This window comes from Chelonoidis abingdonii, chromosome 2, assembly GCF_003597395.2.
Source record: "Chelonoidis abingdonii isolate Lonesome George chromosome 2, CheloAbing_2.0, whole genome shotgun sequence".
NCBI lineage: Eukaryota > Metazoa > Chordata > Testudines > Testudinidae > Chelonoidis > Chelonoidis abingdonii.
Window position 1 is genome coordinate 215,259,632 of NC_133770.1, and position 72,089 is coordinate 215,331,720.

General features: G+C 41.7%; 1 protein-coding gene across 3 annotated transcripts; it reads right to left on the reverse strand.

The window, feature by feature from the left end:
• Positions 1 to 28,312: 28,312 nt before the first annotated feature.
• Positions 28,313 to 36,208, reverse strand: ADCYAP1 (adenylate cyclase activating polypeptide 1). 3 transcript variants are annotated; one of them, XM_032791779.2, is made up of 5 exons: positions 36,007 to 36,208; positions 34,986 to 35,093; positions 32,320 to 32,514; positions 31,754 to 31,849; positions 28,313 to 30,886 (listed from the first exon to the last, which is right to left on the reverse strand). In XM_032791779.2, exons 2-5 carry the CDS (start codon positions 35,084 to 35,086, stop codon positions 30,703 to 30,705), a joined length of 576 nt encoding a protein of 191 aa, XP_032647670.1. In that variant the 5' UTR covers positions 35,087 to 35,093; positions 36,007 to 36,208; the 3' UTR covers positions 28,313 to 30,702. The 3 variants fall into 3 exon arrangements, with proteins under 3 accessions (XP_032647670.1, XP_032647669.1, XP_032647671.1); XM_032791778.2 differs by having other exon boundaries at positions 35,410 to 36,199; XM_032791780.2 differs by having other exon boundaries at positions 32,320 to 32,454; positions 35,410 to 36,146.
• Between the last annotated feature and the right edge of the window lie 35,881 nt (positions 36,209 to 72,089).

The window sequence follows — 72,089 nt, forward strand, 5'->3', positions numbered from 1 at the left end:
GCTCGTCTTTCCCGGGCCCGGGAGCAGAGAATCACTAACTGTCTCTTCCCTGAGCAGCTACATGTTGCCTCCGAGCAACTGCTGCCGCAGGGTTCTAGTGCTCCCCATCTCCACAGCCAGGAATGACTGACTCTGAGCCTGCCCTTCCTCCTCAAACCCTTCCCTTTTCCGGCAGGATCCTCAAGCAGCACAGGGGGGCCCCCTTCTGCCCGCAGTCACCACTCCTGCCCCATGCAAGGAGGCAGCCCCATCCCTCTCTCCCAGTGAGGCTACAGTGACAGTGTGCTGCTGGGGGGGCAGGAAAGGGGGAATCCTCCCACAGAGCTTGCTGCTGCAGGCAGGGAAAGAGCTGGGGGGGTTCTCTCTGGCCTCTGTCCCAGAGCAGCCTGCTTGCACCCCAAACTCATCCCTAGCTCTGTCCCACCCCAGAGCCCCCCCTGCACCCTGAACCCTCTACCCTAATCCTGAGCCCCTCCAGCCCCCCAAACACCTTATCCTCAGTCCCAGCCAGAGCCCTCATCCCCCCTCACCCTAACCCTCTGCCTGAGTTCCAAGCCCCTCCAGCACCACAAACACTTTATCCCCAGTCCCAGCCAAAGCCCTCACCCCCTACACCTCAACTCTTGCCCTGAGCCCCTCCCACACTCCAAACCCCTCATCTGCAGCCACACCTCACAGCCTTCACCCCTGCACCCCATCCCCTGCCCCAGCCTAGGGTCTGCAGCCCAGACCTACTCCCTCACCCAAACTCTCACCCAGAGCCTTGGGCAGGTGGGGGACAGAGTTTGGGGACAGGGGTGGGTTCTGGGCACCACCAAAATTTCTACAAACATGCCACCCATGAGTGCGGGGAGGGGTCAGCTGAATGGAGGAGCCCAAGCTGCTGCTGTAGCGACCCAAGCAAGGGGGCTGCAGACCCTCTGGCACTGAGTGCTGCTGCCGCCCATGATGTGGCTGCTCTGGTGCCTCCCTGTGCTGCTGTGTCCACCATCCTGCTGGGGGGTGTCATAAATAGATAGCTAAGGGTTAATGTTTCTTTTACCTGTAAAGGGTTAACAAAGGGAACCAAACACCTGACCAGAGGACCAATCAGGAAACTGGATTTTTCAAAGTCAGGGAGGGAATTTTTGGACTCTGAGTCTTTTGTTTGTCTCTCAGCTATGAGAAGCTTCTTTCTTCTTCTAATCTTCTGTGTCCAACTTGTAAGTACAGGTAGAAAAACAATATAGGCTTTTATGTTGTTTTGGGTGTATTTACATGTGTGGGACTTGCTGGAATGTTTCAAATTGGATATCTTTTTGAATCAGACTGTTTATTCATATTTTCTTATAAGCAATAGCCCTGTATTGTCATCTTGATACAGAGTTTATATTCTTATGTCTTTTTCTTTTTTTTTTTTTATATAAAGCTTTCTTTTTAAGACTTGTTTGAGTTTTTCTCTCAGGATAAGCTCGGCAGCACCAGGGAATTGGTGGGAGGGGGAAAGAGAGATAAAATCATCTCTGTTTCCTTGTGTTTGAGGTTTGTCTCTTTGTGGAAGAGAGGGGACAGGCTTCTTGGTATTGTGATGTAAAGAGATTGCATCAATACTCTCAAGTTAGCCCAGAGAGGAAAGTCTGGGTGGGAGAGGGAGGGGGAAGGGAAGTGGAGTATTTCCCTTGCCGGTAAGACTCAGAGCTTCTGGGTCTTGGGGGGCTCTCCAGGGAAGGTTTGGGGAGACCAGAGGGGGCCCAATCCCTGGAAATTTTAGATGGTGGCATCGAGCTAAGATCCAAGCTGGTAATTAAGCTTGGAGGTTCATGCTAAGCACCCAGATTTTGGACGCTAAGGTCCAGATTTGGGACAGAGGCTTATTACAGGGGGGCTGCTGCTGCCAATGGGACACCACACTTGCCGGGCACACACACACACCCATTTCCATATCCCCTTTCTTCTCCCTGCCCTATTCCCCCACTCCCTTGTCCTACCCGGCTGCCCCCCGTGGACACTCACCATTGTCCAAAAAAGAGATGGGCACTAGGATCCAGGAGATGGCGTCCAGCTGCCGAGGTAGCAGCCCTGAGCTCCTGCCCTGGCCCAGCTGCAGGGCTTGCTCTGGCCTGCTGCTGGGGAGGCAACGTGTGGGAAGGACAGAGTCCTTCCCCGCCACAGATGGAGCAGAGTAAGCCCTTCAGGGCAGTTTGGCACTCGCAGAAATCTGGGAAGGGGGGAATAGCACGTGATCCCATGTGCCCCCACCCCTGCCTCACCTTTGTTTGAGGGAGCAAGGCGTGAGTTAGATTAGAATGGTGTAAAACCTGCGTGAGTTTAAACTCAGGCCCACTGTATTTGTGTGGCCCATTCTTTGCCAATCACCGTGAAAAACGCCATGCAACTGCAGCTAAAATCTAAGTGACACAAGACTGGAAATCTGGCTGGAAAGCTTGCAAAAATCAGGAGCTAAGATGTGATTTTGTGTGATTAGATCTTTGAGGGCCCATATTGACACACCTTTAAGGGACCAGATTTTCAAAAAAATAAAATAAAAGTGCTGAACACTTATACTCTGAATATCAGTCCCTTTTAAAAAATCTTCTGTTGGGAATCCAAGAACTGAGGCTCCTAAAATCACTTGGCCAGGATTTCTCATGATATAACTGTTTCTGCTCTGAAACCCTTGGACTGTGTGTATTGTGAACAGTGCCTAACATTGTAGGCTACTAAAGGACAACTAAAAAGTAACAAGAGAAATAATTGTGTGAATGCTGCTAAGGCAGCCCTTCTCCTGATCTTTCAGGAAGTCCTTCTTGCTGAATGCCGGAAGTGAAAAAATGAAACATAAGTTGAACTTTTTTCAAATCTAATAAAAGGTTTAGATAAGATTTTGGAGGAAAATTCTGGTCAGTTCACCCATTCCTTAACATCACCAGGAGGTTTGTTCAAAAAGGTAGAATGAGCTTCAGAATATCATATGGAAAGGGTGAAAGAAACTTTCACTCGTTAGAAACTACTGTAGTAAATCTCTAAAATACTCCCTAAGGAATATACCTCTACTATACCTCATGGTTTCGCTCCTAGAAATTGCATCCTGTAGAAAGTAAATGGAAAATGTCAGTAATCTATCACTATATATTGCAAAGAACTCTTTTTTCTTAATATTTTTATTACAGAATTGCATATATAAAAAGAACTATATGGTTTACATGGTTTAGCTGTAAAATCTAAATAAGGATGATGATTCATCTCCAGACCAAATGCTTGGCTCTAAAAACACACCTTTGCATAAGTTGCATTATCGCCTCCACTGCCACTGAAAAACTGATCAGCTATGCTAGCCAGTGCATGGGTTAGTGAGTCATGGCTCTGCCACCCCTTCTCTGCCCTTCCTTCCCCCTTTGGGGCATAGCACAACCCAGGGGAATAGGAACAGAGCAGCTCCTGTGCTCATCTGAAAGCAAGTGCTACAGTTTTGCCTGGCCTTTTTGCAGGCCTCACAAAAGGGCAGAGGTTCATTATATTCCTTCCTCCCTGAGTAAGGGTCAGGTAGACTCCAGCCTACAGTAAGAGATTGCTCCTGAGCCAAAGAGCTTAGAATGAATGAGTCTGTTCATCATGATAACCAATGCAACCTTGAACCCAATGCAAGTGCTCGCCTACTAATAAAGTAATCAAGCACGAAGGTGACAGAATCTGTCTGTGTGTGGCAGACATGCAACCAACAATGCTTAGAAGTTGTCTAAATAATGTGTACTGCAGCAGCACTTGGAAAAATCTAATCAAAGACCAAGGCACTAGATACACATATAATGAAAAGTTGGAAATGTGACGAAAACCAACAAGTGGATCCAACAAATTGACAGGGGGAGCACAAAGTGACAGTGAAACAATTATGATGAGTGTAATAAGCAGCCACTACAAATGCTACAAATAAAAATATATTTACTCAGTATGTTTCAGAGAAAAACAAGATGCACTCATCCCATATTCCATTCACAGCACAAAATCTTGAGTGGGTAAATCAGGCTATTGTATCCAGATATGGGTAACTGCCCTATTGTCTTGGCCCCTGAGCAGTACATAATAGCTATTGGTTGTTTTATTTATTTATTGTATTTATTTAGCTATTGATTATATTAACAGTTGAAAATATTTTAAAATAAGACAATTTTAGTATACTAAATGGAACCCCTCACCAATCCTAAATTTACAATTTCATCCTGCTATTGAACAGGATTTTTTTTACTCTCGAAATTTTTTGTAAGACTGAAAAACTTTTTTCCACTTGTACTGGAGAGTTAAGCCCAACATAACAGAGACCATAGGGAGCACAGATATTAAAGAGGAAATATAGCATAAGAAGCTAGTTAGCGCTTTGTGAAATAGCAGTGTAGGCATTTGGGCTTGGGGGGTGGGGAGCCTTGGCTCTGAAACCTGGTGAGCGGGAGGGTCTCAGCCCAGGCTTCAGCCCTAGATATAAAATCTACACTGCTATTTCTAGCCCCGAATTACAAGCTCCATAAACCCAAGTCCGTTGACCAGGGCTACGAGACTTGCTGCCATAGGTGGGGTGGGGGGGAGTTTCAGTGTAGATATACAGGCCACTTTACACAACACTGGCAGTGTAAAGGGGCCTTGACATGAGTGTAAATGTAATTTGTGTCCCCTTTCTAAACATATCCACCCTGTATTAACTTTATAGAGTGTTTTGGACTCCTTTGCATTTGCTTTACTAGTAAAAATAAAAACCAGTTCAGAAACAAATGAAGGCAGCAGAAAAAATCTATTTGTTTTTTAACATTATCCTTGTTATAATAGCATTTGTAAGAATCATATTAAGGGTTTCTGATAGGAGACATACATATTAATACATGGTATCTACTGATTCAAACTCTTGCTTTTGATTTCTTAGTCACACACTAACAACTTAAGTTGGTACATCATTCAGTGGCCTCATTATTTTCAAGTGTAAGGTGCTTATAGATATAAACAAGTATATTGTAGCCATTGCATTAAGAAGATTGCATTCTGAGAAGGATATTAATGTGAGCCCATAGAAAAACATCGTAATATATTATGTATGACCATTTTGAATTTTGGAAGAAAATCTATGATACTAATGGATAACATTAATCTAACATTATAATGTGACTCACTGATACTAAACATTCTAAAAGCCACCTCATTATCAGCAGATGTATCACAAGTTACAGTCTTACTAAGAAAACATTCCAGCCAATTTACAAGCATTGCACTTGCATTGTATCTACCAGTTATGGACAACTTTTCTCTCAGATTTAGATTCCTGGCTTTCTCTTCTTCTCCTTGCAACCCCCATCACTCATCCTCTGTGACTTCAGCTTCCACGCTGATGACCCATCCAACACCTTAACGCTATGTCTGTTCATCTTCAGCTCCTCATTCAACCTGCAGCCTAGTTCAACTTTCCCTCTAATCAAAAGGGTCATTCATTTGACTTGGTCTTTACCAAACACTGCTCTCACTCTGAAATCTGTTGCTGAGTCCCATATCTTACCCTTCTCCTCAACCTCTTATTTTCCTCTGGTTCTTTCCCCCTTCCAATACAAACAAGCTTCAGTGTCTCATTAAAAAAGCCACTCTTGATCCCATTTGCCTCTCCAAATTTCACCCCATCTCCCTTATCCTGTTTATCTCTAAGCTTACTGAATTTGCTATCTAAACACTGTCTTGTGTTCCCCTACTTTAGTTCCATCCTTGACCTTCTTCAATCTGGCTTCCACCCCTTGCACGCCACTGAAACCACTCTCATCAATGTCTCTAATGACTTCTCGGCTGAAGCCCAGAACCAATACTGCATTCTCATCCTGCTCAACCTGACAGCCACCTTCAATACTCTTGATCACACTCTCCGTCTTGAAATCTTGTCCTCCATTGGCTTCTGGGACTCAATCATTTCCTAGTTCTCCTCCGACCCCTCCTTCAGTGTGTTCTGCAGTGTACCTTCCTCATCCCCTCTTCAACTTTCTGTGGGAGCTCCAAACAGTTCTCTGTCCTTGGTCCCCTTCTCTTCTATCTCTAGCCCTTATTTCTGGGTAATCTTCTTCCCAAAACATACATTCAACTATCATCTCTATACTGATGACTCACTAAGCTACCTTTCTATTCTGGACCTGTTTCCTTCTGTCCAAACTAATATCTTAACCTGTCTATCTAATATTTCCTCATGAATGTACAGCCATCACTTTAAGATCGGCATGACCAAAAGAGAGCCCTTAATCTTTCCCCCCAAAGATCATCCACCTTTTTCAACCACTGTCAACAACATCTGCATCTACTCTGACAGAATCTGGCCATCATCTTCAACACAACCCTCCTTCTAGAGCCTAACATCCCGGCTGTGTCTAAGTCTTCCTGCCTAACATCTGTAAGATATGACCTTTCCTATACAGCCACACAACTAAACGTCTTGTCTAGGATCTCATCATCTTACATCTCAATTTCTGCAACATCCTCTTTGATCTTGCAAAATGCAGTCTTGCTCACTCATACCCATTCAAAACATTGCTGCAGGGATCATTTTCCTAGCTCATCACTTAGACCATATCATCTCTCTCTTTGCATCCTTCCCATTTGCCACCACAGCAGCCGTTAAGCTACTTGTCTTTACTTTTAAGGCCCTTCGTGTCCTAGCCCCACTCTACCTATGTAACAGAATACACACCTGTATTCACATCACTACACACTGTTGTAATCACTTTTGTACAAGGTATGCCTTCTAAGGTATCATTTGAAAACTCATCATTTGCTGCTCACAATGGCCCTGATAAAACATGTGTGGCAACACTGTATGTGAAATTATAAGATTCCTCTGTATGATCTTATTAATGCATGTTCCAAACCCCACTGCCTTGCCCAGACAGAAGTTGCTAAACAAGTCTGTCCTTAATAAAGGAATGTACTTGCCTTAATTTGCATTTAAGCAGTAAACAGAGTTATCATGCAGGAAGGGAAAACAAAGGAAGTTCAATCAGGTGAAAAAAAACAGCAGGGGACATTCTTTCACATAGACTGTCTCCTGGGTCTTAGCTGGAAATGTTTTTCAAGAGGGGGATTGAAACTATAAAAAGAAGGACTAACACCCTAAGGCACCTCTCTCTCTCATATTCTCTGCACCTCATAAGGCAAAGGAAACAGCTGTTGGATTCTGGGCGCGGCATCTTCACCCAGTTTGGTCAGTAATGTTGCTGGTGAGAAACACGTGGTGAGAAATGTCAGTCAATAGTTTGTTAAGTTAGGCATTAGAAAGTGTTTCATCTTTATTTTTCCTGTACTATTTTGGACTCTTATGCCTCATTATTTGTACTCACTTAAAACCTATCTCTTTGTAGTTAATGAGATTGTTTTATCTAATCCAGTGTGTTCAAATTAAGTGTCTGGGTAACTTCATTTAAGGTAATAAGCTGTAGAAAGCTGGGCAGCACAAAGCACATATTTTTGGGGGAAAGTCTGGAACTGGGAGTGTGTTGGTGTCACCATGGGTGGCAGGTATCATAGGTTGGGGGAGGCTGAGTGTCCCCAAACAGCCAAGTGTGGCCCGACCCACATTCTGCCCCCAGTCCTCCTCCTGCTTCCCACTCTGTGGGTGGCTCTTCCCCTGTACCATCATGGCCCCAGTTGGGGCTGGCGCTGGGGCCACGCTGCCTGCCCTCCTAGCACTTGGGGTTAGGAGGCTGGGGCCACCCTGCCTGAGGACTGAGGCCGCACTGCCTGGCCTCCCAGTGTTTTGGGGCTGGGGTGGAGGCTTGTGACTGAGCTGCCCAGCATCCTGGCACTCAGGGCCAGGAGGCCATCCTGGGCCAGGAGCCAGCAGCCACAGTGGCGGGCGCTGGGGGTGCTAGCCTAGGGCAGGGGCCAGCAGCCACAGTCGGGAGGGGGACTGGGCTTCAGAAGGTGTGGAAGGGATGAGGGGCTAGTCTCCCCAAGCCAGCGATTCACCCACCACCGATGGAGGTCACCCTGCAGTATAACCAAGGCTGGTGAGAGCCAGGGTGTGATTGGCAGGCTGCAGTTAAACAAACACATCTTGAAGTGACCCGCAAGCTGGTGGCTGTTTGTGAGCACTCCAGGTTGGAAGCTATCGCAACAAGCCATTGCAAGGCACACCTGGTAGCAGGGCAGGGGTGACAGCCCTGCACTGGTCTGGATTGTACCCCATCTCTCATTCAATATCAAAATGTCTGCTCCTGCCTCCCCTCTGCTAACGATGGCAGCCTTCATCACCCACCAGTTACATTTGCAAACCAGCACTCTGTGCGTTCTCCCAGGCTGCTTCTTATACATGGGAGAAGCTCCTCATAAACACCCACAAAAGCCCTGATTGTCCTCCTTCAAATCCTTCCTTAAAACTCTCCTTTGCTGGGATACCTACAATGATTAGGCAGCTGGTGTAAGACCACTGCCCATCATGCTGATAAATATTGTCTCAGTGTTTCTTTTGCTCCCCCATCTGTCCTCTAGATTCACCTGTTTTCTGTTACTCAGACTGTGAACTCTTTGGGACCATCTTTTTGTTCTGTGTTTGTACAGTGCCTAGCACATGGGGTCCTGGTCCATGACAGGGATTCCTAAGCTCTCCTGAAATACAAAGAGTAATAACAATAATAATGAACAAGGGATATTTAGGTTTAGGGAGTATTGATGCATGTGGCTAAATACATTTTGCTGCATTTTTAAAATGCTCTGTTGGGAATATGTCATAAACTGCTTGAGGGAGCTTATTTACTCTTTCTCTAAATCTCAGGAGAATGCCCATGTCATGCTGGTTATGAACAAACACTATTTTCACAATTTTTATGTTGTTCGTCTCATTTGTTGCACTAGCCCTGGCTTCCCTGTCTACGGATCCGTGACATTATAAGATGCAAAACAGTTTCTTCACTCTGCCCCTGTTTCACTAAGGATTATAAATGGCCAGCCCACGTAGAGGATAGCACATATTGCCGTGCCCAGGAGTCACCGTTCGGTCCTTGCTTTCGCTCTACTCCATGGGGGCAGCAAGCTTTGCCAGCCCTTTTCCTGGTGCCGCTTACTTCCTCCTCTGCACCAGCTCAGCTCCGATGGCTGCCTCTTTGAGGGAGACGGAGCCAAGACGCCACCCCCCCTCCCCACCCACCTGCGCAGGAGAGGGAGTAGCGACTTAGACTGCAGCTGCTCTCCCCCCACAGAGAGTCTAGTGATGCACACAAGGGAGTAATGGCAGACGCAGCTGGGCTCAAGACCAAGACCTTAATAAGCAAAAGTGCTCAGAACAAGGGCTTGATCTACTGCTCTTTTGCTGAAACAAGCTTATACAATACACACTGTCTCACTGAAAGCATGTAATGTTTCCCAAATCACTCAGATTGCTCCTCAAAGTCCAGTGTCCAAAGTTTTAACAATACAGTAATCACTCCACAAAGAGGCTTCTATGGCATGATTGCCCTGTACCCAAATCCTCAGCTGGGTTTTCCAGCAGTTCTCTCAGGGAATGCAAGTTTCAGGCTTTGTCAATACCCCTTCACTGGTGGAGAGCAAGTGCTGCAGCAATCTGGGGTTTGCTATGTGCCCAGTACCTTCCACCAGTATCTGAAAAAAAAATTTCAAGATATGTGACAATAATATGTGACAGTGACAACAAATTCCACTGGCTAGTTAGCGGAAGCAAGCGCTCAGGGCCAAATTCAGAGGTGGAGTTAGATTCTTGACACTAATGAGACTGTCTTACATCTAAACTTCCTTAGCTGCACTTATACTAACTCTGCTGACATGGAAAGGGATTTATATTGCTGGAGAGCCAAAAGAAAGCTTAAGTCAGGCAAGGTAAAGTAGGCTGATAACACCTCTGAAATTGGCCTTCAGCAAAAGGTAGAACATTATTAAGACTGACTCTACTGGTTGGAGTTAATGAACAGTTGGACTAATGTGGCTTGAAGGTATCAGCCTTTGCTCAGTTATGAAACTTTAGCCTTTAGGTATCAGCACTATTCCTAAAAGGCAAAAAATGAGAATGGATGAAACTAGAAAGTCTTTGTGAAGTACACTTTTATTAACATGGCCTAGGGTTAAGTGTGGTATGAAACAGGTTTCTACAATGTTTCAAAGGATTTCCTACCTCACACTAACAAAAATCTAATAGATCAACAAAGTCAGCAGAAAAATTAGTAGGATTTGAGTGAATGTGATTATTGAAGAGTTAGTCACTCACCAAAAGCCTTTTTCCATAGCAAGTTAAAAGTTCAGCCTTGTCACTTCTTCATATACACAGTCTTGGGGAAAGTCTTCCTTTTACACAATCTTTCTATAAATCCACAGAGGATGACAGTCAAGCAGCACCCAAGAAGCAACAGAAAGCTTGGCCCATGGAATTAGGCAAAACAGTTCATGATCCAAGCGAACTGGATATTTGGGGGCAGTGTTTTATACCAATAGATTCTATCTACTTGGGGAATGCAGGGGTGAGAGCTTTGTGGAACGTGACATGTGTTTGGTGTCCTTAGACTTGAGTACTATTGAAACTGGGCAGTTAAGCTGCCAAGTCTGCGAGTTAATAGAAAGCCTCTCTGTTATGTAATGAAAGAAGTTGTTTCTGCACTTTACACTGATACAATTCCATCAAGTGCAATAGGGTTCCTTCCGATTTACACCATGGTGAGCAGAGAACAAGGCTCTATATCTTTATCTTCATGGACACTGTGTGCAAGATTCTTGTTCACATTTCAAAGGGCTTGTTGTATTATAAACATTATTATAAAGAGTAGCAATTGTTGCACCACTCATATAAGGATGGTTGCATGAGCAGTTACACACACGGCATTGTTGCCAAGTCCACTAGTCAGATCTTGCTTCTGCTAAGTCTTGTTGCAGATTCCATCACTCTGTACAGCAAGATAAATTACATTTGGAGCAGTAGGATGTCATTCTTCTCACATACAGAAGTGATAAATGAGGACTTCCGTTGTGTTCCTTCGACCTGGGAAGCAGACACCTGTTTGCATGGGGTTTAGCTGGAAAGAAAAGTAAAGAAAATAATTTGTCTACCAAACCATCAGCTTGTGACTACAACCATCATGACCCAGGAGACATATTGGTAAGTGTATAATGGCATAGTGTTGGCAGCCAGAAGCAAGGTCCATGTATATTTACTGTTTGGGGGTAGGTTTCTTTCTGGTTTTGCATGAAATTTTGTGAAAGGTTTCCTGTTGCGGAACAAAACCAAATATCAAACCCTAGAAATGTTTTATGAAATTGAATTCTTGTGCCCGGGAGTAATGTCCACTCACTCTTGCACTGGAATTCAACAACTTTATGTATCACCACATCCTGCTGAGACTCATTGCCACATTATGGCCTTGATCCTGCCAGTCTTTGTGCTGTGCGCCTTGCCTCATTCAAGCAGCCATGACAGTTGCAATCCACTGAGCCTCAAGGTAAAATGCTAGGAGGCTGGTCTCTGGGTTTTGCAATAGGGTCCTTGATTCTGGCATTTAATTCTCTTGGCAGTGTGCCATAGCCTAATTATGTTCCTTTTAAGAGCATGGTTCAAAGTCCATCTCTTTCCTCAGGCTTTTTCTAGAGGAGACTGGAAGGAGTTGGGTGGATGAATCTCAAAGTATAACTGAGGGCCTGTATTTTTAATTTTTTTACATTGTAATTTATTTTACTTTTGATTTAAGAAACATATTTTATACTTTTGTTTTAAGAAGTCACAATTTGTTATAGTGGTATATTAAATTGTATCCATGCTCCTGGAGACATTTTGTAATAAAGTGCATTTTATAAATAAGATTTGAAGGTCCTTGTGTCAGAGACCGTGTCATGGGGTCCATTCACCATGGTGGCACCTCCTGCTGGCTGTCATAGGGATTAGCTCTGCCAGTTGGTTCATCCTCTTCAGGTGGTGCCTCTCCTGTCATCCTCGTACCCTGCAGACCTGCCTCACTCCAGGAACTGCAGCGTCTGCTTCATCCCTCAGCCCAGGTCAACATCTGAGTTTCCCCCTTCTGGGGCTATCCAAAGTATTTCTGTGCCAACAGTCCCAGAGTGTCTTCTCCTGTGCTGACCTGGTAATGCCACTTCCCCAGTGGCCAGCCTGGGCCCACCCTCTGTTCCCAGTTCCAGTCCAGGGACCCTCAGCTCAGCAATTCTGGGCTTTACCCTCTCATCCCTCACTGCTCCTTCCCTGAACTGCTTCCCACTCCCCCACCCCACCCCTTTTCTGGGAGTACCAGTTCCAAACCAGCTCCTTCCTCCCAGGAAGTGACTGCTCTTTTCCCCAGCAGCCCTGTCTGTTCTCAGCTCCTGGGCTTTATAGGCCTATTCCTGCCCAGGTGAGCCTCCTTTAATCAGCTCCCTGCTCCCTGGCTACTCCTTCCAGTGTAGCCTGGGCAATTAATCAGCCTACCTGGCCACCTTAACCCCTTCTAATCCTGTGTGGGGTGAACACCTCATCACAAACCATCTTTTTGTTCTGTGTTCACACAGCACCTAGTAAATGAGAGCCCAGTCCATGACTGGGGCTCCTATGTGCTACCACAACACAAGTAATAAATGGATATAAAGTAGTATGATTTCTCTAAGTGTAGTCTCTATGATAGTGCTCATAATACTTTCTGTGGAGTGGTGATACTATGCAACATTCCACATTAGTGAATTGAATATACTTGTCCATTTGTGTTGTGCTTATTCACCCTGTGGGGTGGTTATACTACAGTCTGACCACATCCACTGCTGACTTGGTTGCAGCACAGCACTATAGCTTTCATTCTGCATGTTCTTGGGCTGTGCACAGAAGCATTTATTTGGGGGCGGGGAGGCGTGCATTGAATTCAATAGGATTGTGATTTGTTGCACGTCTGAAGGGAGATTAATTCAGGACTGCCCGTCTAGACCTATATTGTAAACACATTATGCTTGATTCTCATTTACATTAAGGCCCCTTCACACTTCTCTGGCTGGGTAAGAAGGCCTTCAGCTAGGTATAAATTACATTTACATTCAGTTTAAGGCCCATCTATTTTGCAGACTAGTATAGAGGGTCCTTAATGAAAATGAGAAAATCAGTTCCAATGGGCATAGATTTTGTTTTGCCATCTTGTAACAGCGGACATCAAGAGTTGTACCTAGAAGTCACCATTACAATTTTTCACACATTTTCTTTGTGTTTATATATGTATATCTTCTCTGTTGTAGCACACTCCCTCCTCCAAACATCTCCCATAGGCCTATAACCTGCAATAACACAGTTTAACAATATATCAAACACTGTCTAAATGGAAACGTTACAAAAGAAGAAGTTCAATTAATAAGTTAATTGGCAATTTGGCACAGTGAAAACTGGAGCAGTAGGTTCTGCAGGACCTGTGAGAGCAGTAGGAAAACTGGGTTCTGCTCTCACAGGTCCTGCAGGTTATTTAAGTTTTTCTTTTTTTTTAATAAGAAAAACTTAATTAGATGAACACTCTCCAACCTTTGCTGTAACTGTTGCTCTTCCACCACCTTGCTCCTCACCTCAACCTCATGTCAATTTGTTTTCAATAACATTGTGGAGTACAGATCTCACAAGAGATTGTGCCTGTATTTTTATTAGCTGTATTAGTGTTCATTTTGAACTCAGCAGCAGGCGACCACATAACATGAAGCATTTTTGCCATCTCTTTTCTTTCTGCATCTTTCTCATAAGCAGAAATGAGACACTGAAAAACTCAGGCCACCATCTTCTGAAGAACACCCCAATGTGAATTGTAACTGTTGAGTGGAGAGATACAGTCCCATAAGGAGGCACCAACAGCTGAGGCTCTGGATGCCTATTTCCTTCTTCTCCACTTCCACTGAGACAACTGTTGTGAAAAAACAGAAGAGCTGCTGTGGAGAAGGCAAGAACTGGAAACACACATCTGATGCCAGCTGTAATTGCCCACTGAGAATTCTTACACTGTGTGCCAAAGCCAAAATCTGGGGGGGAAGGAAGAGAACAGGACTTCTGAAAGAGGAATCTGCTCTCTCCTTCCATGTCCTCCTCATCCTGAATGACCAGAGAGATCAGGGAGATCCCTGGTCACTCAATAACAGACCTGAAAGTGGCAATTCTTCAACAAAAAAACTTCAAAAACAGACTCCAATATGAAACTGCAAAACTGGAATTAATTTGCAAACTGGACACCAGGGGTAGCTCCAGGCACCAGCGCTCCAAGCATGTGCCTGGGGTGGCAAGCCGCAGGGGGCGGCCTGTCAGTTGCTATTAGGGTGGCCGTCAGGCTGCCTTTGGCAGCATGCCTGCAGGAGATCCGCCAGTCCAGCAGTTTCGGTGGCAATTCGGCAGCGGGTACACCGAAGGCATGGGACCGGCGGACCTTCTGCAGGCATGCTGCCGAATCTGTGCTTCCAGAGGACTTCCCGCAAGCGCACCGCCGAAAGCCGCCTGACTGCCATGATTGGGGCGGCAAAATATGTAGAGCCGCCCCTGCTGGGCACCATCAGATTGGCCTGAATAAAGACAGGGAGTGGTTGGGTCATTACAAAACCTAAACCTAATTTCCCCAATACTAATTTCCCCTTACTGTTATTCACACCTTCTTGTCAACTGTATGAAATGGGCCACTCTCATTACCACTACAAAAGTTATTTTTCCTCCCTTGGTATCCTGCTGTCAATTGAATTGTCTCGTTAGACTGACCTCACGCTTGGTAAGGCAAATCACATCTTTTCCTGTATTTATACCTGCTCCTGTATTTTCCACTCCATGCATCTGATGAAGTGGGGTTTAGCCCACGAAAGCTTATGCCCAAATAAATGTGTTAATCTCTAACGTGCCACAGGGACTTCTCATTGTTTTTGCTGATACAGACTAACATGGCTACCACTCTGAAACCTCTAAACAAAGAAAGGCGGTTATTTTAGCTTATTTCAGTGACTTCCATATTGCTATATATATGAGGGCAACCCAGTTGTTATGAAGGCAACCCAATTGTTCGACGTGCCACCCTCCTTTTGACATCAATGGGAATTTTGCATTTGACGAGACTTCAGTACTGAATTTGATTGGCCTCATTTTCAAAAGTGCAGAGTACTCACAGTTCCCTTTGACTTCAGTGGAAGTTACAGGTGCTCAATGCTTCTGAAAAACAGGCCATACATATCCTGAATACTCTGAATCTTTGCTAGTATTTTGATGGTGCCTTCAAATAGTTGAATATCTATGGTATTTTAATACCCATTCATCTCTATTTATATATACCAAGCTGTGTATGTATGTGTGTAATTACATACATACATGGATATATTTGCTGCTGACTATATATATAGGTCCCTTTGTTTTCAGTTTTTATTTTTTTAAATTTTTCCCAGGAATTTATTAGTGTTTATTACTACAACAAAAGCAGCTGAAAAAACTATTATTAATTTTTCTGCATAAATATTGGGATTTATTTTGGTGGATGTGGAGAAATGGGTATGTGATGGGCATGAGATTCATTAGTATGTTCAGATGCACAGACACTTCAGAGTTCTCATGCGTGCCTGTTTGTTTATTGTGTGTATCTTCTAGACCAATACATAGCCTTACTTCAACAGGCAGCTTTGCATATACACACAGACTAATGTATTATTAAGATACATATATCTCATGTATTTTCCTAATAAAACAATTTATTTTTATATATTTGAATGATGCAAAAGTAGGGTGAAAATCAGAAAAAAACAAATAATACTTTTTGTAAAAACCAGGGATTTTTTTTATAAAAATCAGTTTAAACTGAAAACGAAGGAGTATATATGTATACAATTTCATGATCAAGAGATTGTAGCAGAAACAGACATATCAATGTGTTTCTATAAATTTTTGGCAAAAATTCCACAAGGCTGTACTTTTCTTACTATTTTAGTGAAACTGTTCACAAGGTCTTTATTAAAGTTACAGATCTATTCAGGCTGGAATTCAAATGTTTGCCTTCAGTTTATAGAAAGAGAATCTTGAAACACTGGATGACTTCATCATGTCTTAGCTGCAGACGTTCAGTGCTAACCTTCAAAATGAGACCACTGAATTAGCGTATAATGTTTTCGACTGACATTTGTGTCAGGGTGCATTGTTTATGGAAACAAAAGTCAGTGTTCCAGATACATCAAAATATCTGCCTGGGTTATGTATACCCTTTGTAAGTCATAGTGAAAAATCTAAATTAGCTCTAAAAAGTAAACGATCATGTCTGAATCAAAAGTGAATGGCTAAAATAAGACCTTTCTTTTTTTATTAATGTTATTATTAGAGCATATTGTTTCCACTGTTTTCCCTGCACTCCACCAATTTTTAATATATGGTCATGAAAAGCTCAGTTGTTGCTTTCCTATAGACCTCAAGAAATGGGTAGTACATGGTTGCTCAAACACTGGAACAGACCAGAGATTAGACCAGGGGTAGGCAACCTATGGCACGTGTGCCGAAGGCAGCACATGAGCTGATTTTCAGTGGCGCTCACACTGCCCTGGTCCTGGTCACCAGTCTGGGGCCTCTGCATTTTAATTTAATTTTAAATGAAGCTTCTTAAACATTCTTAAAAACCTTATTTACTTTACATACAAGAATAGTTTAGTTATATATTATAGACTTATAGAAAGAGACCTTCTAAAAATGTTAAAATGTATTACTGGCACGCAAAACCTTAAATCAGAGTGAATAAATGAAGACTCGGCACAGCACTTCTGAAAGGTTGCCGACCCCTGGATTAGACTGTGATTCAGTCTCTCCAGGCTCAGTAATCTGCATCAGCCCTATACTTGGCACAAAATTCAGCTGCACTAGAGGACTGGTACCTTCCAGGGGGCAGAGCAAAGGTTCCACCCATTGCCTGTCCTGTCTTCCCATTCCCCACCCCCCTGGACAGTATTGAGATTAGCAACCCCATAGAGGCTACCACCCTCTCTGCTGTCTGCAATAAGTGTAGTTGTGTAAAGCAGGCATCTGACACCCCCCTTAACCCTCTGCATCAACAGATAGAGTCATAAATGTGTCCAAAGGAAGTGTATTTCCCATGTGTTCAGGGATTCATATTAGGTTGAAATTATAGAGAAGTTCTATACACATTAATAAAAAGGAACAGTAAAAGTAGTGTATAAAAGGAGGCATTTATCTTATCACATTGCTATTAGCTCACTATGATATTACAAGTTAGTACTGCACTTCTCCAACTTGGCAACCCACAGTTTGGGAACCACTCCTTGGCAAAGAAGAAAATATAGCACACATTGAAAATGAGCAACTTGATAAGATAGGGTCAGATTCTGATGCCCTTACCCATGTTGAGTGGTCCCATTGATTTCAATGGGATTATTATTATCATTTGTGGAATAAAGTACTAATTGATCACTAATTATTACCAAGTCACATGGGCCAGATTCTGCCCCTTTTACTCCTATTATCATCTTATTCTACAGGCGTCCTATTCAATTAAATGGGATTATTTTTCCAATGCCCATGAGAAAGGATATCAGATTCTGGATCATTACTGGCAGGTTTAATACATAACTGAACAATTTATTATTATGCTTTGTTTTATACTAAATCCAGGGGTTTTTTTCAGTATAATTTTTTTTTCCAGTATAATTGCAGTCACTGTGTTATAAAATGTAAGTACAATTTAGCATAACCAGATCAAAGGGGATCTGACAAATGCTTCCTTTCAATGGAAACTACTGTCCATGAGAAGAGGAATTTTAAAAAAAAATCACAAAGTCCCTGGCTTACTAACCTTTTATCTAGGTTATGATTGCCACAACCCACTACAAAATATAGAAGTGCATCACATAAGCTAATAAAACCAAAGATTTTTAAACAAACATATTCTTAAACTGTATGGAATTTTTTACATGTTCATGTGGGTATTTATTGGCCTAGGAGAGTAGGAAAGGTTGGACAAGCCCAAGGATGGACCAGGACATAATCATCTGTCCTGAAAACAGAGGCTAAAGCTAGTCATATCCTGTTACACATGCCAGCCATGTCCTGTAACACAAGCAGAGAGAGTGGCCTCACTCTCTGGAAGGAACATACAGAGAGGAAGTGGGTTTAAGAACCAGACTATATTGACAAAGGGATCTTAGGACTGAGACAGAAAAGACCTAAGGTTTATCTGAGAAAGGAATCCTCGGAACAGCCTTCCTGTGAGCAGATGATTTGTTTGTTTGTTTGTTTGTTTGTTTGTTTGTTTGTTTGTTAAAGGCACATCCCAGAAAGGGAGTGAGTTTTGCCTTATACAGCATAGAAGACTTTCTCTTAGAACATGCAGAAAAATCATCTGCTTCCAGGAAGGCTTGGCGGGGAGGGTTGAGAGTGAGCTGTTGTTTGGTTTTCTGCTAGGCAGACAATGTGATTTGATTTTTTTACCCACAAAAATGTCTTTCTGCTGCCAGCACCAACAGGATAATTCTCAGCTTTTTCATTTTCATTTTTTATCATAGTTCTAGAAAAACACAGACATACATCACAATACCATCTTTAAAGTACCAAAGTAGCTTCCTTTAAAAAAACAAAATTAGTTTATTAAATGAAACATTGTAATTTACCAAATAAAAACAAAAAAAAAACAAAAAAAAAACAAAGAGATGTATGAAATCAACAAAGATGACCAAGGAAATGTGACAAGACTTTTCTTAAATAAACAAAGAGAATACTAAAAAAAAAAAAAAAAAGAGGCAAAGAGATGTATTGGTAAAACTTAGAACCAAAAGAGCCTAACTTCCCTTTAATTCTAAACTTAGCTCAGTCAGTGGCCCACCGTGCAGTGACTCACTGACTTCCTTGGACTTAAATCATTCCTCTTATAAAACTTGTTAAAGAAAGACGTCACTATAAATTAGATGTTGTATCTAAGTTTAGCTATGGCCAGTACAGAAATATTCTAACGTATATCAGTTTCTACCATTTGTCTAATAGATAGATGGATGGAGAGAGAGAGAGAAAATTAGAATATATACATAGAGAGAAATTTCTTTCCTTTTACCGTTTTTGTAGTTTAACTCAAATATATTGTTATTTTGCTGGTGAGATAATTCACAACCGATTAAAAGTTTGACCATTTTTAGAGACATCTAATTCCTACACCACTTTCTCTGTCAGTGATATTTCAGTCCAGAGGAGTGGGGTGGGGGGTAGAGGGAGTGTGTTTATGTACATAACATACATAACGGTTACCTCTTACGACACTAATCTTCACTCCTGAGGGAAAGAAAATGTAGCTCACTCAGAGCTACAGCACTGAAAAATGACCTCTCTTCTTACCAGGAAGATGAATGTCAGAACAGAGTTCAGTCACAGATTCTGTCTAATCTGTCCGTAACTGGTAGTAGAGTGCCACGGGAGCACCACCATAGTTAAAGTTAAGTCAAGATATCTCTTTAAAGGTCAACATGTCCAAGTCCTCTAAAATTGACATGGATAGTCAGATTTCTTTGAAATTTAGTGAGCCTCAGGTGGGTGCAGGAGGGTTAATGACCCAAATCTGGAGTATCTTGAGCCAGAGTTTCCAGAGATATAAGCCTGGGAGAAATAGAATTTTTTGTAAACATTTCTAGGAGGGTGGGTTGGTTAAGAAGACCTAGAGATCAAACAATTGATGTAAAGTGGGTCAAAATGGTCTCAGTATCTTCAATTGTACCCAAGGTAGTACATGGCACCCACTAAAACTTTGGAGGATCCAATCTGAGAACAGCATTTAAGAAAATGTATGGTTTTACACTGCATCTGTGCCAATAGAGATATAGGGCTAGAAGGTTTCCATTCCAGCCACTGTGTATGTTTTATAGTTCAACTCATGTAAGGCCTCTAAAATGTGAACCATTAATGGGATTGTTTTAAAACTTGGTGAGCCTCATGAGGGAGTGGGGTAGAGTTAGGGATCCAAATTTGGGGTTATTTAACCAAGGGGTTCCTGAGTTAAAAGTCCCCCCAAAATGGTTTCCTTCTGCTGTCTTCTACTGTCAAACTGAGGGAGTATAATGAATGGATGAATCACAAACCTCTGGACTGCTGTGAAGTCACCCTTCAATTAACATAAGTTAATCATAAGTTCCCACCTAAGACAAAATGGCAGAAGGTTGCTACACTTTGCGAGTCAGAGGTGGCAGTTTTGTTTTGGAGGGAATGTAATCAAAGTATTTGGTGGGGGTGGAAATTAGACAAGTGGCTTTTTCCAGCGGGGGTGGGTGATTAGGCAGTAGATGAGTGGAGTAATGGGGAGGAGGGGAATTGGGACTGCAATGAGGGGAGATGTGTTATGAGAAGGGGGATGGTAGGGGAGGTGCGACAGGTTTTGTGCTCCAGTGAGGAAAGCAGAGCACCCTCCAGATCTGCCCAGTGCACCTCAACCACCTTGCCCCCAACCTGCCTCCATCACTCAGCTCTGCTAGTATACCCCAATCCCCAGCCAACTTGCACCTCAACCTTCCCCCATTTCAACACTATTCTACTGTAACATCATTGCTGTTCACTCCAGGTGCTGCATTTGTGTCAGGTTATAGGAGGAGGTAATCAATGGCAATAAAAATGTTTGTATACCAGGGAGTAAAGACTTCAAGGAGTTGTATTCCCTGCTTGCTGTGGGTAGGTCTAGGCACGGTCATGGGGAGGGGGCTGGGTTAGAGGGGTAAATGCAGTGAATAGGTCAGGGACATGGCTCAGAAAGCATACTAAAGCAAGGATGGTGGGGCACAGTTGATGTGGGGGGTGGGAGGGGCTGCTGGCTCAGCTTACTAATTGTGGGACATGATACAAAGAACTGCCTAAATGACTACTAACACCTAACAATAATATGTCTTCTCTTGTTCAAAAAAAACAAAAATGGAAATTAAATGGCAAAAAACTCCATTAATGCAGAATTAAGGTTGGTTGGTGATATGTCATCTCCTCGCAGAACCCTCATTTGAGCAAAATTCAAAGATCTGAAAACCAGAAAATGCATAGTTAAAATTGCCCATGCAACCTTAACTCTGCCCTCTTTTCAACAATTTCCCAGTATGTCCCTGTCAAGGTCTTTTCCCCTCTTTGAACTTTAGCGTCCAGAAAGTGGGGACCTGCATGATCACTTTTAAGCTTAATTACTAGCTTAAATTTGGTACACTGCCACCAGCCAAAATATAGTGTTTGGCACACTTCCTGTTCCCCCAAAACCTTCCCTGGGGAACCCAAGACCCAAACCCCTTGGATCTGAACACAAGGAGAAATTAGCCTTCCCCACTTCTTTTCCCCAGACTTCCCCTTCTGGGTTACCTGAGAGGCTACACTGACCCAACTCCTTGGATCTTTAAAAAGAGGAATAACCTTCCCCACCATCTTTTCCCACCATCCTGGTGATTTAGACTCAACCCTTGTTGGATCCAAACAAAGAAAAATCATCAGATCTTAAAAGGAAAGCTTTTAATTAAAGAACGAAAAAAGGTAAAAATATCTCTGGTAAAATCAGGAATGTTAAATGCTTACAGGGTTTCAGATTCATATAGACTAGAGGGACTTCCCCCACAGCCTGAGATTTCAAAGTTACAGCAACAGAGGTAAAATCTCCAGCAAAATACCATTTCAAGTTTAAGAAAACAAACATAAGACTAATCCGCCTTTCCTCGCAGTACTTACTATTTGAAACATAGAAACTGATTCAGAAAGATTGGAGAAACCTGGTTTGACGTCTGTCCCTCTTAGCCCCAAGAGTGAAATGAACAAAACAAACAACACAACAAAGATTCCCTCCACCAAGATTTGAAAGTATCTTGTCCCCCCATTGGTCCTCTGGTCAGGTGTCAGCCAGGTTCACTGAGCTTCTTAACCCTTTACAGGTAAAAGAGACATTAACCCTTAACCATCTGTTTATGACAGTCCTGTTAACATGCAGTCTTTTATTCTGCCAACCCCACAGTTGCTGAAGTATACCAGCTCTTCGCCTCTGTTTACAACCCATTCACTCTTACCCAAAGGATTCCATCTAACACTACTAAAGGCCAAAAAGGAGGAAAAATGCCCACAAGACCTTACTTCTGGCCCTCCGGAGCTGGCAGCAGCCAATGGGAATTATTTGCATACACTCCAGATACAGTCAACCTGTTAGGTGTATCTACAGTAAATGATGGAGGCAGTAATTGGGCCTGCTTAGTAAAGGTGTGTTTGTGACATGAGGACATGTGGAGATTACTTTGAGATGTGTGACAAAACTGAGATTATGGCATGAGGAGCTCTATGTTTTGCACCCTCCAACATGCATGAGCAAAGGGAAGAGCTGCAGCATCCAGGATGCATCATTTCTATGCAGACTTGTGTGCTCTGTGTAAATATCAGGGCACAAGGGAGTAGCAAGCCAGGATATGAGAGCAGCATAAGCATTTATCTGCAGGCACTCCAGGTAAAGCAAGTCTGATCAGTATCAGGTGGAGACAGTAGTTAGCTCTACTTGGTAGAGGTGGGTTTGCAAGATCGGGGGGTTACCTTGGGGTGAGTGACAGAGCTGTAACTGAGATGAGGAGATCTATGTTTCACACCTCACATCTGTGAGGAAAGGGATGATGTGCATGTGCATCTTCAGTATGCAATATGAGTATGCATCCTTTCTATGCAGAATTGTGTATGTTATGTCAATAGCAAGGCATAGGCCTTTTATTATAAAGGTTAAAGTCAGCAGTGAGCTGGAGTATGAGAGGATTTTAATACTTTCATGATGGTTCAATGAAAGGGACATGATACCCTGTAAGTGTAATGCAGTTGTGAAGGTAGTGAAGTGGTCCTTCAATTGTATGTGTGTGGTATTCTTTCTGGGGAGCAGGGCAAGTGTATGAGTGGATGCCAGAATTTGCAGCCCCTAAATTTTATAGTGCCAAGAGACAGTGTGAGAGTATATGCTATGTGAATAGTGAGGCATTGCTGGAAGAAGGCCAGAAGAAGGTGGTATGTGCAACTACCTCCCCCACCCCATGCACACATTTAATAGTGTTAGATGGAATCTAGTGGATCAGAGTGAATGGGCTGTAAAAGACAGTAAAGAGCTTGTACATTTCAGCAACTGTGGAGTTAGCAGTGTAAAGGTATGTGTGTTACCAGAGTATATTGGAGCACTGCTGAAAGAGGGCAGAGTTTAGGTTGCATGAGTATCCTTAATTGTGCGTATCCTCGTTTTCATATGTTTGCGTTTTGCTCAACTCATCATTCTGTGAGGGGACGTCAAACCAACAACCAGCCACAACTTTGCATTAATGTAGCTTTTTACCATTGAATATAGTTAGATCTGTTAGTCAAGTCTTGAAAACATACATTTAACATGTAGAACTATTTCTCCCGTCTGTCTTCTCCACATGCAAAATTAAATCCTGAATCCACTTTGCAGTCAGAAGGAGTATGCTGGCCCTACAAAAATTGACAGCATATTATATTGACCAATCCTTGGGACATGAGGCAAAAGGAGTAGAAGGAATACATTCCCAGGCCGTAGTCAAGGACCAGGAGCTTCAGAGCCACCCCAGACAGGAGTGATAAGTAGAGAACTTATGTTCTTTAATTCCCTTCCCCTTAAGACGCCTGTGCAAACTTTGGGTCCATCTTTCCCCACAGATGGCTCTTGTGGGGAGGAGAGTCAGGATAAGACCCAGATTCCTATAGTCTGAGAGTATCAGTGGGGAAAGGGGAGGGTTTGTCTCTCTCTTTGCTGCTGAATCTTCAGCTTCAAAAGGACCCTCTTCTCTTCCTGGCTAACATTTCCATTTTGAAGATGTCAGCTGTGAGATCTGCATTCATGGTGATTAGACACTTTCATGTGTCGTATAGCTATGTAAAAGTAGGAAATCTTCCATGGTTTATTTTATGAACGTAATAAAGTCTTAATAGCATGAGACCTTAATACAGCATTTTGCCATTAAATTGTTGCAGAAAGTTATACTATTTTTGTAACCACATTATGGAGAGTACATCTTAGTGAAATGGAAATGAATGAGGTTCTATTACATTGGGCTATCTGAAGTAATAAGTAACTTGTTTCATAACCTGAAGTCAAGCCAGGTCTGTGATTCACCTAAAGAAATTATAATGTTACAGAAATGGTTAGAAATATCTATCTGAGATAATGCTTAAGTGTATATCAAAAGGGTCCCTGTACACCACAGTAGGTAACAATAATGTTTATATAAACCTCAAACACAGGACACCAATTTTCATTACTATCCAACTTTTCATTTGGCATCTTTATGGTTCTTAAATTTGTTTGCTCAGAATTAAATCTGTTTTTTAGGTCCAGACAAACCTCTCAACAAAACTAATTGTTGCCAAAGATGTTGTAACCTTTGTTGTGACTTAACATTTCAGCTGGTTGCCTGTATAGGGCCATGTGCTGTTTGCCATCTACATGTAAATAGTCCCTTTGATGTCCATGAGACAAACTCAACCCTGGCAAAAGAATTCACCACTTAAGCTGACTTCACATGTTATTTTGGTGTGAGTGGTACCTTGCCATATTTAGTCTAAGAGGACTGCTCATGTAAAATTAACATAATGTGGGCCACACTTAAGTACATACCAAGAAAGTCAGTTTATTTTCTGTGTCACTTGCTCCCCTGTTTCTCTCTGCCATAGTATTCCCAGTAAGAGCCCAGCGTTACACTCTTAAGTATAGTGGGCCAAACCTATCCCTGGTGTACATCGGAGAGAAATTTGACACATTGATTACTACCATATACACAACTGTTCCCATTGATTTCACAACTGTTCCCATTGATTTCAGTGCAACTGTTTGCAGAGTAAGATGCTATCAGTCTGACAAAGGATGATTGAAGTAGGTGCTAAATAATAAAGTTTGTAGATGGTACAAAAATTGAAGCGGAAAATAACAACTTGGACAAGTCAATTCTCCAGTGCAATATGGATTGCATGGACAACAGGGGCTTTAACAAAGCTAGGAACTGAGAATGTAGGTATACTGATAGGAATCATAGTATATTAGGGTTGGAAGAAACCCCAGGAGGTCATCTAGTCCAATCCCCTGCTCAAAGCAGGACTAACATCAACTAAATCATCTGAGCCAAGGCTTTGTCAAGCTGGGCCTTAAAAACCTCTAAAGATGGAGATTCCACCACCTCCCTAGATAACCCATTACAGTGCTTCACCACCCTCCTAGTGAAATAGTGTTTCCTAATATCCAACCTAGACCTCCCCCATTGCAACTTGAGACCATTGCTCCTTGTTCTGTCATCTGCCACCACTGAGAACAGCCTAGCTCCATCCTCATTGGACCCTCCATCAGGTATGTAAAGGAGGGTGGGCCCTGTATTTTTGAAAGCAGTGACTCAAAAGGATTTAGGTGTCATGGTTGACAACCAATTGAACATGAGCTCCCAGCATGATGTGGCGGCCAAAAAAAGCAAATGTGATGTGTGACTGTACAAGCAGGAAATTATCAAGTAGGTAGGTGAGTACTGCCTTTGTATATGGCATTAGTGTGACCATTACTGAATAGTGTGTCCAGTTCTGTGTCCACACTTTGAAAAGGATGTTGCTAAGTTTGCAAGTATTCAGAAAAGAGCTACAAGAATGATTTGAGGTCTGGAAAGCCTGCCTTACAGTGAAAGGCTAAATAATCTCAATCTATTTATCAGAAAGCAGCAGTAAAGTGGTGATTTGGTCATAATCTGCAAGTACCTACATGAAGATTTCTGACTGCAAAGGGTCTTTAATCTAGCAGACAAAAGTATAACAAGATCCCATACCTGGCAGCTGAAGCTAGACAAACTCAGACGAGAAATAAGGCTCAATTTTTTAACAGTTGAAACAACTTACCTTCGAATATGATAGATTCTCCATCATTTAAAATCTTTAAATCAAAACTGGCTACCCTTCTAAATGACATAATATAGCTCAGTCTGAAGTCAAGGACTTGATACAGGAAAGTGAAAGTCTATGGCCTTTGTCATTCATTGATAATAGTTCCTTCTGGCCTTAAAATCATGAAAATAATTACTTAGGTGTATTTGCACTTTTGGGAAGGGACTATGCAGTTCTTGCTTAGATAAAACTTCCACTTGCGATTTTCACTGGGAGTTTTGCCTGAAGAAGACTGCATGATGAAGCCTAAAATATTTACCTCCTGAAATTTCATTCTGAAGTTGCCTGGTAACCATCAAAGAACAGTTGCTGCAGATTTCAAATTCTTCCTGGACCTTGGACAAAAACATATAAGTTCTACAGGTAAACTTGAACTTCAGAGAATGTTCAAGACTGAACATGGAAACAGCTTCCAAAACCGTGGGGAATAAATTTCAGCACATTCAAAAGCAAGCCCTAATCTGATAGCTCTCAGAAGTCAGGAAGGAGTTCTGCTGCTTTAAAATAATACTGTTGTCTGGGCTGTGGAGCTGTACTCTATGGAGATTTGAGCTGTACTTCCAGGTGCACTCAATTCCTAAGCTTTGCAGGTGTTTACAGTGTTATTTGCAATCAGAAACTTTATATTGTATGCCAGATCTCCATAGAAGTTTTCCGGTGAGAAATATATTGGGCCATAATCATCTCTAGTGTAACTCTGCTGAAGGTAATAGAGTTATACTAGGGATGATTTTGTTCCAGAGTACTCAGCACTCTGCTAATTGGAATTTGAGGAAGCCACAGAATGTCAATAGTGCACTTTAATCTTCACAATCCAGGGTCGCAGAACTATATCCTACTTATTATTCCTGCTTTTTTTCCATCTCTATGTCTTTTAAAGTGTCTAAAGTTTAACAAGCTTTAACAATACAAAGAATTTTCACAAAACCCATCATTCATAAGTATTGTGTAAAATTATACACTTTTTTAATATTTATGTTTAAATTATTGGGTTGAGCTTCTTAATGCAGCAATCCTTGTTTTGACAGACATCCTTGGATGCATATCATTTAACACTATCCATCTCTTTCTTCACATCTTAAACTAGGATTGAGGCCATGTTGAGTGAGATGGTGGTTTTTAATTTCCCAAATTTCACCTTCCAAGCCACTATACCTAAAAGATCTTAACTTTATTACTGTTTTCCAGTGGAGACTGCCTTTGGGAAACAGTGCTTTCATTCACTTTCTCTATCAGTTTGAGAAACCAATTTCATAAACTACATTTTCCTTTGCATTTCTGTCCCTGACCTATGACTGAGATCTGAAAAAAAAATCTTACTTCTAGCCATTCCTCATGTTAGAATATTGACACTACCATCTTGTCTGCATTATCTCAGTATTTCCTGTTTATTAGTGACATGTTGTTGCCTAAACTAACCCGTAAATTGAGTAAAACTCACACTGGGCACAGAGGATCTAAGAAATCTTTTATAGGCACTGGCTTTGTGGTTTAAAAAATGAAAAACCTTGGAGATTTATTTTAAAATTTTGCTGTGAATTTGTAATGTATTCCTGTGGCTTAATCTTTTTATTTAAGTGCCCCTTCTGAGGTTTGAACAGCACATTTGTGTGTTCTCAGAAAGAAAAAATTAGTTTAAACTAAATTGCTGGGCGTTTCCCAAAATATTTAAGTAAAGTCATAAAATTTAGGACTGGAAGGGAACTCAATAGTTCCCTGAGCTACTATAGCAATAATGATCATAGACATGCACAAAGTGATGTCAGTATTTTCTAGTTATTCTTGAAATGTTTAACTGAAGATTTCCCTGTAGAATTTTTTGATATGGACTTTGTACTGACAAACCAGCCTGCAAATATTGTTAAATATATCTATCTAGATATATAGATATAGATGATATAGATATAGATATATATAGCTACTAGACACATTTCTATTTAAGAAAACTAATTAACTCTTCATGTGCTACAGTATACCTATTTTAGTACAGCCAAGTTTTCACTTGGTATACTTTAAACCCAGTACAAGGGTGTTGCCCTCCCCCAGGACAATATTACAAAGTATATTTTTGTGTACCAGAATGTTCATTGGAGGAGTTTAGGTGAAAAGTATAAGCAATTCCTAAGAATAGGAATTGCGACAATACTATGGTGGGGGCGGGAGACTATTCTAGGACATTGGTTGTTTTTTGTCTGTAAATTTTAGGAAAGCTTATTTATCTAGTGTGCATGAAGCTTGATTTTTCTACTTCAGTAATTACTTGTAAGTCTACTTGAATATAGAAATAACCCACCAATAAAAGATTAGAGGACATCTGATGAAAATATGTGGAGGCTTAGCTGAAAAAAAAAAAGATATTCCAGACATAAAAAATGTTAGAAAATATTGCTTAAATTTAAACTAATTAAATAGATTTAAAATGAAATGCAGTTTTCACTGTTAAATGCTAGATTTCTCCCCCAAACATTAGACAAAGTTGCATTGTTTACAAAAATTTATTAATACAAACTTTACACACTTTATATAACAGTTATCAAAGTCCTAGTTATATATATCATGTGTGTAATAATACTTTAAGTTATTTTTATATTCAGTTGCACACAAAATAAGATCTGCAAGACTAACATCTACCTAAATTATCACTGTATCGCAAATCTGCTCCGTTTTAGTAAGACTGTTGGTTTTTCTAAAAATTAAACAGAGGATAACCTATGTGATCACTTTATAATGCTTGCAACTAGCCACTGAACTCGAAATGATAGTTCATAAATAAAACGTCAATAAAGCCCTATTTCATTATACCACAGCTGACACAAATACAGCAACGTCTGCCGATTACCCAAGAACAAATAATTAAGACTAAAATGCAAGCTGATGTGTTGCAGCATAGTAGGGCCACTAAATAGCCATCTGTGAATTCGTGGCGATTTAAAAGGCGAAGAAAGGCACGAAACGCTGCAAACTGCATCCTGCGTCACATTGCCTGAGGAGAATGCAAAATTAAAGTAAGATTGATTTTCATACACACTTCTCAGGCATAGATCGAATGCCTGTGTGCTAGCACTGTTTGCAATAAGCTCCGCTGGCACTCGCCATCCCGCCTGGGATTGCAAACTCAATTCTGTTTTCTTTGATTTATTACTTAACACTGATCAGACTGGTAAAGGAAAATGAAAAGTCTTTTAAATTTTACAAGTGGCTTTTCTTTTTAAGCAACAGAAGACTGTAATTTAGGGCTGGTTATTTTCCTTCAAAAGATTCCTCTAGAATATGGTTAGGGATCTGAAAGGAAACATACGTACATGACATCTCTTTAGTCACCTTTCGAGGAGAAGGAATGGAAAGTTCCCTCGGGCAGGTTTGGTTTGTCTTTTCCCCAGAAGGGAAGCTATTAATCCGTACATGTAAAGATGAAGTTGAAATGATTCATCGGTTATTAGAAACTACACATTCTATTATGACAAAAGTTTGTTTTATGAAATAACTTTTACTAAGCAATAAGCCATAATGTAGAAAAATACATTTTACCTCCAAACTCAATAAACAAGAACAAAACTTTAGTTGTAGTGCATAATTATTTAGTGGTAGCTACAACAGGGGTTCCTAAACTTTTACAATAAGAGCTTGCATCAAACAGAACAAAAGAGTGAGAGGCGTTCACAACTTTAAATTGAAAATAATAATAAAGTGACTCAGATGGGAAACCGTGCATAAATAGAGCAAGACAGGTCGGGAGGAGAAAGGGTCTACAAGAAAACAACAAAGGAAAGGAGCAACTCCGCTTGAAAAATTCAAAGGAGAGAATCCTGGTCATTTCACATGATGAGAGGCATGGACAGCACTGGAGAGTAACACATTATACTTTGCATCAAGTTCCAATACCGAGCGGCCGACGGTCAGTTAGGTAGTGGATCTAAAGTGGAATTGTCTCATGTTACCCAGACCCTCTGGCAGTCTAAAACCACGCATTCATTAGGGGCACCTCCTCTCTGATCTGTGCTCTATCGCTTCTAGTATCGAAATTTCAAATGGTTTCCAATCGCTCTAATTTCTGGTTGGCTTTGTTCTGTAGCTGTGCCCAATCAGTTAGAAGAACAATGAATGCGGCTAAATATTTTTCCCCCTCCAATTGTCAGAGATGCACAATTTTGACAGAGCTGTTTCACCACAGGAGAATTATCTTCTAAGCTCAGTGTTTGAGAGACACAAATACATATAAAAGTGGAACCAAAGAAAGCAGAAAAATTGAAATCTTTCGCAAGGGGGAAGCAGTTCCCCCTTAAAATAGGCTAGTGGCAAAGGAGCCTGTCTTGAGACTTATGAGGGGCAGGGGGTAAGAATCTGCTTCAGCAATTCTTCCAAATCATTATCACCATAATCCTCTTGTAGTGGGGCATCAGTGTCTATATACAGTAGCAAATGGTGACTATTAATGTCTTCGACTCTGTCGTGGATAAAAATACTATCCTTTTAATTTCACTTACAAAAATAGGAGCAATATTCAAACAATGATTGTCTTTTTTTCTATTTATTTTATATAAAAACATAAACAGCTCAGGCGAATTTTTTTTGTTCTTGTGCAGGCTTTATATGAAGAATTGTTCTCTTTCAGTAGTATTTATATATATATATTTATATATTATATATAACTTAATGATTGGTCCACAAAGTAGATCTGTGCGTTTCTCTAGTGCTTTTATACAAAAAGAAAAACAATATTATTATCAAAATATTCATTTAATGGCTTTACTTCATACATAAATACATGTTTAGATAACACAGGAGCGGTGATTGTTCAGTCACTTTGGAAATGACTTTTGTTTTTCTCTTTTTAGGGCTCTGTATACACAGGAGTGGTAGGTGACTCGGCGCTACAAATACGCTACTCGGCGTCCTTTGTTTTTAACTCTTTGTTTATACCTTTTCCCCAGGACCGCTGCCAAGTATTTCTTGACAGCCATTTGTTTCCGGTAGCGGCTGTAGCTGTCTGTGAAGATGCCATCCGAGTGCCGTTTGGAGAGCGGTTCCGAGTCGTCCTCCAGGCCACTGGCACCGCTGCAAAGCAAAGGACAGTTGCAACATCTGGATCCATTCCCCTGTCCTGTCTGCACTTTGGAGGCCTTCCCTTCTTTGCATTTTGGCTCTGGAAACTCCGGGGCTGCTTTAGCCTTTCCAGATTATTATGATTATGTGTCATTTAGGGAAAGCTGTATTTGTTTTGTTTGTTTTTCCAAAGCTATTCGATTCGGGGGAGGGCGGGAATGAAGAAACTAAAGCAACATGTAGACCTCAGGGAGGCAGAACAAAACAAAGAATCTATCTAAACACGCGGTGAAGTTGATATCTGATCATAATATAAGCCGACAGTCGGGAGACAATATATTCATGGCATGAATTATTCATTATGAAAATGTAATCTATTTCCCCATGGGCTTTATTAAAATGTTACCTTCTGCCGAAATGATCTTCATTACGCTGGGCTTGCCGTGTGCCAGGATGTCTGACTTCAAACGCGTTTTGTTTAAGCCCCGCTACACGGAAGTGTGGTGAATTCTATTCTTTACAATGGAGAGCTCTGTTAAAATACCCAGAGCTACACCTACAACTGATCTCTTGTTGCAGTTCTTTCCACCGGCTATAGCCTGAATCTCTGGGCTACTGGACTTTCTTTACAATGACCAGATTTTTATCATCAACTAGCCATCTGGGTTTTTCACCGTACCTTTCACTTGGGGTCAGAGAATGAGATCGAGCAAAAACCCTGGTGGATTTTGACATTTTCCAACTGGGTGTGTTGCTTAGTGCGCGAAACACCAACCACACAGCGAGCGTAACAATTATACATCGGTGGTACATTATGCGTGGTTTAATAGAAAGATGATTTCCTCTTAACGTGAAATAAATAACAAATAAAAATCTTACCCGACCCGTTTGGCCATCAAAGAATGCAGGTATTTCCTAGCGGATAGTTGACCCAGGACTCTCCTGTAGGCTTTGTTAAATATCCCATCGGCGTGCCTAAGTAGGAAACAAAGATCAAACACAGGAAGAAAGATCAGTGTCCAAGCCTGGGGACCCGAGCTCAGCAGCCCCTCACTCCAAGGAGGGATGGCGGAAGGAAGCCCCTGGCTGGCTGGTGGCTTTATGTACCCTGAGTGCAGAGGGCAGCCTCCGCGTTAGGACCCCCAGGGACAGCAGGGCCCTCCCAGCAGTGGCACACCCAGCCACCAGACTCAGTTCCCGAGCGCAGCGCTCGCCTGGTGCTTCTGGTGTGTTTCCCGGAGTGCCATCACTAGTCCTTCCGCGGCCAGCCTGCTTCCCCACCCCTCCCCGCCCGGAGGTAAGGGGCGCTTTTCCTCTCCTCCAGCCTTTATTCGGGCGGCAGGGCACGGAGGGAGAGATGTGTTGCGGCTCTTTTGCATGGGATTGACCAGGATCGTTTTGCTCCAGCTCAAGTCATAATTCCACCAAGAGGCTCCCATATTCACCTCTTTTCCGGTGGGTAGTACAGGGTGTACATGTCGTCTATCATGGAGGAAGGGTTTGCTATGCCAAGAGGGTCGTTGTCAAAGGCGAAATCCTGCAGCGTGTTTCCATCCTCGTCATATACTTCATCTTCCAGCCTAGCCCGGAAAGCAAAGGGCAAGAATTCAGACGCATGTGGCGGTGCCTCCTGGGAAATCCTACATATAGGAGCATTTGATCAATGTTATTCAGGGCTACTTCTCTGCCTGGGACCTATTGGGTTTTAATATGGGCACTTCCAAGGCTGGACTGAAGGCCTTGCTAGAGGAGCCCACAGACAGTATTACGCCTACCCCTCTACACCCCCCCCCCCGCACCTTCATTTCATCCCCCCGCCTCCGCATCAGTGTAAAATCAGGCGCGGGAGGAAGACACAAGCAAACCGACCTGCTGTTAGGCTGGGGCCAGAAACAAGTCCAGGGGCTGCCAAGGAAGCAGCTGATCACTACCCACTTTTCCCAGCACGAATCCTGATCGCTTTCCAAACTACATACTCAGGCGCGCGCGTGGGGGCTCTAAGTTAAGCGAGACAAGAAGAACAGCGCTTCCCACTGTAGGGCACCCGCTTTCTCTAGTCCCCCCACTCCCCAGATTGATCAGAAGCTCTGCAGTTAGCAAATGACTGCTCCGCCTTTCTCACAGCAAGTGGGGGCAGGGTGGGGCTTGTGTTTGTTTGTGTTTTTCGTTCAATGATGTCTCTGTCCTTGAAGATCACTTGAGTTTTGTTTCTCTCTCTCTCTCTCTCTCTCTCTCTCTCTCTCTGTGTGTGTGTGTGCGGCAAGATGTAGGTCACTGAACGTTTCAGGCAGCTATTTTTGTCTTCGAGCTCTGGCAGGGAGATTAATAATAGATGCGTGTAAAGTGTTTCGCTCCTGTTAATTCAAGCGCTTGAATAAACCGAGCCAGGTCCCCTCAAACGAATGGCCCCTCTCACCCCACTTAACGCCCCCTGGAAGGACTAGCCATTTATGCGGGGACGGCTCCCCCCAGCACTGGCAGCCGGGGGCCCTGTGGCGAGGCTGACCTGAATCCCAAAGCCCCGGGTAATGCTTTGGGTCGTTTAAGGCCATTCCGGAGCGTGTGCTCCACCGCACTCAAGGGCCAACTCCTACAGTTCACATGCGCTCCAGAGTGAGTTTCGCAGTTCAGATGTTGCATGCACATTAGTGCCGAACCACGAGAGTGTCCCCTGTGGGACTTGGCGGAATAAATAGAGCTGCATAATTTTCCGAGGGAGCTAAAATGGGTGGATCGGAAAAGCTCCCCCCCGCTTCTGTTGTAAGAAGCGCTGCTTGTTAAGGGAAGCCAGATTTACAGCAGGCTAGAGCCAGGAGTAGATTGATTGCCGCTGTGTAAAGCTTCACCCTCTCCTATTAAGTGTGAAATCGTCCTTTGTTGTATAGGTTTGGACTGGAGGCTGCCCCTACACTCGGCTCAGTAGGCGAGGCTAGTTCTGAAATCCTGGCAACTCTACTCCAGTGTGTTAACAATCCTGCTCGGAATCAAGTGAGCGCGAGAGAGTCTTACGGAATCCTGAACCTAATCTCAGGCAGAGTGAGCCGGATCACGCTCTGCCCAGCCCTGAGTACTACAGTAGCCCCCTCTCCCCTCAAGCGAACTTTAAAGAAACGGATCTGGAATTTAGTACTTAAAGAACTTTAATCAATAACACAGGTTGGGGGCAGATTCTACCCGGCTATGATACAGGAACTTAATTCTAGAACGTATCTAGATCTATATTAGAGAGAGAACAGAGAGGGATATTATATGGGTTGTAAAACTAAGTTTTATCTATATCTACACATATTCCTTAATACCTAGTAAACGCTTCTGCCAGAAATGTGTTATTACAATCTTTTTCTAACTGTATGCTTCAAAATGCTTTCATCTAGGTACTGTCTATCCTGCAAGTACCTGTCAACTCCGTGTTAGCAGGTTATTGCCACTCAAGTTAGGCTCAGAGGTGGCCGGAAATATATCTATAATGTGTTATTGCACTGTAGTGCATATAGAAAAATTGATTCACTAAAAGGCTAATCAGCTTTTTCCTATAAGGCTCACCCTGCCTTCTGAAAACTATGCTTCATTCAGGACCACAGTTAGAAATCGAATTGTTTCACCAAGACCAAAGTCAGATGTTTTCTCTGTTATTTAGGAGAAAGGGGGATAAGAATAAGACAGGCGTGTGTAGGGAATAATACAGCCTAAGATCCTTCAGGCTAACAAGACTTGATGGAAGAAAGAAGCTAGTCCATTAAACCCTCCATCTCCTGGAGAACGTAAGAATCTATTGTAGTTTCCCTGCCACAGAATCTAAACTGGACTTTTAATCTAGCAGCCCCAGTCTCTTTTCCCCGCTCCCCAGGAAGGTAGATGGATTCGGTAAATAGGAGGCGGTGAGGGTTTGCCCTTTTCTTTCTGGATGCTTTACACTGCTTGGAAGAGCTCTACTCCGTTAGCAAGAGAGGGAGAATACAAGCTACCCGACACACACAGAGTCCAGGAGACAACTACCTGCCAATGCTCTCTGCTAGCTATTACCAAGATGCAGGGGCATAACTGACGGGGAAAGCCAGGGATGCGAGTCTTGCACGGATTGGGAAGAGGGAGGGATAAAGAAGGTACCTACCTTAGCGCAGGGTATTGAAATCCAGCAGCAGGTGAGCAGTAGACGCTGCAGTGCATTATTATCCCATAGACCAGTAGTGCTAGGATCGCTTTGCTACACATTGCCACTCTGTGTGTAAGGGAAGAAAGAAAAAACAGTCGTCAAAATGCTCCCTTCACTCTCTCTTTCCCCTCTAGCTTTGCCACTAGCAAAATCTAACCGGTCAGAAATCAAGTCTTAAGTGTGCTCGATTTCACAACAAAACGTGTGCGCGATTTGTGTGGAGACGTTTGTCTTCAATTACAACCAGACACAACCCCCACTTCCCAGCACACAGGCGCGCACACACGTACGCACACACACACACACACACAAGTGCCCGGGCTAACGAAACCCGATCTCTCCGGTTAAAGCTGCTGAGATGCCTGCGATACATTTTCCTTACCATTAAACTCTTAACACCCGGTACTAAGAGCGTTTGGCTGCGCAATTAAAGGGTAGATTTAAAAAAAAAAAAAAAAAAACTCTCTCCCAAGTTTCAGCCAAAATAGTTAAAACTCTTGTGGCGTCGCCTCTCTGACGATCAAAGGAGCCGAAGGCAGAAGAGCAGCAGTTACTTGTCTTCTGGTTTAAAGTGATCCGCTCAAAAAAGTTTGTAGGTAGCAGGCGGCACAGATCTGGAGTGGAGTCTGCCAGGGAAGGGACAGCAAGAAAGGGGGAGTAAGGGAAGGAGACAGAAGGGAGAAAGAGAGAAAAGAACACAAGAACGGGGAAGAGAAAGCTAAGGGGAGAGAGAGAGAGAGAGGACGGGAAGCTGAAGCAGGCTGTGCTGGAGCTGCTGTTAGTGAGATGTTCTCTTCCCCAGATCTTTCCCGTCACTGAGATGCTTCTCGCTTCAGCTGCTGCTTTCTTCTTCTTGCTCTGTGACTCCAAAGTTGACCAACCTTCCGCAGCTCGTTTTTTTATGCAATTAGCGACAAAATCTTCGCAAACACCCTGCTTTATCAAGAGCCCTCTTTGTAAACATCGGTCTGCATGTTACCTTTAAGGGCGGCAGTATTGTTTGTTGCACTGTTGTGGCGTTCGGATTTTTATTCATGAATCAAATGAGGTGTTTTTTTTTTCAGTCACGTAATAATCGGGTATCAGAAAAGACGTCACTACCTCAATTCCTCAAGGAACATAACAATTCTGTGCCGTCCTCGCGGATGATCTGATCGAGAGTCATAAGCTTCTCACAAACACTTTAACTCACACTTTTTTCTTTTTTTTTTTTTTACACAGAGCTCTAGAAGATTTAATGCTTGTCGAGTTCTCCCTGATTCAAGTTGTGGGGAGGGATAATAGGCTGCTGAGGAAATTTTAGGCTTTTTACAGATCCTATCCTCAAGGGTGGTCTCAGTAGCCTAACCACAGAGCAGCTCTGTTTGAAAAGATGAGCTCTGATGTGATAACTTTTATATAAATTCGTTTGGCAAAAGCCCAGGGTTCTAATGTGGTACATATGTTCCCTTCAACAATTAAATGAAGAAATACACTCGCGTTCTTATTGTTGTTATTGTTATAAAGGCTGTTTGAAGTCTTGGAGGCTTCTCAGTAATTTTCTAATTAGTTTGTAATTGACAGTTGCTGGCTGGTGGGTGGATTGATTAGCTGACGGCTCCAAACGTGGAGCTGTCCAAACTCTGCGGTGCTGAACTGGGGAAATGTGGCAACCAAAAAACTGATTTGGAACAACATTTTCACCATTTGTTTTTTTATGCAGAGCTCCCAGATGGGTACAGGAAAATTAGCAATGCGATAATTCAACCTATACAATTATGATGTCTCTCAATCACTGTAGCAACAAAATATTTACAGCAAGCTATAGCCCGTTCCCGTTCTGAGCGTGTCGTCACATTTTTCTGTGCGTGAGATTGGAAAACATCCCTTACTATCTGGGAAAACACGCCACAGGGTCCAATACTGTCCTATATTTGATGATACTGCATATTAATTTCGGCCACAAACATCCCCATTAGAGGACTGAAATGATTAGAAATTTACAAGCCCTGATTCACTTGTCACTGACGAGAACGGAGTGCAGCATATGTTACTTTTCAGGTCTAATTTTCACTGTGTCCCTTTTCCTTCCTGTCTCGTGTCTGCGATTCGAGCTCCTTGCAGGGCAGCAGAGGCAGACTGGAAAAGAGAGAGGATTTCCATTAAAAGTTCATTTGCTGAGGGACTCTTAAGGGAATCCCTCCGTTGGGAGGTCTCAATCCACCGATATGATCTTACTGAAAATGACGTAGAGGCATGAAAGCTCTGTGGGAAGACCACCGTCTGGCTTCCAGACCTCTTGATATTTCGATGATCTTCTTGCTCCCTCTCAACGGTAGAAATTCAGATTCATTTCCGAGAATTACCCAAAGAAATACAGACTGCAGGAGCCATTACAGTGCATTTTAATTATTTGGCTCATCAGCAGAGAATTCAGGAAGCAGCAATAATTTAGTCCTCCTGTTTCCTATTTCAGTGGTTTGGGTGAAACATGTTTAAATGAGCTATTTGAGCTCAAATCGATTTTTCAAAAACATACAATTACAATCCTATTATAATCATTAAAGATTTCAGTATTTTCCTCGGGATTCAGGAACTGGAACTTGAATGAAGTATTCTCTTAGCAATGGTAAGCTATGCGATTATGGAAAGGCTCAATATATAATACAACATTTGTATACACAATTATTTTATAAACACTATGTTAAATACAATAATAGTCCTTTGGTATTTGGCAAATAACTACAGATTTAAAACTTAAAGGATCCAATAATACTATAAAAATGAATGGGTGGGTGTTTTTTCCTGAGGGAAAAGAATAGCTACTTGTTCCGATGATGAGAGGTTGCCTTGATAAGGTCGGGGTGAACCTATTAAAACTTCTAATCTTGCTTCTCCAATGCATTCCAAACTGTGTTGGATATAAAGAAATACTGGAATACGTTTAAGACTCTCCGGAAAAGGACACTCAGTGTAAGTAGAGGGTGCCATCGTGTGGGGACTTTGTTGTTTTCATGACGTATTAAAGAAAAAAATATATTTGGGGCCAAATCCTGAAGCTCTCATTCAGTCTTTGCTTAATAGGTATTCAGGTAAAAAACACAGTGGCCAGAGGAGTTTGCCTGAACAAAAGCCCAGTGAAGGCTTCGAGGTTTGATTTACAGCAAATATATTTATGCATAAACTCTCTTTAATTTATTCTTGCCCTCCAGATCCCTCAGCAGCTAGGAACAGATGTCATATTATTAAATCAACCTGCCAGGGAAATGTTTCCTCATTATCCCCTCCCACCTCAAATGTGGAATTTTTCTCCAAAATTACCCCCAAGTCGAGGATGGCAAGAGCCAGACTTGGGCTAATAACAGCTTTTCTAGCACAAGAATGTCATGGCTTTAAGCTGGTATCTTTCATTCTTGAGAGAGAGAACGAGCTCTATAGGGTTGTGAAGGAAGATTTCTCCTGTTCTGAAGTGACAAGAATTCACTATATCAGACTTAAAAGATATTTTAGGTGATTTTTATTGATATGTTTAAAATTGTTTTTCCTCCTTCTGACTCTGCAGTGGTAAGCAGGGTAACTAAAGCATCTACCTATCCAGAGAGATGGATACAAGAAATACAAATGAAAAAAAATAAGTTTTCAAACATTTTATTTTTTCCGTGTAATCTATACAGCGTATCCAGAATAAACCTTAGCATGCTGTAGTAAAAAGGTTTATGGATGCTCATTTAAGATGAGCTGCAAAACTCATAAATGTCTTTGCCCCTCCTGAGAAATCCAACAATCCCAAATTCATGCCAATAAAAACCTGTATAGCACACCACTCCATCATGTATTCCATTCATGTGCATGCACATAATATACACATATTACATTAGCAGTCTAGGTTGAAACAACAATAAAGGTTTGATTTTGGCCTGCCGAAGAAAGTAGATTCCAAGCTAACTCTGTAATTTGAAAGGGATTTAAGATTCACAATACTTGATCTTAGGTATCACATATAAAGCAACATCTGCACACAAACAGGTGAGCTAAGATTTTGGTGGCAGAATTTTCTTCACCTTCCTCCTATCACCTGAAATTAATCATTTTAATTTACCTGAATGCATCCTTTGTTTTTTCAAAATATTTCACAAAGTATATTTTTAAATTTCCATGGATATTTTAGTGGAGTTATAGATCCTCCAAGCCTAATACAATATGAATGTACTAACATCCTGAGGTGGATGGCTCTAAGGTTGTGGTGGTGGTGTCATAGATTTTCATTCAATCGTGCATATTTCATATTTATCTACATATGGTGGCTGGTGCTTAAAGGGTAAATCTATTCATTTTTTCAAATGCTTTTTTAGATCTAAAGGCACAGGACTTTATGACAACATCAGAAGCAAGCCTTGTTATCAGTCTACAAGCCAGGAAGAAATCATATACATATATGAAGCCACAGCCATGCTTTCTCAGCAAGCCTACCCTTTGCTATGTTTTCCACAGAAACTTGGACTGCAGTATTTGGAGCCTCTGGTTTCTCCATAAAATTCCACCAGTAAGTTTAAAATACAAAATAATTAATTCTTTCCTCACAAAAAAAATCACATGTGACAAAAGCACAAATTCTCCAAGGGGGTTGATCCAATACCGTGTCTTTTACTAAACCTAATGCATCACACATATTTGTATCAGTGTCAAAACAAGCAGGTTAAAGCCATTCTGTACTTTCTGGGCAAAGCGTCTGCTTCCAGTTTTGAATTTCATCTGCATAGTGATAAACCACAACAATTCGTCTCTCACCCCCAGGACACCAACTCATCATGAACAAACCTAAGTCTTTTAACCATCACTCCATTCCCGTTTGCAGAACTGCATGGGAAATAGATGGAGTACTATTCTAGTTAGCAACCTCTTGCACAGTTTACACTGAAATTCATAACATCTGATCTACTACAAAAGGCTTCATCTGTCCTACCTAACTGGCCTTCGGAGAACCAGGCCAAATGATTCAGACAAGCATACAAAGGACAAACCAAAGAAGAGTTATTCATGGCATAATACTTTATTACTGCTAAAACTCCCAAGCTAATAAAGGATAAAATAGCACCTTCTAGACTAACAAAAATATGTACAGTGGGCCCATTTCTGCTGCTCTTACTTACTCGAGATTAAACATAGGTGTAAGTGCACTGAACGGAATGGGACAGATCCTTTCTTCTGACAACCCCTCTATGTCTCTCTTTCCTCTTCAGTCTCCTCCTGCCCAGAGGTAGGGTCACATTCTACAAAAGAGAAGAGTTTGTTTTTTTCTTGTCATTTTTCTGATAAATGAACTTTGTCTGATCTGAGGGGAAGAGACTCAGACAGAAACTAAAAAATGGAAAATTACATTCAGCAGCAACTCAGGCCAATCCAAAGGTGTTTCGTGCATAAAGACTTACAACTCATTTCTTCACCCATAAGAGTGGACATTATGAACTTTAGTACACGCTGCCCAGCAGAACACTAACAATCCATTAGTGCCGCCAACCATTTCCTATGGATCTGAGAATACAAAGAATCTATGCACAGGTCTAATAAGGCATCCTGAGTTGCTTCAGTGCCTTTCTCCTGTGTTACCTCTTTTCTCTGTCTTATCCTAAGTATCTTTAGTAAGATTACTCTCATTTAGGGGGGCTTAGATGTCAATGCAGCCATCTGGGTACCTGATGATTTTTTCTCTTTCTTTTCCTACTGTTCATATACATAACGTGTAATTTGTTAAGTTATGTGTATTTGTAAGAGGTTTCAATAGGTTTTGTACAAGCAAAAGGCCAGAAACTGAAATTTCCAGCAGTATAAGACATCCATCAATGATGGAGGTCCTGTAGATGACTGGAGCACTGAGCAGTTTAATAATTATCTTTAATGTGCACTAACAGCTAATCATACCTAAAATAGATCCAAAATAATGATCCGTTACCTAGGACCTGATCATATGGGGAGTTGAGGGCTTCCATTGGGGTGCTGAGGGTCATCAACCATCCCTGCAAGGATACTGAAAGACAAAAGATGGGCAGAGAAAGAAGAGAGCTGTTTGAGTTTTTACTGAACAGCATTTTCATTCCAAGAGCTTCAGAAGATACATAAGGTAAAAACAAACTGTAATAGGGAAAATCTGCCCATAACAACAAGGTCTGGCAATACTAAATCACGTCACTTCTTTTCAGTGGACTTCCATTTGTCTTATAGAGTGAAATTCAGTCCTGTGCAGAGGGCCAGCAAAAGACCTATGATCTTCTGAAGTCCCATTCAAGCACTCAAAATAAGGTTTATGTGGGATTTCAGTGATGTATCACTCTTGTAATGGCTCTCTGAACAGGGTCGATTTCTACTCATATTGAAGAGTCACTTTGCTTATATGGACCCTCTTTGGAGCCCAACTTTGTGAGTAGTTAAACATCTCTACAAAGTGTGAGTTTCTTTAGCTCTCATTGAATTTCCCCAATGGCTTTCCTATAGGACCAGAGACTTCCCTCACCAAAGTTGTTTCAGGACCCCATGTAAAGGGGGATTCTCACCACAGGAGGTGGTTGGAGAAAATAGTACTGCCTTTTTCCACCATATGGTGTGGGATCAATGAATCTTACCTCCCCAGCCACTTCCCAGCTTTCCTCTCCTTGCAAAGCCCATTCACTGTCTGTCACCTACCTGCATAGATCCCTGATCTGGTTGAAAGGGAGAATGCTTCTCTGGAGGTACATGAGCCCTCACTTCCATGTGAGATGGGGAGATCTACGCGCAGAGGATCTCCTCTCTATACGGCTCTTTGGGCTTAACTGGCCCTAACTTGCCCTTAACTATTCACTTTTCTGTAGATTAATATTGCCATGGCCTCATTTACATTTAGGCAGCAACCTACAAAATATCATGAACCCTCTTCTCAGTCAGTAGAGCAAAAACAGTACCTGGCAGCAAGAAAAAAAACCCATCCTGTTCTCATTAAAGCCAATAATACAACTCCCAGTGACTTCAGCACTTAGCATCAGGCCTAAATACACTGGGACAGACAATTGGCTGGTGATCAACATAATGCCACCAAAATCAATGGAGCAGCATCAATTTGCACCAGCTGTAAATGACGCATTATTTGTTGGCTCCTCCCTTCACAAAAATCATTGCCAAAGTAGACTTGTGTTCTAAGAAGTTGCAGACCAAATTGTAATCCAAGTGCCAGTCTCTATATCCAGTTTATAATAGAATTTCAGACACACTTTTAACCGTGGAGCTTCTGTGTCCTTTTGAGAAAAAATCCTTTGCAGTCTGAGTTTTTGACTTAATGACATATATCTAAAGTTATTTATAGTTTAGAATGACCAGATATAGTTGGAACAAACTACTAAATTAATCAGAACATTGCTTGTCTCTTCAGAAGAAAAAAAAATAGAAATCATCTATATTTTCTTGTTCCAAAAATTCTTATTTCCTATTACTAAACATTAATCATCTGGTTTTTCTTATGAGCTCACATAGAAGGATAATGTCAAAGGCCCTCTGGCTTCTGATGTGGCTGATTTGTACTGCCAGGGCTTAAAAGGTACCCCCAACCTGGGAGAATTCCAGGCTGAAATAAAGCCAATCTACTCAGTACTTCCAGTAAGGGTAATAAAATGTACTGAGATGGGTCATGCACAATCCAAGAAATATAAAATCACAACTGCATCTTGGGAGTGTTTCAGTTCTGTTTTGCCATTTAATATGCATGTCCTCTGCCACAGGAAGGAATGCTAAGTGGTCTAAGCCCTTTGTCTGAAACACAGGTGCAAAGCCATACAGGATCAGTTCAGACATCTGCATGGCGATAAATGGTCCTCCAAAGGATTTTTTTGTATGAGACTTTACAAAACAAGATTCTATCTGAGCGTGAAGGGCCAGATTTTCCAAGAGGATTGTTACACCCATACAACTGTGCGTGTGTACTTAATTTGTGTGTATTTGCATACACACATAGATAGCTAGATGAATAATTGTCACTTGTGCACACAACTGTTCTCTCAATGCATGGTAAGGGTATTGCAAAGAAATTAGATGCACAGCCATCCCTGAAAATCTTGCCGTTCATAGCACTTTCATAAGAGCAGATATTTGTTCTAGTGTCTCTAGCCAAAATTTCACCTCCCACACTAGTGTGACAGTAAGCTGTTACCCTCCCACCTCCATGGTGGCTCCATTCCAGTATTGCTGTATTCATAGGCTGTCTAAAGCACTTAGAGATCCTTAGGGATGAAAGGAACAATAAATGGAAAATATTATCATCCTCTCTGGCCCTCTGGGACAGGCTAGATTTGAAGCACTTAAACTTAACTTGAACACCTGTGAAAAAACTTCTAGGGGAGATATTCTGATAGATTCATAGACTTTAAGGCCAGAAGGGAACACCATGATCATCTAGTCTGATCTCCTGCACACCGCAGGCCACAGAACCTCACCCACCTACTCCTGTAGAGTAGGCCCATAATCTCAGCCTGAGCTACTGAAGTCCTCAAATCTTGATTTAAAGACTTCAAGTTACAGAAAATCCACCATTTACCTTAGTTCAAACCAGGAAGTGACCTGTGCCCCAAGATGCAGAGGAAGAGGGGAAAAATACCCATGGTCTCTGCAATTCTGACCTGGGGGAAAATTCCTTCCTGATACCAAATACAGCGATCATTTAGCCTTTGAGCATGTGGGCAAGACCCACCAGCCAGACACCAGGAAAGAATTATCTGTGGTAACTCAGAGCCCTTCCCATCTGATGTCTCATCACCAGCTGTTGGAGACACTTGCTAATAGCATGCTCAGATGGGCCATATGCCTTTGTAGGCAGCCTCATCATACCATCCCTTCCATAAACTTAGCGTGCTCAGTTTACTCAAAAGAACAAGTGGCAGTTTGATTTGCAGCAGGAGTGGGTCACATAACTGCCATTTGTGGCTTTGAATAGCTTCCCCTAGATTTTTGTCAAAGATGTTTAAGGTTTAAGTCAGAGTTAATGACACAAATAAACACAAGCGGAGGTAGTACATTGCCTTTTCCATTTTTAAGGACTTCTCTTCACATACAGTGCTACAACAGCACCGGTTCAGCTACGCTGCTGTGGCGTTTGAGGGAAGACACTAGTAGAGACCTTCTCCTATTGGTGTAGGTAATTCATTTCCTCGAGAGGCAATAGCTATGTTGATGGGAGAAGCTCTACCACTGACATAGGGCTGTCTACACTGGAGGTTAGGTCAGTATAACTACGTCACTCAAGACTGTGGATTTCACACCCCTGAGCAATGTAGTTATACCAACGTAGGTCTGTAGTGTAGACCTGGCCTAACTTCCCATGTTGTGCCTGAGTATTGTTAATAACTATTATTAATTATATTAAATTTTATATTTAGATTTATAAAAGTTTCAGTATTTTCCTATCCAATACTCTGGGCACCGATTCCGTGATTCAAGTTCATGCCATGTGTAACATTGTCATTTATAGACCTCAGTCCATTGTAATGCCCGAGCTGTACCACAGTCAAGCAGATTGATGAAACAACACAGTTTCAGTTGTAAGGGTATCTTCTGCATTTAAAGTCTGCTCCTGCACCTGGGAAGGCAATGAGAGCTTTGCCAGTAACTTCAACAAGCTTTGGATCAGATCCCAAACACATGCATATAACCCCTCTAGTGTTAATAGACATACAAGCACAGTCAAGTACCATGTTAGTCTGGATCTGTAAAAGCAGCAAAGAATCCTGTGGCACCTTATAGACTAACAGAAGTTTTGGAGCATGAGCTTTCGTGGGTGAATATCCACTTCGTTAGATGCATGTGATGCATGCACAGTCAAGGTGAAATCGACTCACGGTGTGTAGGGCCAGGTCAAGCCCTCCATTCTACTAAGTTGCATATTGAGAGTGTACAAGGGAACCAGGGGTATCTACACACCTTCTACATGGCACCAAAGGAGTTTTTGCTTCAGTCCCACTTAGGTCAAATCCAGTTGGTTCAGATCCAGTGCCCCCTACATCTCACATGGAGCTTCTAAAACAGGAATTCTGGACTTTATTTTCTGCTTTCAGTCACATGACCTCCACTGGTCTTCATAGCAATCAGTGTCACTTAGAAAGACAAAGAAAACTATACAGGCAAAAAGAAAATATATAATGAATTATATGAAACTTTTAACAGCAGTTGGTTTGAAAATGATTACACTGATAACCTTGAACTAAACTAAAAATAATTACACCCACATTACTCATCCACAGAGAATAGGATACTTGAAGGAGATTTCGCACCTGCACAAAAGGTGTCCTTCAAAATACATTTATTTTCCCCGCCCTTTCTATGTTCATTCCATGAATGGCACTGCATTAGTCATCCCACTTGATGCGGCATTTATTTGTTGGACTGGTGTCCTTCCATTATTTTAAGGGGGGGGGAGGGATTTTTGAATCACTGGTCCTCTAAATATTTTTCTTTCTTAATGAACAAAAAAGTGTGCATTTCTGTTATAGCATAGTGACATGTTACAGCATAGTCATCCTAGAGCGCTGACAAGTTCACATGCTATTGACGGCGTAGGGCAGTAGTTCCCAAACTGTGGTCCATAGACTAACAGTAGTCCTTGGAAAACTTGCTGGTAGTCTGAAGAGGATTGGATGGTCTCATGGTGCTAGCTTCTTTGCCTTGTTTGCATCTGCTAAGTTGCATTAAAAGAAGCTAAATATATATAAAATACTTTCCTAATGTTAATTTTCCAGCTTCTGTAGATGCTACAGGTATGTTATTTGATCACTGATTGGAAGAGAGATTGTCCCACAAGACAAGACAAGATATGGTCCATGCTATGAAAAGGTTTAAGAACTGTTGGCATAGGAAACACTGTACATGATCAAATGTTTGCAGTATTCTGTCCAATGCAAAAAGACTTCAATAGGGAAGTGAGTCTCCTGTGAAAAGGAAGCCACCTAATATATATATATATTTATATATATATATATACACTCTTCTTAGACAATATAACATTTCAGGGCCACAGATATTTTAAGCTAAGGTTTTCTGAACTACTAAAAAGTGTGCAAAAGGTGAGATTGCGCTGTACAAATACTTGTGAAACTAACCAAGTAGAACAAATTTAAAAATGGCTTTCTAATACTACGGAGACTTGTGAGTTTAGCATCAAAGCATCATATTCACAACCATTGCTTTAATTCAGCTGTAAGGGCCTGATCTCCATAGACACTGCATACCAGCAATTCCAAAGGAAGGCATGATACATCTCTAATGTGCATACAAAAGCTCACTGTCCTGGGGAGGCACTTCAAAACAAATTTAAATATCTAAATACAATGAATGGGGGTTGTGAATGCTCAGCACCTGTCAGGATCAGTGCTATTAATGGGATAAACACAGCAACGAGGGATGGAAATATTGATTTCAGATAATACTATATTAACTTACGCTCCATGATTATCTGATAAATGTCAAATTTAAGCTGAATAAGAGGAAAACTTGCTGACGATGAGATCTGTGCAATTGTCTCCCAGGAGAATGAGTGGAAGCCTTATCTTGGATAGAAACTTTGAAATCTAGATAGGACAAAGCACGTCAAAATATATCATAGAAAGCAATCTGGCACTGGCAGAGGCAATATTACACAGAGCATAGTAACTCTCATTGGATATAAATACATCTTAAAGAAACATTGTGATGGATCCTTTAAGACCTTAGGGCCAGATTCACTGAGAGTCTCCACCGGTTTCTGATGACATAGACAGTGTCAGAGATCTCCCAGAGGTGAAATATCTACCCTGGGAAGGCCTGCAACAACACAAGATGTCTCCAAACCTGCTTCCCCCCGCCACCACCCAAAGACTGCCCACAGCCTCCCAGTGCAGCCCCAGAAGTGAACAGTACTGAGGAAACATTGGGGGATGTGCTTATTCACTGCACCACCACCGCACCCTCAGCCAATAGAGCTTTAGGTAGTGATTAAAGCTGCTTTCCCTTAGAGGCAAAAGCCTCCTGGTTGCAACAACAATCACTGCTGCACATTGTCACAGGGCTGGTTCAGAACCCTATGCCTGAAAGGGAAATCACCACCACCAGCTGCCAGGGGAATCTAGGGAGGAAGGAACAGGACTCTGGAAAGGGCTAATGAAACTGAGAGGGTCTTAATTAGGCCAACTTGGAACTACCTTGGAAAGAGGTGTGTCTGCGAGGGCAGGCCTATCAAGAAGGAAGTCTGCCAGTGTACTGACAGAGTGCCATGTCTGAAGCAGTGAGGCCTAGCAAGTAGAGAGATCCAGACCTTGAAGGGCTGAGGCCTGCGGGAAGGAGACTGAGGATAAACTAGGGGGGCTAGGAGGCCTGAAAAGCCTGAGAGAGGACAGGAAAAAAACCTGGAGCTGAGCCCCCAAAAAGTTCCAGCAGGGAATTAAGAGACACTCACTGTGTGTGGGGTGGGGGGATGGTCTAAAATTGATAATAGAAGCCTAATTACCTTGGAGAATCTGGGCCTACGGGATGGGAATAGGACCTGATTAGGGAGTGAGCCAGAGTGGAAAATATTTGGATTAACACTGAAGAGTGATTTACTTTGCAGGGACCACAGCAGAAGACCTAAAGGCGCTAGGCCCCAGGAAGGAGAACCTGAAGCTAGTGTGACTGTAGTTATTGATTTATCTATTTTTGACAAGGGACTTTGATACCCTGAAAGAGTGGACCCTGACCAGGCAGGATGGCTAAGTCACCAGAAGAGTAAGGGGACCCTGGCTATCCAAAGGGAGTGCTTGAGAGGTAGAAACTCAATTTAATCCTGTCTTGGTGCTAGGGGGTGCTGTAACTGATGGACTCCCCATTTGACACACGGCTTTTACAGGGGTGAATCTATTCCCTATTTTGTGCTCTGAGCAGATGCCTGTATACAATAGAGCCTTAACCATGCTTTGGAGTACTCAAAATAAGAATCTGCTTGGATTGCCCAGGCGAACTGGGGGTTCACACAAGTGTGCCCTCTCCTGTCTCTTTGCCTATGTGAAGGCACTAAAATCTAGTCTCAGTCTGAGTACATGAAGTTCTAAGTAAGCTCTATGGCTGGCCATGGTGAGAAAAATGTTCTTTCATGGTGCATTATAAAAACACCCTAAAAAAAGCTTTTCACACCACAAGATCTTCTAAAAGGATTCTGTCAACACAAAAGCAAATTCTGACAGTAGCTGCCTTTAAAAATACTCAGACCTCCAAACTCTGAAAGACATTTCCTTATTTAAACTTTTGTTAGTCTTGTGGATTGAGTCTACCATTTGTGTTCAGGGGGACCATATCAATAACTGCATGAACAAAAAATGTGTTTTGATTATTCAAATTATTAGGATTTTTAAATCAATAACTTATTCTTCACATTAAAGTGTTGTGCCTATGGAAACTGCATATTCAAATACCCTACAAAACAAAGGAACTTTATCTCAGAATTGATATATCATTTTTAAGCTGTGCAGAAATTACTGTTCTCTGCTTATTGCACATACAAAGAAACAGTTGCTCCTGCACTTGGTCTAGATGTACAACAATGTATAGCTATCCCACATACTTCAAATAAGATGCTGGAACTGCTATTTTGAAATAATATATAAAAATTTGGCTCTTACAAATAATGGAAAATAGAAACCTATGTCACTTTTCTTAAAAGTAGGGGTTCCTAAATAATTACAGCCCACCTTCTAAAAATTCCTCCTTTAGTTTTATGCAGATTATTTTACATGATGTAAGGAGTTAATGCCTGCCTAGGACTTTGCAAATCAAAACAACTGTTTAACTGTAAATCAACACTCCTACACTGTTTTGAGATTACCTTAAACTCCAACCTTTGCAACAGATTGCAGCAAAGAAGAGGGGAAGAAATTGAACTCCTTACTATTAATATAGCTGACACAGAATCTTGTGTTATACTCAGTTTTCAGACTAAAAGAAACCACTGTTAAAGTCAGAGCAGGTTGTTTTGGAAGGGTACTTACTATGAGTTTGATTATTTGGTGATACCAAGGACATTTTCACGTTAATTCAGCTGGAAGAGTCAGTAATGTCAATAGCTACAAATTAGTCACCTGTGCTGAAATAATCAGCTTCCTAAAGTACATATTCAGACAAATGTTAAAACTGTGGGTGATTCGATCCTTCATAGAGTTTTTAAAGTGTAAGAAGAGGGCAATCTGCAGATCAGAACAATGTGTTGGAGGGATGGAGTGGAAACCATCATGGTCAGGCAGCTAGTAAAAATTCAGATGTGTAGTAACTAGCATCTAGTAACTCTATTACAGTTGGTAATTATCTTGTAAATTACCTAGTGCTTGAGTTGGCAACCAATTTAATACTTGTAGGTGATCATCCATCACACTCTAATGTTATGGCGTATTGGACCCCACAGGGATAATAGTTGGGACACGCAGGTGAATGAGACAGACACAAGGAAGGATTTGAGATGCTGGCAGGGATTTGTTAATTTAACACTGTCTAGTGACACTATAATTAGGTCCACTGGGGGAGGGGGTTTACCAGGCTCCCACCATATATCCCATAACTCAGGATACAGACTTCTCAGCCTGTCCCAAGGATTCAGCTCATTCTGCTGAATCCTCTCACCCTCTCCACTGTGAAGGGAACAGAAGGTGCCAAAGAGGGATCTTGCCCTGTGAAGACATAAAGTCTCTCCTTTTCCTAAGGTCCAACAGAGAAATCCCCGGTCTCTTATTTCTGAGATCTAGCCCTTTTGGCCTTTTATCCACACTGGACACCTTCTGTAAGTAGTGATGAACAAAACATTCATACAAATGACTACAGTTTTCTAAATCTTACTTCTAGTTAACTGAACTGTGCCTCCATCACGATGTGAGCAAAGCAAAAAAACTACCAGGCCTCTACCAATTTGGCCTCCAAAAAGAAAAATTCCTTTCTGACCCCCCTCCCCAAGCCAAAAAGCTACTTGGCCAAACCCACAGCATCATAAAAACACAGATTTTATACTACAACTACAGGGAGCAAGGCTGGGGCAGCTAAAATGGGGTAAGAGGGTCCAAAAGAACCAGGCAAGGGTTTGAATTAGTGAGGTGCTAATGAGCTCTCATCTCCCTCAAGCTGGTCAATTGGAGACAGAGCCCATGGGAGATGATAGGTCCAGCCTTGCATTTCTCCAGCATGCAGTCTATTCCCTCCTTTCCTTTCATGACTGTCCACTACCATGCAGCTCCTAGCGAGTTCCCCCACCTGCTGAGCTGGGTGGGTGGCATTTGACTTGATGTCACAATCTTAGAAATAAGCGATGAGAGAGAAAATGCATCCTTTTTACAGATATGTCAATAACTTTAAAACTCAAGTCACAATATTTAACTGCACTCTTTTTGAAATGGTTTTTAATTATAATTCCAAGGACAAACAGCACTTCATATCTGTGTAATACAAACCATTAAAAGCCTTACAAGGACAATAGCATACTTTGCCTTGAAGCATAAAAGATCCATATGGGAGTTTTTACATCTTGGAAACAACAGAAATTCTGGATCACATGGAAAAGCCTGAAATAAAAGGTTGACTAAGCCATGCTTCTTAATGACTATTGAAGGAAACAAAGTGGAAAATACCCATCCATCCATTACCCCAACCAGTGGCCTGGAAAAATAAATCTAGGCTGATTCTCGCTGTCCTTTCTTTTGTTATCTGATCAGATGCTCAATTGCTCTATCCCAAATTTTGGAGACTTAGATCTAACTTACTTTACAGTAAACTTGTTTTACAACAATCCTAAAATCCAGTCATATTTTCCAAAGCCATTGCTGAAGGAAAATCAGTAGCCCTCCATGTCATCAGAATTACTTCATTGTCCAATATCAGTGTCACTAATTTTTTTTAAGCCAGATTTATTTGTAACCCTGAGGCAACCCCTAAAATGACTAAATAATTCTTTTACTTTGATGTAGCAATATTTTATGCCACTTACTTACATTTTAAAATCCACAGATTTTTGTGGGTAAGCTAATCCATTGTACTGCCAATATTACTGTGTATATTGGTGTACTACATGATGGTGATAAGTACAACACAGAAAGAATCCTTACCAAAATTACTCTTTTTTTGATAATGTTCTCTTTCCTACTAACTCTCCTAGGCACAGGGTTGCCCCTGTAGAGGATTATTTTCCACAGCATGCCTCCCAGGGCTTGACCTCTGAATGTAACCATTTTGAAAGTGACTACCACTTGATATATTTTTCAGCTGAAAGGTATTCTTAATTGCCTCCATGTTTTTATGCAGTTTTTCTTGGGGCATGGGGCCATGGCTTCTCTCTGGCTTAAGCCATGGCCCCACAACTGCCAGGGACCGAGAACACCAGCACCCACAGCCTGCAGCCCTGGAGTTCTCTGTCCCCGGGGCTGCAGCTTGTCTCCCCTGCTGGGCACTAGGCGGGCCCCACACCTGCTGGGAACAGAGAACACCGCGCTCGCAGCCTGAGTTCTCTGTGCCCGGCAGGCACGGGACCACGGCTTCTCTTCCTTGCTGGGCACTAGGCAGGTGCACATAAATGCCCTGGCGGGTGCCATGGGCACCCACGAGCACCACGTTGGGAACCACTACTCTAAAGTATACTGGGGTCATGTTTTCATACTTTTCTTTTCAACTATGAGGGCTATAATTTATTCCGTCACCTCAAAAAAAATGAAAGTAGAGGTGCTCACTTATTAATTTGATTCCAGGAACTAGCTTTTAAGGAAAAACACTAATTATAATGAGACACATGATAAAATTGCAAGAGTTGACAACACTGTCTCCTGTACCCATGTACAATCTTGCAACCATATTTAGAAGGAGAAAGAGAGAGAGAGAGAGAACAATTCATTTTTAATTCTTCACTCACATGAGGTACTCTTGAAAACACACTGGGTTTGCAACATCCCAAAATATAACTATTTCTCCACTCCAAATTGGATTGTAGATGGAATAGGGGTGATCTATGTAATAGTAATAGAATGAGTAATACAATAATAGTACCTCACATACAGTGGTGACACTTTAAAAATGGCTAATCACCTCAGATAACTAAATAAGGTTTCCAGTGAGCTAGCCTTGGTATTTGCAACATTCAAGGTATTTTCTATAAGAAGGGTAAGGAAGTATTCTAGAATATTGAAGAGACTGCAATGACCATATCTATTTCTGCTAAATAAAATTGGCAATTTTTAAAAAACCCTTGTATTTCGCCTTATGTCTAAAATTTCCAGTAGCATAAAAGCATATCTATTTTTTAAAGTATGACATTGGATGAAATCTTTTATAATTTTTTTATCTTTATAACAAAGATTCTTTTAAAAAAACATTGACAATGTTTGTTCTACAACCAATGAAAGTGTTTAAACTGTATTCATAGTAAACAAAATAGGTGATGGATTTGGCTCAGACTTATTTCAAACTTATATCACTCTATTTTATAGCAATCCAAAATATTTCCTTAACGAAGAGCAGCAAATATTCTCCCAGTAGTAGCTTGTTACCTGGTGATTAAAGAACTGGTTTGCGTGTCTCTCTTGCTTTCAGTCAGTACTTATATAATTTGCAATATGGTAGCAGCTAAAAGCCCCAACTGATATTGATATCTATCTATCTATCCATATATACCCCCATTCATATTTCAATATACATCCCATTTGCTCATTATTATGAGTTCAGAGAAAAACATATACACTCCTCCGTTTGTACATTGAACTTATTCTTCCACCCCAGATCCTGATGCACGCAAAATTGAAGAGCAAAATCCCCAAAGATGGATCAACTAGTTAATGTTGGCAAAGTGCTTTGAAGATGAAAAGTACTATGTAAATGCCAATTTTTATTAATTGTTTTTATAATTACATTGGCAAAAAATGTAATTCTACGTTGTAAAATACGTTTATTCTGCTGGAATGGAAGTTACAACTAGAAACTTTTAGCCCTGAATGTTTTTCTTCACTCAGATTGAAAGCCTGAGCCCCAGAGTGATGAAATCAATTCCTGGATGCCACATGTAGAGATTGCCATTCACTAAGCAGTGATTTTCTGGCTGGAAAGACCATGGAAGTAATTTGTGGCCTTTTACATCTTTAATGCAGGACAGGGTTTAGTCATTTTGGACAGAGATAGATTAGATCTGTTTGGGTCAGTACCTCGAGGGCTATTCATTAATTAGGAAGACCACACAGCTGTGCTCAGGTGAAGCTAGGAAGAAAATACTTGTGGATGTATAACTGTAGCACAAATGACTCTCCCTGTCAGATGTTTGTGCTATCATTAAAGGGTAGCATTATTCCACGAACTAATGAACAATTTAATTTTTCAGGACTCTGAAAGTCACAATGGAGTCTTTTGTAAGAAGAGATGGCCCCGGGCCACAAAACTGGGAGGGATCCCATTCCAGATCAGAACCCCTTTCCATCTCCTTGAAGCTCAGACTTGGGAAACTCATTCCAGAGATATGGATAACCATGAAATTTGAATCTGGAACCAGATTTGTGTTTTGAACTCCCCTCCCTTTTAGTGGGGCGGGTCTTTGGGTCCAGGGTCTGGGTACAGAGCCATAAGCAATATAAAAGATCATCATAAGCAGTAAAAAGGGACCAGAAAATGAAAATGCTTCCATGAGGCTAATATGTATTTTGCACTATTTCTCAATTTCCATATGTGTTTAATGTATGAGAATGCTCACAGAAATCCGATTTAACTTACCTAGCCTGACTAATGTGTGAGGTTGCCCCTGACACCATTTCTTATTTGACCAAGCAAATGATCACTTTGAAACTGCAAATAAAGAAACTTTTTGATGTCAAATATTTTTAACCATCCTAGGGGAGGAGAAGAGGAAGGATTCACAGTACAATGTGCACACACAAAATTACTCTTTTCTGCTACAGTTTATGTACGTTACTCAAAGGCTTGCAAACATTTTATTTCATTTTGCAATTAGTTTCATTACCCACAGTTGTAAAAGATGTTGGGAGAGAGAAATGTAAACAGTTAAGCAAGCAGAATTTTCTCTGTGCTTAGCATGAGAATCAAATATCGTGTCAGTATTTTTCCCCTTGTACTTTGCAAATGAAGAGCCCTCGTTATTCAAATTCAGGCAACTGTTTTTAATGACCTACTATAAAATAGTAAGAGTGATAGTAACTAGAAACTTTGAGCTGGTTGACATCCTACAAATTATTAGTGTCCAGAGAGTTTGTACCCAAGGTATGTTAATTAAAAAAATGTAACTGTTAATGCAATAAAGTTGACAGCAAGAGGAAACAGGGTTATGTTTTAGCTTCCAAGAGAATGATTCTAGAGTACCAGGCCTTCTTACAGTGATCAGGATTGTCTTGTCTATTCTAGAGAAGTGGTCTAGCCCTGGGGGTACGCAGAGGTCTTCCAGAGGTACATCAACTCAACTCATCTAGATATCTGCCTAGTTTTACAAACAGGCTACAAAAAAGTACTAGTGAAGTCAGTACAAACTAAGGTTTCATACAATGACTTATTTATACTACTCTATATACAATACACTGAAATGTAATTAAAATCAATTGGAATATAAATTATTGATTTTATAATTATATGGTAAAAATGAGAAAATAAGCAATGTTTCACTAATAGTGGGCTGTGACACTTTTGTATTTTTATGTCTGATTTTGTAAGCAAGTAGATTTTAAACAAGATGAAACTTGGGGGTACTCAAGACAAATCAAACTCCTGAAAGGGGTACAGTAGTCTGGAAAGGTTGAGAGCCACTATTCCAGAGGAACTCTGACATTTAGCTTCTGACTGTTCCAGGGAAAAGGTAGATCAACACAAGGTAAGTGGGTCTTTTATTGGACCAGCTTATCTTGGTGATTGAGACAACTTTTGAACCATGCAGAGCAGGTGAAAAGCATCAGCTAATCTAGGAAGCCCGCAAATAGCTTGTGCTCTTGGTCTCTCACATCCATTTTGTTAGCCAGCATTTTCATCTGGAACAGCTACAGGTGAGTTCTAGCATTCACTTTTGTGTTTTGTTTTGTTTTTCTATTCAAATGGACTCTGCTATCATGCAGTACTTTATATAGAAATGCCCTTGCCTTGTAATGTCTTTCGCTGTGTTGTCTGGTCTGCATCATCTGAGTATATTTTCACAATTGGGGTGTAAGTAAATCATATCTGAACCTTTGAATGTTGCAAGAATAGGTTTAGGGTCTGAACCATCAACTCTGGTTGCTAGGGATACATTTTTTTGACACAATCACATAAAATAAGAGAGACCTTGATAAATGGCTATGTAGCAAATGAATAGAATTTTACACTGAGATTTCCTTTGTCCTATTGTTTTTCAAACTGTTTTAAGCTACATTTTATGCCTATGAATGCAACAAGCCTAACTTGCTCAAAACTAGTTCTGAGAAGCTAAACTGGAAATCTGAAGCCTGTTTGTTTTTAAAAAAGGGTTAGATCACCACTTAGTTTAACAGGGCTTATGCAGATCATAGTCCCTGTTGCACCAGTAAAGTGGACCAGGGACTTAGTTAAAAGTAATGGTTTTTTTACTTCTTCAAATCTTGGCATAGATCACAAAGTGAACATGACTTTTATGGTTTCCTGCTACGTTCTATTTGCTGCACCTCAAAAAAATCCCAGGAGAATTAGACATGATTGGCACTCTGCCTCAGAGAGGCCCAGAACTGAAACAGCAGGGATATTAAAGGTCAGGATTGAGGTGTGTTGGCAGAGTTGATACTTACACATCTGATGAAAACCAGTGATTTTAATCTCTCTTTCAGGAGCCACTCTGACAACAGTATATACTTAGAACACCAGAGTTTCTGATGCTTCCTGGGCACTGGAACAAAATGTTCTTATTCTTTGTGGGATCCAGGGAACTTTTATTATTAAACAATTATCAATTATTGTAAACAGTAAATGATTTTCTATTATCAAACATCACATCCATTGCTTTAGGAGCCAGACGAAAGCTCACTGAAGTCAATGGAAAGGCCCTTTGGGCCAATTTTCAAAAGAGCACAGCTCTCATTTATGGCATCAAAATAGGTAGTGTCGCAGCCCTAAGGCTTCCATTCTAACATGGCATCTGTATGGCTAATTGTCGGTCATCTAAAGGTCACAGTGGTACTGTGTGCAGCACCGTAGTGCGGCGTGCAACATTAGAGTGCCGTGTGCATTTTCCCGCTCTTTTTGCCTGATCACCTAGGGATCAGGCTAGTGCTGTGTGCAGTCTCCTGCTCTTCTGCCTAGCAACCCAGGGATCAGGTTAGTGCTGTGTGCATAACACCAGCGTGCCGTAAGCAAAGGGAGCCAATCTGACCAATCGTAGTTCAGTTCAAAGGGTCGGATTAGGGGTGTGTGCAAAACCAGGCTAGTGTGCTGGGTGCAGCTTCTAGTAGCTTCTAGTGTGCCGTGTGCAGATTCCATCTACGTAGGGGGCAACAGCTCGGAACCTGGAGGGCGTGGGAGCTAGGGACCAATCAAATTTTGGCCGGTGTAAAACAGCCTTTGAATAAAATCATGCCTTGTGCCAGGATCTGCAGGAGTATCCACGTGCTGACTGAAGGACCTGATCAGCCCTTCAGCCAGGAGTCTCCTCCGGATATAGCCAGCTTGGGACATGTTGTTTATTGCTTTTTCAACGTTATCTTCCACGGATTCGGTATGCTCCTGGTGTCTGTACTGCTGGTCAGCTGCACCTGGAATACGGTACTTGCTCTCTAATTTTCTGTGCTTTGCCTAGCCTCTTCTCTTTTTTCCCCTCTCTTATTTGGTATAGAACTGCATATATTGTTATTTGATATAAAGTTGTGTATATATGGTATATAAGAATTGAGTCATTGTAATATCTGCCATTGAAGTTAATTGGTGTATTCGATAGCAGTATTTGGTTAGTGCGCGCACAGTTCATTTATCTGGTGTATTCGTTTATTTTTTAAAGAAAAAGCAGTTAATTTAAAGTATTTGGTTCCTTGTTAATGAATGTAAATAGCTTGTTTCAAGTTGTGTAAAGGTTTCTTGTTCCAATAGTACTGTTTGTTGGTAAAAGTGCTCCTCCCCAGCCCAAGTTGTGATTTTTCTCCCTGTTAATAAACAGCCACATGGTGTTTTGAATTTTCAGTCTGTCTGGTCTTAATTTTCCTCTCTCAATTAAAAATTCACTGAACCCGCATTAGGGAACGGACAGGTAGATTTTTCAAGAGTATAAGATTTGGGTGCTGAGATGGTTTGAAAATCTAGCTTTTATTTAGGTGCCTGAAGCCCAGACCACTGCACCTACACTGCTATTTTTAGCCATGCTAGTGTGAGCTGCAATCACACCTCAGACTGCAGTGTAGACATACCCTTAATGGGAGCTGAACTCATTTTTGATTATTTAGTCTTAAGGAGTAAAATATGTCCTATTTTATAAGCTTCTAAAAATCTGAATGTTCAGTACACTGTGGAAGAAAATGCACTGCAGAAAATGTGTATGATAATGGTAGCCCTTTTTGACCCAAGCAGCTAGTCAAAGTTCAGGACTCTGAAAAGTACAAATTGATGGTGGAGTCTGATATTCTCTTTTATGCAATTTTGTTTATTTGCAAGGAATATACAATGTCCTGCTTCTCTGAACACAGGAGGAACCAAAACCAGGGGATAGCTTCTTTGTTGATAGCTTATGCTTCTTTCAACCAGGAGCCCGGACCCAGAACCTTTCTCTAGGTTTCTCCCAGTGTCATGTCATATGCTTACAGGCTCCCACTTGGCTTTTTTGCTGCCTCTGCATCTCCCTCAGTTTCTTTTCAGTCCTTCCTCCCCATCCTTTTTCCACACCCACAAACTCACCACCTACCTGGTCAGAACAATACCCAGTGGAACACTCCACACACATGGTACTAGTCTCTGGGCAGACTCCATTATGCCTTGTTTTAGGTGTGGCCCCTTAACCATCTCTTACTACTATCTTAAATGAAAGATATGTTCACATGTGATTTTTAAGAAGGATTTAACTCAATCTATTAAAATTCTCAATAAAATTTAACCCAACTCATAATAGCAACATATTTTATTGAAGGGCTAGTTTAACTTTGCAGCATGCGCAGAAAATATCCATTCAGATATTTCCCTTTGCCACAGATATTTGACCAGTTAGGAATTTAGCATTGCCTTCAAATTACCAATTTTTATATTACTCTCAAAACAGAGTCATGCAGAAAATAATGTAGTGGTCAGTAAGCATGCAGTGAGGGAGAAAGAACACAAGTGAGGGAAAAAGTTAAAGAACAATAAAAAATTAAAACAATATCTATAAGGAAATCAAAATCTTTTAACAATTGTGACTCTTAAGGTTCTGTTTTTATAGAGAGGCACAAAAGATTTAGCTGTGTATGTTTCCCATGAATTTATGGGAGAACAGATGTTTAAAACCAGCTACAGAAGTCCTCCATATACCGTAGTTACACTTGTATAGTTTGGATGGACTTTGGGTTAGCAATTTGGAACCTGTCAGGGTGATAAATAAAACCCGTGGCAGGATGTAAAACTGCAGTAGCTTAAAGGAGTAATTCTTGGAGGAAATCTGAGAGACAGAACAGATGTTCCATTTATCAGGTGAAATGTGTTCAGCAATATCATGTATTCACTATCGTTTAATTGAAAATCAGTCCTTCCTCCACTTTCACAATGTAAAGGTGACACTTGGTTATTTACAACTAGAAAAAAATTAATGGTTTCTCCATTTTTAATAAATATTTCATGATATAACTACAAACAGCGACAAATGAAACCACCAACCCAAGCTAATAGGTCCAAAACTTAATGGTTCTTTACAAAGCAGATGACATATGACAGTTCTTTCCCACATTTGCTTAGAGATGATTAAGTACCAAGCTTCCAGGAAAAAAATTCTATTCTGATAAATTACTTTTGCGATATCATAAAAACTAGATCTCTTCTCTACTTCCAAAGTGAATGTACATGAACAAGAAGAAAAATTTAAAGTTTAGACAATTCTCAGTTCATTTCAACTAAAAAAGTCAAATATGAGGGTAAAAAGCAGACAAACGCAGCAGGGCTCAGATGGTAGCCTAATCTAACAACTGTCATTGGAACTTTACGGGGAAAGTTTTTAAAGGGGCCCCTTTTGGAGCCATCAAGTCCTGATACTACAACACTGAAGCCAATGGCAGTTTTGCCGTTGCACCTGAAGTTGTGGGGAAAGAAGGATAAACATATAATTCATACATAATTGGACAGCCAGATGGAGATTGGGCTTCTATATCTAGCTCTCCCACAGATTTCCTATATTCATAGATTCAGAGAGTTTTAGGTCAAAAGAGCCTATTAGATCATCTTGTCTGACATCCTTTATATCACACAGGCCACTGAATTTCATATAACTAGTCCTGCATTGAGCCCAATGATCTGGGTTTGACTAAAATCTAACTTGCGTTTTGGATAAAGCATATTTCCAGAAGGGTATCCAGTCTTGATATGAAGACATCAAAAGATGGAGAATCCACTACTTCCCTTTGTAGTTTGTCCCTCACTGTTAAAAATGTGTGCCTTATTTCTAATTTGAATTTGTCTGGCTTCAGCTTCTAGCCATTGATTCTTGTTATGCCATTTTCCACTAGATTGAAGAGACTTTAGTATTCAATATTTCTTCCTCATGAAACAATTAATACAATGTAATCAAGTCACTTCTCAATCTTCTTTCTGATAAACTAAACAGCTTGAACTCTGTTTGACCTTGGGCAAGTCACTCATCCTCTTTGGGCCAAATCACCCCTGCCATCATGCATCCTGCTTTTCTAAATTGTTGCAGAAGCCAAGAATATCTTAGGAATAAGAAACCCCCAAGTAAAACCTCTTTCTCCCTTGGCCTGCCCCATGTACAAGGGGCTCCTGTTAGGAGTGGCATAGAACTGTCCCCTTTGAGAACCAAATCAAACCTATTCCTCAGATAATTACACAACCTATAACCAGAGAGAACTGGGTTTATATTAGATTAACCATCCCACAGGCAAAGGCTACAGGACAACTTGCCAGCCATCACTGCTGCTAACAGAGGTTGTGAGATACCACCTGCCACTACCCTATGGCTGCTGAAGTAAGGAACAACTTTCAGGTAGAGGAACATCTGAGATGCGTGCTAGGTAAAATGCTGAGAGAGAGTGGAAGAACTGATGGCTTTGGAGGTGACAGAGAAGACTGCATTAGGTAAGGGGAGAGGAGTTTGGATTTTTTTGTTGGAGTGTCCTCCCCAGTGAGTGTGGCATATACCGCTGATTGAGGTGCACATTTTTGAGGAAGCTCTTCAATAACATTTTGGTAGCACATCATTGATATTGTATACGCTTTAATTTGTTCAATATTTTTCTATCCAGCAATCATTGCTCTCAATAATGTACATCCTTCTAGTTTCACTGAAACAAGAAACTGAGTAAGTGAGAAATCCTGTTGTATGAGTCGCTGTAAGAAGTCACTATCCTCTGTATGGAGGTAATTTTGAGCTTGTTTAATTTATTACCTGAAACACTTCCAAACTATCTATGGATGATTAAATAACTGCTGGAGAATTTCAAGAACACAACAAAAACAGGAGGAAGCAGCAGCATCCAGTAAGTTACTTAGGTCCTCATTGCTAGTTCTGAGCAAACTTTTACCTTCATTTACATCTTGGTGAATCCCATGAATTCAGTGGAATTGCCCCAGTCAACAGAAAACAAAATATGGCTCATAAACTTTATTTCTAGACTTACTGGGGTCCAAGAAAGGAAGGTCACATTTAGAGAGGGGAAGGAGGAAAATCCTGATATACTAGTCAATCAAATGAGAGCAAGATATTGTTGTTAGGCCAATCTTTGACCTTAGAACTGTAAATATAGCACCTTCTCCATAACACTAATGTAGAATCAAAGCACACTCGTGAGTGCAGCTAAGCTCCTTGTGGCAATATGTAACCAGGAGCTTGTGCTGCCCCATCCCCAAAAGAACAATTTTCATTGTTGGTCCCTTCTTATTTCAAGACATTTGTGAAGAGCAGAAAAAGTAGCTTCTACATCTTGTTATCTGGGGCTTTTCAACTACTAAAAAACAAAATTGAGAAGAAACTGGGTAATTTTTCTTTTAAAAAAATGTGCAGAGAAGCCATTACTCCCAGAGGTATTGTAATAGCTGAACAATTCCACTCTTCTCCAGGCTGTCTATGGAAATAAATCCTTATTCACATTTAGGTAATGACATTTGGGTAGCAAAAACAGATTTCCTGTGGGAAAGCTGCTCTCTCATGTGGTCTTCAGTTCCTGAAAACAGCAATTGATCTGTGGCGGTCAAACCTATTTAAACCATGTTTGATTTTACCAGAAATTAGTCCCTCAGCAGTCTCTCTTTTTAAAGTGAAATACCAACTAGCTTTTTCTGTCTGTACATAATATTATATTGCTAATATTTGGCAGATTTCACATGACATTTCTCTCTCCTTTTTTACATCTGTGGGTGAATTCTAGTGTTAATAAAGAGGAGAGGCACATAGAATTACCTGGAGCCAGGAATAGTGCAGGCCATTGCTCTGCAAGCTACACACACACTCTCCCCATGTGTCTATCAGTCTGGGAGCATGTGTAATTCTGTGGGCACATTAATGATAGAATGGTGAGGGAGGTGTCACATGATTCATAAAAACCTACAGAATCATAATTTGAATGGTATCATCCTCCACCACACAGCAGAGAGGGATTCGTCTCCCTCCCCCCATTCAGTGCTCCCAGTTCCAGGTCCTCTGGTTGGTGGAAATGTTGATAATATGAAGTAAACAGAAATGGATTGAGCTTTTCTCCCACAAACAGTGGTACCAAACATGACAAACTTATATTTGAGAAAATCTTTAAAAATCAATTTTTTTTAAATTATACTTTAACACAGGAGTGTCAAACCTGCCACCCTCACAAAGTTAAATTGTGGCCCCTGACTAACAGTACAGTCAATGCTCGGAACATGATAATTTTTTTTAATGTTACAGATTTCTACAAATGGAAGAAGTGCTTCAAGTTGATTTGCCATCGTCAGCAAAAGAAAAAGTGGTTCAGTGGTACTGATCATCAGTTTTGCTTATTATGCCAAAAGAGGTGCAATGAGGTCCTGGTTAAGACATCAGCATTCAGCCAAATATTACTGAAATCCATCCGCAAATGATATGCACATAATTACATAAGGTGCATTACATAATATAATTAATTGCAATCCCAAAATAATTTATAGCAATTCTTAGTTTTACTTTTAATCTTGATCATTTGTAGCTATCAATGGGGAGATGAAAAATACTGTCTAGTAGCTGAATCTTTGGAGAACACCACCATGGAAGACCTGGTTCAACACAATGCTTAGTGTCACTTTACATGCTTTAAGAAGTGCACCCCTAAACTGAATGTGGCAACGTTGGAGAGGAAGTACATTGAGCATTATGAAAAAGTTGAAAATGTCAGGATAAGTGCCAGCCGTGGGCAAGATTTGTCTTATACTTAGTCCTATGGCATGCATTTAAGAAGAACACCCACTTCTTCTACAGCAAGTCAGAAGCCCAAAGGCATCCACTAAGCACAGTTTCGACAGGAGAGACACTGTATGAAGCAGTCGCTCTTAGCATGGAAAGTAAAGTTAAGTGGGTGGATGGCTGGGATGACTTCCCCAGAAGTAACCAAGCACCATCTAGACTCATTAAATGACAGGGAAATTTTAAAGCTACAGGATGAGCTTGTTCACTCCAACATATTCTCGTATGACAGACTGGAGATCATGAACATCATGATGAAAACAGTATTCAGTGATGAGATAGCTAAAGAGGTCAATCAAATGGATACTTTGGGTCATGACTTATATGAAGCCTTCGAAACACACAGAATTATCCAAGGCTCTGTCAATCTATAGGCTCCAGTCAAGAAGAATAGACTTAAGAAGGTGACAGAAACTATTACAGAGTTTACCACAGACAAGTCCAGGTCATTGTTTTCTCGTCTCCTAGTTATACCCAGATCTCAGCATGATATTCATCTACATGAGACTTTGGACAAGTATGAGTTCTCCATGGTACCATGGTCAATGTTTGAATGCAATGCAACAATGCATATGTGCCAGGCAAAAAGCAAACTAATGCCCATCTTTCATGATTTTACTAAACCAGCACCTACTAACCACATGGCCATGTAACAGGGTGCACTCACCTCTCGCGAGTGCCCCCTTGGGCCAAGTGCATGTGCCTGCACTCTCTCTCTCTCTGTGGTGTGTCCTTGGAGACTCAGCCCTCCAGTCGAGTCACACACAGTCTGTCTGTGTGATGAAAGCAAAGCAAAACCCTTCCAGGGGTACAAGTCCAACAGGGGTCTTTCTCAGTGTCCTCTGTAATGTCTCCCACCAGCTGTCCCTGCTCTGGGATAGTGCAGTGCCCCAGGGCTCCCTCCCTGGAGACAAAGTCCTTGCCCTCTTAGGGCTTTCTGGCCACAACTCTCCAGCTGGGCTACTGCAGTTCAGTTTTCCCCCACTCTGGGATGCCTCAATGTCCAGGCCATTTCCCCCAGTGGTTAATGGGGCTGGGTGAGACCCAGGCCCACCCACTACTCCAGGTCCCAGACCAGGAACCCTGTAGACAGCAGCTGTCCACTGTGTCCCTTTATCTAAATCGCACTGCTGCTCTAATTCCCTGGGACACTTTCCCACAGCCCTGCACCATCTTCACCCTTACCTGAAGGTCTTGTCCTGATGGAGTTTCCGCAGCCTGCTCAGGGCTTCTTCTCACTCTCCCCAACTTCTGGCTGCACTACCTCATCCAAGGTCCTGCAGCTTCCTTGCTGCCCTTTTCTGGGGCAGGGCCACAAGAGGCCACCAGGCCTCCAGCAGGAGGCCTCAGATGGTCTGATATACCCTGTCACAGGCCAGTACCTATGCCAGCTGAGGCCTTACAGTGGAGCAATCATAAGCTTTTGATAAACCAGAACCTGTTAATAGCTGCCAAGATTCATTAGGAGGCTACAGAGAAACCACTGGACCTACGATGAAGTCCACCTTGTGTCTGACACTTATGCAAAGGAACCAATTAAAATATTACCAGAAAGAAGATGTGCAGTGATATTGTACCTTTCCAATACAAAATCATTGACTCCACTAACATTTCTAATGTCATAATGAAGAAGCTACTATCTCATACTCGCACAAAGGATGAGTTAGCTGCATACCTTGCAGGAAAAATGCTTCCAGAATGCAAAGAATTAATCAATGAATTTTATCATTGTATGGCATAACAAAGCCACTGCTTTGCACCGTTCAGTGGAGTTTCTTCATAGTTCCCATGAAGAGGCTGACACTACAAGTTTCCTGCATACCATCAATGCCACAGAGAGGTGCTACTAAATTCCAGTTTTTGCATAAGATACAGGTGTTGTAGTGCTTTCTGTGAGATGCTACCCAAGACTTCTACAACATTCTTCTTTTTATGTCTGCTGCTGGGGAGCAGAATTGCTGTATTTCCCCCAGAGATATGTTCCTATCACTCTTATTATTAAAAGCTGCCACACTGCCATGTTTCCATGTCCTTCCAGGATGTGACACTATGGGAAGGTTGACTGGAAAGACCAAATTGTCTTATTGGCAGTGATCTGATTCAGCCTTTAAAGATTCTTGCCTCACTCTGAAGGAGCTTAGAATGGCTGAGCCATTCACTGATGAGGTCAAAAATGCAATGGAGTCATTCATATGCTGAGTTTACTATTTGAAGACCAACATTACACTTGCAGAGTTAAGCTGGTGGATGTTTTCCAAGAAGCAAACAAATGGATAAAAGATGCCACCAACAAGGGTGCATTTATACCTGTGTGACAGCGTATACTCACCCTGCACTGAGCCAGAGGGGCATTAACTCCATCCTATGGGCAACACCCCTCTTACACCTGCTGGACATGCTTCGACTTGGAACCACAGTATAAGAGGGAGCAGCTCAGCTCAGCCTGGACTGACCACTGATGAAAGCAGATCTGTGCTGCAGGCTTCTGAGGGGAGAGTGACAGAGCCACCAGACACCAACGCTGGCTAGGTTGGTGCCTCTACTGAACCCCATCCCACTGCTGAGGCCAATGGAGATGAGGCAGCAATTGCCCAAGGACTCTTCCCCCATGCCCCCCATGTTGGAAGAAGGGGTAGGGAAGTGACTCAGGGAATGGCATGTTAGTGACAGATTACTAAGACTGAGCAGCAAGTTATAGGTTCTCTAGGGTCCCTCTACCCCATCCAACCCACCATAGACACTGCCAATGGGTGAGGAGGTAAATTGGACCACTAGGCCTGACTGTCCCTGAACCCTGGGACAGCCCAACTGATTCTGGCAATTGGTCCATGCTGCCCTGGGAAGAATGGCAGCTACTTAGACTTTGGCCACTGGGCCTTACTGTCCTCGACCTCGGGATAGCCCGATTGACTCTGGCCATTGAGCCATATTTCCCCGGGAAGAAGAGCTCTTACTTCGCCTTTGGCTACTAGACCTTATTGCCCTGAAGCCCAGGCCAGTCTTAGTGACTTGGGCTGTGAGGCCATGCCGCCCTAAAGGGCTGATGGGGTATATCTACCCCGCAACAATCTGCTATTAAGAGGGCAAATTATCAAGCAATGGAATGACTTGGGGTGATTGAGCACATCCAGAACTACCCTCCCCTATCAGACACGGATGGGTCTTGGGAGGATGGACTGATCACATTAGTAATGTGTGAAATGCTATGGGCTCCCTAATCAACCCTTCGGCTAATCAAATGCTCGCGTGCGAAGACCAGGTGGTCACCACCCTGCAAATGTTTGGCCAGCAGCCTGCCTTGTACTAAGATGGGCGAGTGCAGCATGGGCGAGGATCAGTGCAACATTTCTAGCAGTTGTGCCCTTGACAGAGATGACACTGAGGATGACTTTGCTGAATAAATGTTTTCAGTCCTATATTTCAAAGCTAACTTCCCTAGAGTTACCAAAGATCAATGTCTTTTTTTCATGTAAGCAATGCAGCCCTGTGGTAAAGTATAATTTAAAAAAAAATGATTTTTAAACATTTTCTTGAATAAATATTAACCTAATTGTTCTAAATTTGTCATGTTTGGTACCATTGTGTTCATGGCAGAAAGCGCTTTTGAATGACACCCAGCTCCACCCATTTCTGAAGACATTTGTCTTATCAAAATTTCCACAAATCAGAGGACCTGGAGCTGGGAGCCAGGGGGCAGCAAGTCCCCCAGCCACACCGCAGAGTGTGACACCACTGAAATTATGATTCTGTAGATTTTTACAATTCCACCTATGTGTTTGGATGTCTAACTTTGCTTTTCAGGTGTAGGAGATACAAGCCAAGCCTTAGGGGTCCTTCCAATGTAAGACAATTTGTGGACTATCAAACATGAGTAAAAGTAACAGAATCTCACTTTCTGACGTCAGCAGGCATCAATGTCCATTGATGTCAGAAGGCTTTTACGCTCTGCATTGATTTACAGAGAAATATTATTAAAGAGATTATATATCCATATATATATAGATATCTATATATATATATAGTATATCCGTAGCTGTTCTATACAGTTGTTAGATATAGATCCTTTTATAGTATTATATATGTTAATTAGAGATGACTTTCTTCATGTATATGTTATCTAATTTTTCTACGAAACTACAGAAATGGAAGAACTAACTTTTCTTTGCATCTTAAAATGAGTTTAAAAAGGGGGAGGGGGAGTTTAAAAGGGGAGGCAAGATTTCAACAATCCCTGCTGGTTTCCCCAGACAAAAATTCCTGCAGACAATAATTTTCTTGGAAGTAAACCATAACTTTTCCATGCTATGTTAATATCCTTCATCAGGTTAGTTCTTGGCCCCTCCCCATATATATAGCATTTTGGGTCCATTTCCAGGCAAAAGAAATCAAGCATGGGTCAGAGGAAAGCTTTCCTGCTCTCAGAAGCAGCTTGTGGTGTCATGCTGCAAGAGCACAGTTGACCTACAAAATCCAGGTCTACACACTGGCCGCCTGGGAAAAAAGAGTGCCTGTTATGCTGAACTGTGTGATGCTTTGGTGATTTAGATGAATATACAACCAGGTCCTAGAAACTACCAAATATGTTGTAATAAATTGGCTCATGTGTCAGTATAACACTGCCTCCTGTGGGTGGAGTCAGAACTGTTCAGCTGAGTATCATAGACTCTATAGGTCAGATCCTCAGATACAGCCAAGAAGTACACAGCGCAAGTTAAGGCTAGTGGGTGCAAAAGTGGTATAAAACTCCCTTTGCACTCCCAATCCGGGAGCAAAACATGCTCTCGGTTGGTCATCAAGCTGGTTGAATTTAAGCCACTATTAACTGCCCAAAAGGGCCAAAATAGTAGCTGTGAATCAACACAGCATAACAGTGTCCCTGTCACATTTCCTTGACTCAAAACACACCCCATACACAGGGTGAAGGGGGGAGGGACAGCTCAGTTGTTTGAGCATTGGCCTGCTAAACCCAGGGTTGCGAGTTCAATCCTTGAGGGGGCCATTTGGGGATTTAGTTGGGGATTAGTCCTGCTTTGAGCAGTGGGTTGGACTAGATGATCTCCTGAGGTCCCTTCCAACCCTAATAATCTATGATAAGACCCTATACCACTAACAGGGGTCATCCTTGCACTCTGACTCTCCCATGACCAGATACACAGACTTCACAGTCAGATTCCACAGCAACATGGCACAAAACTGATACAGCTGCCCTAGAGAATCCAGCTGTACAGCCCTTATGTTGGTGAGCACTTACTCATACAAGTGACTTCTACGGTATTACTCATGCATAAATGTTCATCAATGAAAATGAAGGTTGTACAGCAGGGCCCAAGGACAGCACACAAGATGCCCTTGAAAATGTAGAAACAGATTCTGTTTCCATGAAATTCTGAATGGACCCAAGGAGAAGCAAAGTGACAAAGGTGAAGCCTTTGGTGACCACAGATTTCTTACAGTACTTATTTGTGACCAGGGCATGTCTACACTGCCCCACAGTTCAGGCTAGGGAGGAGGGAATAGCAGTGCTCAGCAAAGTGCTGTGCTGTAACTCCCCCCTGTGGATGCTGCAGGTGCAAACTACAAGTATTGTAGTTCACATAAACATAGTCCTCTTCAAACAGGTCTACATGAATGCAAAGTACAAATCTTTTAGCTCATGCCTGCAGCATCCACATGGGGGAGTTACAACATAGCACTTTGATGCACTCTGCTAGTCACACCCTGATAGTCCAAACTGTGGGTAGGGTAGACATGCATATAGTCCCCTTTTGAACCCATCTTTCCAGAGATAAAAGCCAAAGGTATGAACTCATTGCACCACCACGTCTTTTTCTATGTGAATTTTCTAAAGTAATACATTTTAGTCAAGATCTTGCAGTTTCCAATTGTTTATATTCCCTTGAAGGACAATTCTTAAGTTCTCGTAACTTTTAACTGTGGTTTTTGAATCCACCTGCAAAATCTATGACACATAACTTTGTTTTTTATGGGGTCTTTTATTTTTAATTGGGGCTTTTTATGCAGTAAAACAGGTAATCTTATTTTTAAATCTGTTTATAACAGGTAGATGCCCTGTAATTATCAGTTCTGGTAACCTTATTTATATTGAGTTGTACCTTTTTCCATAAGTATTCAGGATTACTATTCATGAATGCAGATGGTAGACTCTGTCCTAAAATAGCGTAAGATCAGTCTTCTGAAGTAACAAGTATTTCCTGTAAAATTCAACAAAAATGACAAAAGAGCAAGTAGCTCTCTTAGTTACTCATTTTGAAAAATCACGATCATTAACATAATGGATGAGGAAATCGTCACAGGAAAGTAGTTAGTCCGCCAAATGCATGATTTATGGCAATGCTACTCAACTTGATATTCCCCAGTTTTCAGTGGAATCAGTTCCCAAACATCAGCACATCTCTCTGGTAATATTTTCTCATGTCTTATAAGAAAGGCATTGGTTGAAATCCTAGCTCCATCAAAGTCAATGGCAAAACTCCCCTTCACTTCTGCTGTGCCAGGATTTCACCCATGTTATTCACTGAAATTCTCAAGCGATCTCCTTAATCTTAAAGTTGACTCTCACGGGCTGGTAACCATTAAAACATATGATTTGAAACTAAATATAGCTTTTACAGTAAATTTGGGGCTTCTGTCATAAGTAGATAGGTAAGGTAAGGGTTAATTTTCTTTTACTGTAAAGGGTTTACAAAGGGAACCAAACACCTGACCAGAGGACCAATCAGGAAACCGGATTTTTCAAAAGTAAGGGTGGGAACCTCTGGAGGTTTTTGGCTTTGTTCTGGGTCTTTTTGTTTTCCTCGGCTGTGAGTAAACAAGCTTTTCTTCTAACTCCATCTTCTTTCAAATATTCTACTAAACATCTGTGAGTACAAAAGGAAACAAAGTAATCGGCTGTGATGTGCTTTGATTTGTATTTACATGGGTGTTGATTTGCTGGACTGGTTTAATTGGGCTATCTTTTAAATCAGACTGTTTATTCCTATTTTCTTATAAGCCATATTCCTGTATTGAGTTTCTTAATGCAGTATTATTGTTCTGTATTTTCTTTCTTTTTATATAAAGTTTCTTTTTAAAACTTGTGGGAGTTTCTTTTCCTAGTGAGGCAAAGGGATAAAAATTTCTGTACCAGGTATCTGTCTCCCTCACGGGAAGACAGAGAGGTGGGTTTTTTAAAATCACTGATTTTTATCCATCCTATAGAGTAGTACTAACTTTGTAAGTAGTCCCCTAGAAATCAAACCACTAAGATACTACTTTACAATAGAAAGGGTGCCAGAATGTTGTGTCGTTTGCTCTTTATGTAACAAATATAATGTGAAAGAACAACACAGATACAAAGGGACCCAAATAATTGTGTTTTCTAAATATATACAAAATGCAAGGCCTAGTACATTTACTGCCTCCCGGGGGCACTCTGTGCCAAAAAATTTAAAATTATGCAAATTTTGTCAAAACAACACGACATAATCACGCCAGTTTCAATTATTTTGGTAATTTATTTCAAAATACTTGTCTGCAAGTACGTCTGTAAGCATAGAGAGACAAAAAAATTCCCCCAGGAATAGAGAGTTAAAGAAACCCCTATGACAACCCAGTTCCTGTTTCTCTGTCCTCTTCCCGCCCCCACCCCAGAGCCCAGCCAGGGGGCCAGACACCCACAACCTCTGCCCCCGCCAGAGCCCAGCCACAGGATTCCCCCCCAGCCAATACATCCAATCCCCTAACCTCCCCGCAAAGCCCAGCCGCAGGGCCCTCCTAGCCCAGACACCCACATTCTCTTAGTGCAGAGCCTAGCCATGGGAGCCCCCCTGGCCCAGATACCCACCCCCTTCCTTCTCCCAGAGCCCAGCCACAGGCCCTCCCCCAGCCAATACACCTGCACCCCTTATCTCAGAGCCCAGTCATGGCCCCTCCTTGCCCAGACACCTGCACCCAGACACTGTTGCCCCAGCCGAGACACTTGACCCCCCTCAGACACACACACACACACACCCCTCAGAGCCCAGGGATCCTGAGGGAGAAACAGCCTGATGCTCGGTCCCAGACTTGCATGGAGTTTCCTGCTCACCACCCTCTCTCCTTCCCTCAGGGTATGCTGGGAACTGCAGCTGCCAGGAACCCTCTTGCTCCCTCCCTCCTCTCCCCCGGGGCAGTGTCTTCTGTGTGTGAGCTGGGCTCTGCCAGGTCCAGCAGCCTGTAGTGGCACCCAGCAGCATTGCAGCCCATTTCTGTGGGGGAAAGGAAATTCAGCATGCACAATGTTAATGTCTGCAAAATTCTTCAGTGTGAAGTGATGCAGAATTCCTCCAGGGGGAACATACATAATGGTTCTCTGGTAGAGTTGTTCTAGTGGTTTCTGAAACAAAGCACAGACAGTGAGAGCCACTAGAGGGCTCACAAACTAAAGGAATATTACCCATCTCCTATATGCTACACAAAATTTGACCCAGGAAGTGGCTTTAAAATTTAAATGAGAAATTTAACATGTATAAGAAAGCCAATATTAAGGCAGCAAAGAGTCCTGTGGCACCTTATAGACTAACAGATGTTTTGGAGCATGAGCTTTCGTGGGTGAATACCCACTTCGTCGGATGCATGTCATGTTAAATTTCTCATGTCATGCATCCGATGAAGTGGGTATTCACCCACGAAAGCTCATGCTCTAAAACATCTGTTAGTCTATAAGGTGTCACAGGACTCTTCGCTGCTTTTACAGGTCCAGACTAACACGGCTACCCCTATCATAAGCCTAACTCCCAAATCTGGACCTCAGCGTCCAGAAATCTGAGTGCCTAGCCTGAACCTCCAAGCTTAATTACCAGCTTGGATCTTATCTCGCTGCCACCAGACAGGAATTACAGAGCCTGCCTCGCTCTGGTCCCCCAAACTTTCCCTGGGGGACCCCAAGACTCAGAGGTCCTGAGTCTTACCACAAAGGGAAATAACCCACTTCCCTTCCCCCCTCTCTCTCCCACCCAGACTTTCCTCTCTGGGCTAACCTGAGAGTTACTGATGCAATCTCTTTACATCACAATACCAAGAAGTATGTCTCCTCTCTTCTACAAAGAGACAAACCACAAATACAAGGAAACAGAAATGATTCTATCTCTCTTCCCCTCCCACACTTCCCTGTGCCTGCAGAGCTTCAACCCTCCGTAGAATCTAACACAAGAGAATTCCCCTTCCCTTGTCTTAGCCTACCAGAGAGAAAAAACTCAAACAAGTCTGAAAAGAACTTTATATAAAAAGAAGAAAAAGACATGACATAATCTCATGTATCAAGTGGACAATACAGGGCTATTGCTTATAGAAAATATGAATAACAGTCTGATTATAAGATTATCCAATTTGAGACATTCAGCAAACTACACACTGAAATAAAACTAAACACATAAAGCCTATATTGTTTTTGTCTACCTTACTTTATAATTTGGCAAACAGCAGACTTAGAGATTTCGAAAAACCTTTCTAAAGTGAGACCGACAAAAGCTCAGACCCCAAAATTC

What these genes read in the sequence shown, in the direction of transcription:
- ADCYAP1 (XM_032791779.2), bottom strand. Translation starts at nt 35,086, where the DNA reads ATGTGTAGCAAAGCGATCCTAGCACTACTGGTCTATGGGATAATAATG. An exon ending in TTTCAATACCCTGCGCTAAG is followed by an intron (nt 32,515 to 34,985) that starts GTAGGTACCTTC and finishes TCCTATATGTAG; the next exon opens with GATTTCCCAGGAGGCACCGC. An exon ending in TTGATGGCCAAACGGGTCGG is followed by an intron (nt 30,887 to 31,753) that starts GTAAGATTTTTA and finishes TTTGCTTTGCAG; the next exon opens with CGGTGCCAGTGGCCTGGAGG.